Source organism: Vipera berus (genome assembly GCF_964194415.1).
Source record: "Vipera berus genome assembly, chromosome: Z".
Lineage (NCBI taxonomy): Eukaryota > Metazoa > Chordata > Lepidosauria > Squamata > Viperidae > Vipera > Vipera berus.
The window spans coordinates 25,825,518-25,886,693 of NC_138205.1; the positions used below are offsets into that span (position 1 = coordinate 25,825,518).

The following is a 61,176-nucleotide window of genomic DNA, read 5'->3' on the forward strand; positions in this document are numbered from 1 at the left end:
TTAAAGTAATGTGTAGTATAGCTTCAAAACTAAAACATGTTTAGCAAATGTCTTACCATATTTTCATCATATCTGTTTTACTGCATTTTAAAATATTTTGAAAAGATATCTGTTCTAATCATTCCTCTTTTCCAAAAGTAGTTTTGGATACAGCAGATGCAAGCCATATTGCTAATATTAATATTACAAGAAGGCAATACTTTGTTATAATCAAAATCTGCTGTAATGTCAACACTAATAGATATTACAATAAAAGCTTACTACAGTGTGTGAGTGTGTTACTTTATTATTAATGCAACTTTCTTGTTAAGCAATCACACAAGTCATTAAGTGGGCTTCATGGTGCCTTAGGTGTGGGGAAGGCCTTGGGAGGCCTAGAGCAGGCCCTGGCCTTCAGTCCAACATATATATAGAAATGAAGTCAAGATAAATAATAGAATTCACATAAAAAAGACAAGAAAAGAAAAAGCAAGCTAAGGAGAAAGAAATAAAGACTTTAAAACATAACAGAGATATGGGGAAATTGTGAATTATTAGATAACAGCTATAAGTAAACTCTCATTAGCAAATTATTTACAATAAAGCAAAATACTAAAGGTATTTTCTGTATTGTTCTTACTACATTTTTATTGTTATGCAATGATCAGCAATTTATTTCTGCAGAAATTTTGTAACAATATGCTATATGAAACTAGCCACAGGATTTCACCTGTTACCTAAACTGTGACACTTCATTTAAAGATAGTAGAACACATTTTCTCACCTATCAGTTTCCTCACTGACATTTTCACTTCCTTGTTCCGTAGGCTGTAGATGATTGGGTTGAGAGTTGGTGTTAAGATACTGTATAAAATTCCCACAAGCTGGTCTTTTTCCATTGAATAGCTGGAAACAGGACGAATATATGTAAAGATGCTGGAACCATAGAAGAGAATCACGATGGTGAGGTGTGATGCACAAGTAGAAATGGTTTTGTGAAGGTGTCTTTTCTGTTGGTTGCTCAAAATGGCATGAAGGATGAAAGCATAAGAAACTAATGTAAAGAAGAAAGGACTTAGGCCTATGAAAACACCCAAAGTATATAGTGCAAGTTCATTGACTGATGTGTCAGAACATGAGATACTTAGCAACGGAGGAATGTCACAGAAAAAGTGACTAATTCCATTTGACCCGCAGAAGGACAGTCGGAATGTGAGTACAGTATGAAGACAAGCATTAAGAAAACCACAAGCCCAGGAAATCCCAGCTAGCTGCAGACAGATATGTTTATTCATGAATCTAGTATATCCTAATGGACAACATATAGCAAAATAACGATCCAGAGCCATGGAGGCTAAGAGGAATCCCTCAGTGCCTACCAACGCTATGAGAAAATATAATTGTGCAGCACAGCCCATCAAGGAAATACGTGGAGATTCCACCCAGAGATCTGCTAACATTTTGGGCACGGTCACAGAGATGTAGCAGACATCTAACAATGAGAGATTGCCAAGAAAGAAATACATGGGACTGTGGAGGGATTGATTTAGCACAACTACAATGATCATGAGTGAGTTTCCCACAAAACAAATAATATACATAATAAGAAAAAGGAAGAAGAGGAAACTCTTCCCTTGTTTAATATTCATACATCCCAAGAGTATAAACTCCATAACAAATGTTTGATTTTCAGCACATGTTGAAATCATGATCTATAAACAGACTACCATGAATAAAAGTGATATTAAAAACTATATGCTGTGCAGTTTTTATGCTTGATCCAATAATTGCCTTTTGTCCCAATTGTTCCCATACACATAAAGTAAGTGTTTTTTGTTTTTGTTTTAATTTCAGGAGGATTCCAGCATCTAATATTCAATTAGCAAAACTTCACTGCCTTGATTACCATTCTATTTTTTTTCCTTCATGCCTTTCAATCCTGTTTTGATCTCCTAATTTAGATAAAAGAAAAAAAGTCATACAGAGCTGTTTTATGAAGGTTCCAATTTTCCCAGTTTCTTTTTCCAGGCACAGTTATGATTTGTGATCACACCTTAAAAACTACTTATTTTATCATGATTTGGAGAATATAGCTTAATGGCCAAGCTGCATTTTAATTAAATGAAAGAGTGCAAATAACATCTGTCTAGAGTCATATTATGGCAATATATAGTATAATTGATTAGGTGTGCAAGGTGCATATGCAATAGGTTAATATGTATAGTAGCAGCTTTTCCCCTGCAGGTAATAGTAAATTGAGAAACTCCTCTCAACTCTGGTATAAAAGAAAGGAATAATCTTGTTCCTGTATGTTGCAGTCCTGATAACTTTTCCCAGAGTTTCTATCTCTAAAAAAGCAAAGCAAAACAAACAAACAAACAAGTCAGTATTTCATGCATATTAAATAAGAATAAGCATTTAATATAATACATAGTATGACACATGTATCACTCAGTCCCCAAATTTTCAAATATTCTGTGAAAGTTATCCACACTTGATTCATCAGAGGGGAGTGATTCAAGTTCCATAATAATTTATGTCACTGAATAGGAAATATAGCTCATTCCTAAAATAAATTAACAATAGTATTTTTATATCTGCTAGTTATTTAAACCATCCAAATCTGTTTACAGATTTGTATCAATTGCAGTGATAGCATTTAGAGAGAAATGCATTATTTATCAAGGAAGCTGTTCTGCCTATTAAAATTTTGAAACAGAAAAAAATAACATATTTCATATCAGTTTTATATATCTCTCTTCCTACATCTGCTTACCTTCTGCAAGGCACAACCTTGGATTTGTTTTCCACACTATATCTAATCATGGTGACTCTAAAGCTATTGAATCATGGGAATATTATTGATGGACTGGATTGTTTAATCAGATTGAGGATTCATTCTAGATGATCAAGGCAGATAAATTCATAAAAAAATGAACATGGACAAAAGCCTTGAAAAATATCAAATTGACTGAGACCTATCCAATCTTGTTAGATAATTTGTTTATAGAACATCAGAAGCTTCATCTGATATTTATAGATATAGAGCTAAAATTGTCTTGAATTCATTCAATTCTCAGAATCTGGTGATCAGCACTTTACGATATCTTAAAATAAATGTCTCATAGATACCAAATGCCTAGTAACAAATTCTTATTTCTACAGATGGCTAACCATTATTGGATGTTACATTCATAGTTTCCACTCAAATCTGAAATGGCATTGAATTATTTAATGAGTCATGTTTTACATTTATACTTAAGAGTTATTCACTACAAGAGTAATAACTTTTTTCCTTAGGAATTGTTTCATTCCCAGATGATTGTTAATTTAGGAATGCATTTCTCCCCAGAGACAATCTTGTGAATATGGAAAATAATAACAGTTAAACAAAAAAATTACCTGTAAATTACCACAATTACTTTTTCCCAATAGAAAATGATGTATTCTTATTTTAAATACAGCTTGAATAAAATTTGCAAGAATTATTAAATGAGAATTGTCCTTTAAAATATCCATCAAAAACAAAAATAAAGCAGAATACTTGCAATACCAGAGATTCTCATCAAACTATTTATTGTTTCTGTGCTATACCTAGACCTGAAAACACTGGTCATAATCTTCTGCTTCTAGCCTATTTTAAGTAGTATCTTATCTACCTTTTCAATAAGATTTTCTTAAATGAGAAAATTGGAGGAGGAATGGAGCATCACGTAATCTGTTAGCAGAAAATTCCATAAGCTCCTGGAATCCAGTTTTTATTTATTTTTAAATTGCAATATGTACTGTTATATTTTAATAGCTGTAAATTGCTGAGAAAAAGAAAAAGAAGAAAACAATCAAGGAAGAGTGGAGGAAGGATTATAACCTCTTTGAGTAATCTGTCTGAGTAGGGTGGGCAAAAGGAAACACGAGCAATGGAGGCATCCTTGGACAACAACCCTCTTCCAAGTCCACCAAAATGGAGGGATTTCTGTTATCCAGGGAAGCTGCAAGTAAACCAGTTCTTATTTTAAGCTGTATTTCTGCCTCCAATAGATTTGAGATCTTGAATGCAGTCTTCAAATAGAAATAATGCAACAGCTGTTGGAAATGCAGAGAGGCCAGGGCAAATCTTAGAAGAGGCATTAGGATGGTGAAACAGCAATATAAACATAAGGTGGAGAACCACTTAGCAGACAACAATCCGAGGCAAGTGTGGCAGGGACTGCAGCAATTAACCAACTAGAAGGGCAGTACAAGGGTTTCCTGCCTTAGCAGGGGGTTGGACTAGATGACCTCCAAGGTCCCTTCCAAGTTATTGTTATTGTTATTGTTATTGTTATTGTTGTTGTTGTTGTTATTGTTATTGTTGTTGTTGTCGTTGTTATTGTTATTGTTATTGTTATTGTTATTGTTATTGTTATTGTTATTGTTATTGTTATTGTTATTGTTATTGTTATTGTTATTGTTATTGTTATTGTTATTGTTATTGTTATTGTTATTGTTATTGTTATTGTTATTGTTATTGTTAACACGGATGCCTCATTGGCTGAGGAGATGAATATCTTCTTCACTCGCTACGAGGTAAAAAGACCAGACACCGCAGCCTCTGCTGGCCGGCCTTCTGATTTTCAGCAACTCACCCTATCTGAAGACCAAGTAAGAACTGTATTGAAGGCTGTGAATCCCAGCAAAGCCGCAGGCCCAGATGGGGTGCTGGGGATAGTGGTTAGGAATTGTGCCGACCAATTAGCAGGGGTCATGACAAGGATTTTTAACATCTCATTGCAAACAGCATGTGTACCATCATGCTTGAAAGCAGCTACCATTGTCCCAGTCCCCAAGAAAACTGCAGTTGAGTGCCTGAATGACTACAGACCTGTTGCATTAACGTCTGTAGTCATGAAATGCTTCAAAAGATTGGTTCTCCAACATCTCAGGACATGCCTCCCACTGGATTTTGATAAACATCAATTTGCTTATAGGGGGAACAAGTCGACAGATGATGCCATAGCTACTGCTTTACACTCTGTAGCAAGTCATCTTGAGAAACCTGGAAGTTATGTCAGGATGCTTTTCATTGATTATAGCTTGGCTTTCAACACCATTTTGCTGAGCATTCTCATTGAGAAGCTGACTGACTTGAAATTCTCCCCCTCCATCTGTGATTGGATTAAAGAGTTTCTTAGGGAGTGGTTACAAACAGTGAGGGTCAGGTCTGCTTTGTCCACCCCCCTGAAGCTTTGCACTGGCTTGCCACAGGGCTGTGTGCTTAGTTCCTACCTATACTCTTTGTACACATATGACTGTGTATCATCCAACCCATCTACTGCGATAATTAAGTTCATAGATGATACAACCATGGTGGGTATTATTACAGGCGGGGATGAGACAGCATACAGGGCGGAGGTACAAAAACTATCCATATGGTGTAGTAACAACAACTTGCACCTGAACATCGGCAAGACAAAAGAGATGGTGCTAGACTTCCAGAGAAAAAAGGAGGAACCTGCCCCACTTTACATCGGGGAGGACTGTGTGGAGACAGTTTCCTCCTTTAAATTTCTGGGAGTCTACCTCTGCGAAGATCTGACCTGTAAAGTTAATACAACCCAGGTGGCCAGAAAGGCCCAACAGAGGCTTCACTTTCTCAGGATCTTGTGGAAGAACAGGGTAGAACAACAGCTTATGACCCTCTTTTACTGGTCTACTATAGAAAGTGTCCTCTCGTATGGTATTGTGGTTTGGTATGCTGGTCTGACAGCTGCAGATAGGGCACCACTGACACCACTGGATGACATCACCAGGGCTCGCTACCTTGGAAGAGTGAGGAAAAGTCTCAGGGATGACTCACACCTTGGACGGTATCTCTTTACTCTCCTATCATCGGGTAGGAGATATAGGAGCATAGCCAGCTGCACCAACAGGCTGAAAAACAGCTTTTATCCTTGGGCTGTTAGGCTTTTGAATGGGAAATAATTTTTATAAACTTTATGCATAATTGACTTGCGAGGCCGGTGTGTTGTGCAATTAGTTCACATGGTGTAATAAGATGGAGGGTTTGTGTCACTGCAAGTTGGGGGGTGGGGGCACGAAGGGAGACTGAGGCAATCTCAATGTATACATGTTTGTACTTTGCCAATAAAGGTTCATCATTAACATAAAGTATGACCTTTTTGAGTGGCCTAATCACCCCCATTCCTAGCTTCTTTATCTTCTCTCCAACCTCTCTGCCTTAATTCAACTTTACGAAAAAGAAAACAAGGCTATGCAGAAACAGGAAATGAAGAGGCTGTTTTCACAGAGTTGTTCAAATAATACTATGGACTAGAGATACCTTTTTTGCAATTGGCTTATATGAATAAATATTAGACTTGGACTGATTATTTAAATTTAATTACCTATTCTTTAATTTGGTTCATAATGACTGTGTGCTGTAATGGATGACATATAGCTATATATTGACCATATGACATGGCTGCCAGGAGATACTATTCTGTAAATCTCAGGATGGTGAAAACATACATTTCAACACCCAGTTTTGGAAATACTGTTGTTCTTAATAGACAAATGCATCAGCTTCCTGGTGGCATAACACATTTCCAATAATAACAAGATCACCAGGAAGAAATGCATCAGAGTATTTCTGGAGGAAGAGAGAGAGTTTCACAACTAAATAATGAGCATATAATAATGAGCTGGAACCAGCTGCCGGTGGAGCTGAGGACTGCCCCCGACCTCCGATCATTCCGCCGGGGCCTGAAGACCTGGCTCTTCGAGCTCTCGGGCCCAGACTGAGGAGGAATTTTTAATTTGGGGTTCTTTTTTAACTGACTACAGGGTTAATTTAATTTTTTTTAATTTGGTTCTTAATTTTTGTATTTTGGATTTTTAATTCCCTGTAAACCGCCCTGAGTCCTCAGGGAATAGGGCGGTATATAAATACAATTAAATAAATAAATAAATAAATATTCCTTATTAAAGTGACAGTGTATGCTATGAGAAACAAAACAAACTATATTTGAAGCCCATCTAAGTGTAAAAAATCTACCAGGATGAACTTATTAAAATTGGTCTGAGTCCCACCTACTTTTTTTCCTATTGCATGGGTAACCTTTATTAATGAAGGAAGAAAGTGATACTTAGAATTACTCAGATTTTGGTATTTTCATTCTCTGGCTGTACAGAATGAAATCTATAAGAAAACTTATAAAAAAATTCTCCATATTGTATTTTGGATTTTCTATAAAACTCTTTCTCTTAAAATAAAATTTAAGGCACTTAATAAAATTGCTCTGAAATAGAGGAAATACTTACTGTATGGGAATTTTATTGGAAAGAATGTTTCACATCCCTCTCTCCTTTTAATCTTGCCACAAATAATCAGATTGCCAGAAATAAGTTTCTGCCCACATCCTTAATTTGTAATGTGGAGAACTATTATTAATTTGAAAAGATTGATTCCCCAAAACCTCAGAATCTCTGCCAAAGATCTCTCTCTCCCTCTTTCCTTCTCCTCACCTCTCTTTCAATAAATTAATTTTTTCTGTAATAAAACTAAGCAAGTCAATTAATAATGCTTCCAAAAATATCATTATAATTTTTATTTTAAGAAAAACATTATATATATTTTATTTACATATATGCATTTTTTATTTTTTATAATACACAGCACATAATTTGTGTTGATTGATATTTGAATGATTATAAATAAGTGTAGATATGAACCCAAATATATCTCAACATTATTAATATATGAGCCAAATAACATTTCCAGAAAACATCAATAACAACATCTAACTCCCCCTCTCTGTATCCTGAATTCCCTACCATCTCTTTTATTTACCATTTGTGGAGTCAATCAACACAATATTTGGAAATAAGGGAATTAGAGAGACAAATGGGAATGAGGGAAAAATCAAACATGAGAATCAGAACAAAAACACTTTTATTTTATTTCATTCTGCATTATTTTCACTATAAGAATAGAATCCTGTCTCTAAACCATGTATGGCTCTGGACCTCAATTCAGCAATGAGATTTGAACCAAAACAAACCATCAGCATCATTGCCATCTGCATCACCATTAATATCATGATCGTCAACACATGGGAATGAATAACATCATAGATAACAAGGGATGAACAAAGTCTGCTAATGTCTTTTATTCATCTCCCCATTCCATGAATTTCAGAAAGAACCATATATTTTGGCATATATGTCTAAAGGAAAATGAATATTTGATACAAGTATATAATAAAATTGTACATTTATTTTTGAAAGCATATGATTATGTATAGTATAATAACATTTTATCACATCAAACTTTAGATAAATAAACTTTACTATAGTCACAGAACAGTGCCACAGATTCCCTCCTTAAAATAGTAATATAGTTAGTCTTCCACTTGCATCCATAATTAGGCCCAGAATGTTGGTTGTTGTGTAAAGTGGTCAAGTGAGATGACCCAGTTATGGTCATTAAATGAAGAATTTATTAGAAAGAGTAAATTGGTTTAACTTCACTACAGCAATTTCAATATATTAAGACAAAATTCTCAGATCATTCAAAATGAAAATGAGAAAATGTTAGTATCAAGTCCCTTTGGCCAAATAAAGAATTTAGAGAACTGAATAACTCTAGAAATTAAGAACATGTGATAGTGTTTTTTTCTGAGTTTACTTGCTTTTAATAATGAAACTTATTAATATATCTTACTTCTGTTTTAAATAAAACTATGTTTACTTTCTCTTTTTATAGTTTGCCATAAGCAGAACTCTCTCCTTTAAGAATTCCAATGAAAGTTGTTAATTAACTTAAGGACTCAAATCATCTTCCTTTTTAAAAGAGATCCTGTCATTAGCCATTTAGGTGGCAATAATACTTATTATGTTTGTGAAAGATACATTTAACTCTTTTCTTATTTTAATAATTATCTACTAACTTTTTTCAGGCTGTTAATCAAGAGTGACTTCAGCTGTGTAAAATGCATGATACAAAACTATATTCTGCAATCTGAGTCCACCAAGATGTTTTGGTTACAAAAATCCAAATGATGGGATTTGATGGGAATTTTAATATATGTAATAAAAATATTTGATTCCCATTTGCCCTTGTACAATATCTGTGGTTGTTATATATAGAGGATTCCAACATGATAAAAACATCATTCTGATGTGCTAGATTTTAGAAATGTTTAGAGAACTTGCCAAAAAGGATATGTTGATCAGCATGTAACACAACTTGAACATCTTTAATATTGTCTTGCTAAAATTAATTGTACATTTATCAAAATAAATTGCTGGTAGATTTGAAAGCTTAGAATCACCCTACTTGTCTGTTGATCATCTTTTTAGAATGGTAGGAATAATACAGATGGATAAGCAATATTCATTATTTCTCAAATTTGATGTTTGGATTGGGAATTTCAATTTGTACTTATAAAGGTATAAATTTATAATGTGCAGCAGTTCCTTCTGCATATTTAAGATAAAAGTTGTTATAACTTACATTGTTGCAATATAAAATTGTAGATACCTAGGATATTGCTCCTTTTTTTAACCTTTTCCTTCTTTCACAAGTGTTTTGTTTCTTAAAACCTGAACTGTCTTAAATTTTTATATAGAGATCTTTACTTCTATTAACTGTTCAATCTATATAATTCCCATCTTTATATTTTCAGAAACCAAATTCAACAATTTTGTTTAAATTTTTCAAAATTAAGTATAATAATGCCCAAATGACATATGATGAGACTCAGTAACATTAATACCTTTTATTTAGGAATTTGTCTAGGAATGAACAATGGGAAATGATGTAACCAAGTAAAATGGCTTGGAACAAATACAATAAGAGCTTTCTGTGTTATATTTTCAAAGCTTTTATCCTCAATTCATTGTGTTCTGTGTAACAACTCTTCATAAATTTACTTTGAGCTGATTTTATTATATAGTTGCAAGAGAGGAGTATCACAAACAATATTAAAATAGCAAGTATTCAATATCTATGGTTATTAGATTTTACAATGCATTTTCTTCAAATAGAACAAAAAAATGAAATAGCTGATACATTAAAATTAATTAATGACAGTAATATCAAACAATATAATATGAACATTTAAGAATATGTATGCAATCAACTTGTTCCCTAAATTACAATTTTGGATAATCAGGTAATGAACAAAGAGGACAAACGTCAAAATAATTGGAAAGATTCACCATGCTTCTCAAACACAACCATTCTTCCTAGCATTTATACAATTTAGGAGCTATTGAATGAATTGAATCATATATAACTTTCTTTTGGCAACTATCAGAGTATGTTATAAAACAGAAGATTGTATCTGAAAATCAATTAAAGGCTTTGGATGAATACAGAACTGAAAGAAAGAAAGAGGACTTGCATCATGACTCATCTCATGTGCCACGTGTTAGTTGATCACATATTTTGTACAAAACGTCTTTTGTCCATCTTCTTCCCTATACTGTACCAGTTGAATAAACCTGATTTAAATCACCTGAATTGGATCCTAACTGCCATGGACCAGTTTCCTCAGATGCATCAATTTCTTCAGAGCCAGTTTCACTTCCTTGTTCCGTAAACTGTAGATTATGGGATTGAGTGTGGGGGTTAAAATATTATATAAAACTCCTACAATCTGATATTTTTCAAATGAATTGGTAGACGTGGGATTGAAATATGTGAAGATAGCAGAACCATAAAACAGAATCACAACTAGAATGTGAGATGCACAAGTAGAAATGGCTTTGTGATGCCGCCCTTTGTGATCATTGCTCATAATAGCATGAAGGATGAATGCATAAGAGACCAATGTGAAAAAGAAAGGGCTAAGACCTATAAATATGCCTATTGTGAAAATGGCAATTTTATTAAATAATACATCAGAGCATGAGATGCTCAATAAAGGAGGGATGTCACAGAAAAAGTGACTAATCCTATTAGACTGGCAGAAAGACAAATGGAATGTAAGTGTTGTATGGAGAGAAGAATTTAGAAAACCACAAACCCAAGATATGGTAGCTAGCTGGAGACATGTGTATTTATTCATGAGCTTGGTATAGACCAAAGGGCGGCATATAGCAAAGTAGCGGTCAAGAGCCATGAAGGCAAGTAGGAATCCTTCAGTGCCCATTAAGGCAATAAGGAAATAAAGCTGTGCTACACAATCTGCCAAAGAAATGATGGGACACTGCAGCCAAAGACTTGCTAACATTTTTGGTACAGTCACAGAGATATAACAAATATCCAAGAAAGAAAGATTGCCAAGGAAAAAGTACATTGGTGTGTGGAGAGATCGATTTAACATAGTGACAGTAATTATGAATGAATTCCCTGAAATGCAGATAATATACATAGTAAGAAAAAGGATGGCGAAGAAGTTCCTTCCATGTGTAATATTTAAAATTCCCAGCAGTATGAATTCTGTAACAGACGTTTGATTCCCAGTTTTGGATAAGAACATGATGTTTACACTGGATATGGAGGGAGAAAAAAACAGTTATTATCTTATCACATATGTGTTTAATCATGGCTTCGACTCCATGCTCACTGTGAAAACTCTTCTCTCTATGTATTACCATTATACCCAATTATTTTGGATCCTCAGTTTGTCAGACTAAATACTACATTTTTTTTAGTATTTCAACACTCTCTTTAAGTTTCATTCATTCAACCCTACTACTTTCATGCCCAGAGTTTTTAAGCTGCGTTTCCCATTTCCCATTAATAACAGGAGAGTTTTGCCTAACTTTGAATCAGAATATTTCAGATTTAATTAAATTATTTCAAATTAAAATCTTACCTTTTCATTATCATTTTCAGATTCAGTCATTATCAGAATCAAGTCATTATTGGATTCAGCTTCACAATATTCTTTAATATTATTTGCACAATGTATATAATTTGGCCTAGAAACTCACTTTTTTTTAGTTAAGAAATGCAGAAGAGACTATTGCTTTATTTATTTATTTATTTATTTTAATTCCATTTATATCCCGCCCTTCTCCGAAGACTCAGGGCGGCTTACAAGCTTAGCAGTAGCCTTCATTCTATGTATATGCCTGCTTGTTAGGGCTTTCACACACACCCCAAACGGCATTATTACAAAGTCAGCTTATTGCCCCCAACAATCTGGGTCCTCATTTTACCTACCTCGGAAGGATGGAAGGCTGAGTCAACCTTGAGCCTGGTGGACTCAAACCTGCACTCAAACCTGCACTAATTGCAGGCAGCTGGTGTTACTTAAGGAGGCATCAGCCCTCTGCTCCACCAAGGCTTTATATAAATATAGAGTTATGCTACACTCTAGGCAGCATTTGACCTATATAATAATAAAAAGAAATCTGTTAAGGGAACTTTTGGATCATTCCTAAGAGAAGATTAACTTTTTTATCATTAATAACTTTGCTCCTAATGTAAGTCCACTTACTTTTATCAACAAATACATTGTGACATGTGTTTTTCATCAGCTTTTTTTACTTAATTTACCATAAGACATTTCTGAGAGAATTTATAAATCTCTGTTTAGAATATTCTTGTAGAAGAAATTTTCAGTGGACCACAATTTGTTTATCCTCACATAGAAAATTTATATAAAAATTGTGTATGTGAGGATAAACAAATTATGGTCTACTGAAGATGTTACAGAAATTTAAGTTGAAAATGACCTTAGAAGTCATTCAGTTCCTTGCTCAATGCAGGATCCATTATACAGTACATCTCCGATAGATGACATCTCATTGACAAAACTTTGTACAGTCAGGAAGCTTTTCCTGAAGTTCACTCTGAACTTCCTATTTAAGATATTTCAGCAAGTGGAATGTTTTGCTTAATAAACTTCACATTACTAAAATGTGAAGAAATGCTGGTGGGGATAACGGAGTATAAAAGAGAGAAGACCAGAAGACTCTTTAGTGAGGTGGCTACAATAAAATAAAATCTCTGACAAAAAAACAAACCAAACTTAAAACAAACTTGCCTCAACATTCATTTGATTTGGATATTGCTTATAATAGTATTCATCTGATTTCTCTTTAAGTTTTTTTTTTCTTCTCTAATTCTCAGAACTATGCACTGTATTTCTTTCATTTTATTGTGAAATAAGTTAGACATCTAATATTATTCTGTTTAAAATATCAAACGTAGACATAATAAACATGTTACACTTCTAGTAAGTGCTTACATTACAGAAGAAACATTACTCTTTCTTCTTTTGAAGCAATATGCTATGATAAAGCAAAGCAAAAAGATTTTTATTTATGCCAATGGATGCTCAAGGAGATCTAATTGATAAGGGGTAAAATTAATCAGGGATAAAACAATAATGCATTACTGAAACAATATAATGAAAGAAAAATACATCTATAGATGACAAGTAGAACTAATTTGTAGCAGGAAAAGCTTTTACTATTTAGACTCAAACCTGTCAGTAGATGAGATGGTTGCTTGCCTCACAAAATCTTGAGAAGGAAGTATAACAGAATAACAGTGTGAGAAAGTTGTGTTTGGTCTAATAGAACATAGTACTGGTAAAGTAATATATTAGCTATTGAAATGACTCTATGGCATTTAAAATACAGGTTTCTCCCACAGGTTTGAATTCCACAGACCTACTGCTCCCCAGTGGGCTTTGTGTTTTTCTTCTCTCAGGAATCCAGATCTCCATGAGACACATTCTGGATTTTGGTTGTGGTTTGTTCTCCAAGCTTTTTAAATGTAATTTCGTTACTAAACTAGGTAACATCAGCAGCAGGATTTTATTGCCCTATTCTCCTTATCTCATAAGCGTCTTGTGTGCTGGTGTGGTCAGTTGGTTGTGCAGTTGTTTGTTCATTAGGAGCTATATTTGAATTCTGAGCAGCTTATTGGTTCCCTTGTTGATTGGCACTTTGAATGGTCTGGTTTCTTACATATTGATATGTTGGGTCTAGATCAATATGCTTGTTAATTGCTCCTTTGCTGGAATATTTCTAGATATATCTAGATCCAACATATGAATATGTAAGAAACCAGACCATTCAAAGTGCCAATTAACAAAAGAACCAATCAGCTGCTCAGAATTCAAATATAGCTCCTAACAAACAACTCCATGACCACATCGGCACACAAGACATTTATGAGCTAAGGAGAATAGGACAAGAAAATCCTGCTGCTGATGTTACCTAATTTGGTAATGAAACATTCAGAAATTATATTAAAACAAGCTTGGAGAACAAACCACAGACAAAATCTAAAACCCAAGCTATGAGTATCTTCTATTATTTCAAACACATTCTGAATACTTTGTCACTTGAAGATTCTGCATTATTTTTCTTTTGTAAAAGCTCGTCTTCTTGCTCAACATCAAATGAGTATTCTCATAAGCCATAATTTCTAGGTTTGAACTCTTACTTAGCAATTTTATCACAGGAAACTATGGATGAAGATCTTCCCATAATACTATGCTAGTGTTTAATAACCATGCAAAATATCATGTTGGGTTACATTTTTCATTAGAAAAGAATCAGGACTCTTTCATCTAGTTCAGGGATGTCAAACTGCCAGCCCACTGGCCAGATACATCATAACAAAACCACACCCACCCCATTGCCAGCAATGGCAAAAAAGTTGTGATACATTGCAACACGTCACGTGACATTGTGACCCCTGATCTAGTTGAATTTTTCTATTAGTGAAGATATTTTCTTGGATGAACTTGTTGTATAGCATCAAGACTATATTTGAATATATGGCTCACAATTTAGCATATTTATATTTATTTAACATTTCATGTGCATGCTTAAAAATGACACATGTTGAGACAAATTTCATTTACACCCTATTTTTAACAACTGTTATTATATTTACACCCTTTTTTTCTATCACTGTTACATTTCAGGTGAAAATTGAATGCATATATGACTTGCCTCTAGGTAAAAAAAATGTAAAATACATGCTATAAAGGGTTTAATTCATTGAAATATTGCATATTGATGTTTCCTAGATTTTGGGAACAAAGGTTATTGTTGTTGTTGTTAATTGCATTTTTCTTGTTTTGGTACTTTTGAGCTGCCCAGGATCATTAAAAGTTGAAAATTACATAAATTTGATAAATGAATAATTCTTTCACATTCCTATTCTAAGGATATGAAGATAAATACAAATCTTCAGTTCCAGAATTAACCATTTGAATTATTGAGATGTACTGTAACCCTGTTAGCTTCCTTCCATTGGAGAGTACTGTGATAGAAGTAACAAAGGAATGTTAGTTTGTCTCCTTGCGGCGTGCTTTAACAGAAGTAGACTCAATGGTAATTATGTTGCTTCCTCTTATGGAGAGATATTAGAGTTATGAAGCACAATGAGGTACTATTCCTAGTGTAACTTGAAATCATATTGGTTATAAAAATATTTGATAGAGCTGGATAAATTGGCTAGTTTAATTTTTATTTTTCTTTCTGTAAAGCCAAAGCATACCGACCTCAAGCTATTGTTTTGCTCAAAGCTACATTTTAAGTAATTTTTTAGTAAAAAATCTTAAACATGACCTAGACAAAATTGTTATTAATTATTAGGCTATCGACAATGTAAATGTTCACTTTTTCTTTAAAAAAAAGGAAATTATCACTGTCTGTCTTTCATACCCCACTCTTCCAACCACCCATTCTGGATAGTAATTTATGTAAGTGACAAACTCCACATCACATAATCAATCAATATGCAGCAGATATAGTGAAAGAACACTGTGTGATGAGCCAGCATGTTCATAAGATATTGATGTTATACTGAAAATGTAAATGGGGAGACTTGGCAAAGAAACAATATCATTGTTTTTTTCTTCTTCCTATGCCATCATCCATCCTGTATATATATTTGGTTTGTGCTTTGTCTTTCACCAAGCTAATTATACTCTTCTAAGTTACCCTTCACTAAGGAAAATGATATTGTTTGGGGCCATGTTATCTATGGATACATTTGCATCCCATTACATTAGACCATGTCACCTGTGAGGCAGGGATGGTGTATTGTGGACCCTGTGAGAATTCTGACTAGAAAGCTTCCTCTGCCGTTGCCTCCACCCTGTGGAACATTCGCTCACCAGAGGTGAGGCAGGCAGCAATTTTGGAAAGATGTAAAAATATGCTTGGAACCCACAGAAGAGCCAGAAGCTATTGATTAGCACCCAGAAACCTCTTCCTCCCGTGTTTTTATTACTATTGAATATTACTTCATAATCTATCCTTGCTTTTTAAAATTGTAAATTTTAAAACATATTTCATGTTTTAATAATTTTTTTTTGTTCACCTCCCAGAGTCCCCTGGTAAGGGAGATGGACAGTTTCAAAAAATTTGATAAATAAATAAAATAAAAAGAAATTTAAAGACGGCTGTCAGCATTTATTATTCACTGCAAAACAGAACGCTAATGTATCATTTTATTTGTATACAAGATAAAATATGCAGAGTAGTATGAAAACATATTTCTTCTTACATTTGGCAAATTGAAATTGAAACCTGCTTTTTCAATTAGAAAATGATTTCTGATATTTAAAGCTGGATTCAGAAAACTACATACAGTATTTTCCTCCTCCTCCCTCCTCTCTTCTTTCCCTCTTCCCTTTTTTTAATGAGAAAACTTACCCTAAATATGACTTATTAATTTTAACTTCAGTAGTCAATATGCTATGAAGTATTCACTATATTTGCTACTAAGAATACAACTGTATGTTGGTCTACCCAGAAAGAGGGCCTACAGAGTAACAACAGTTATTTCTAGATTAAGTGAGTACAAAATTGCAAATAGAACCTAGTATATATAAGACCGTTTTTGTTGCTTTTGTATAACTCAGGGATAGGCAACCTTGGCTCTTTTATGACTCGTGGACTTCAACTCCCAGAATTCCTGAGCCAGCCATGCTGAAGCGAAATGGAGTGGTTTACGTACTGAGCCATGCTGGTTCAGGAATACTGGGAGTTGATGTCCATGAGTCATAAAAGAGCCAAAGTTGCCTACCCCTGTTATAATTTAATGTTTTTCAGAATACTTGTTCAGGACTATAAGTCTTCCAATCTTTTACATACAACTTTTTTAAGGGCTTGTTTAACTTCCTTATTCCTAAGGCTATATATCATGGGATTCAAAAGTGGAGTGATAACACAGTAGAACATAGCTACCAACTGGTCCATGTTAAAGGAGAAATTTCGGGTGGGCCTGACATAGATGAACATCATGGTTCCATAAAAGATACCAACCACTGTTAAATGAGAGGCAAAGGTGGAAAAGGCCTTTTTACGTCCATCTGAAGAACGAATATTCAGAACAGCAATCAAGATGGCAGCATAAGAAATTGCAGTTAATGTGAATGATCCAACAAGAATGAAAGAACAGATGAAAAAACTCAACATTTCATTGAGTTGAGTCTGATTACAAACTAGCCTGAGCAATGGCAATATGTCACAGAAAAAATGATCTACAATATTGCTTCCACAATAGCTGAGCTGTGATATTAGAAAAACTGGTACTAATGGTAGGACCAAACCAGTAATCCAAGACCAAATGGAGAGTTGAGTACAAACAATATTATTTATAATTCTATTATATCTCAGAGGAAAACGTATAGCTACATATCTATCATAAGCCATTGCAGCCAGAAGGAGGCACTCAATACCACCAAAAGCATGGAAAAAATATATCTGAGTAAGACAACAGTTGAAAGATACAACGTTCTTTTCTCTAATGAGGTCAGCCAATATGGTTGGGACTGTAACTGTAGTAAAACAGATCTCTAGAAAGGAAAAGTTTCTCAAGAAGAAGTACATTGGGGTGCTGAGAGAAGGCTCACAACTGGTGATGAAGACTATGACTGTGTTTCCTATTATTGTTAATGTGTACATGATTAGAATGAGTACAAATAATGGAATTCTGGTCTTTTGCAGGCTGGAGAATCCTGCGATAACAAACTCAGTCACTGTAGTATAATTGGAAAGTTCCATCTTAGGAGTGCTGCTGCTTCTGTGGAAATAAGTTTTTTTTTAAAAGTGTGAATTATTTTTCTTTTTTCTAATACTATGATAGTTCATAAGATATTTATACCAGAAAAAATATTATCAGAAAGCTATATAACAGTTCAGGGTTAAAATGAAACAAAAGAAATAAGCATAAATAGGCATTACATCTCCTCCACCTCCTCCTCCTCCTCCTCCTCCTCCTCCTCCTCCTCCTCCTCCTCCTCCTCCTTGTTAAGAATTGTTGTGCAGAGATCTCCTTGTGCTACCAAAGAGTTGCACAGACAAGGAAGGGTACTGAGAGCAGCAAGAGTCACACAGTAAACACAAGAGTACACTGAGTTGTAAAAGCAAAAAGTAGTTTACTTTTGGGGTGGTGTAGAAACAAAAATGCACAGTCAAAAAATAAACAGTCCAGTTCATACACAATAGCAACGGTCCAAGAAGTAATCCAAAATACAAAGTCTTCTTACCAGTCCAGAGGTCAATACACAGATGTACAGGTTTATCACAGTAACAGAGCAAAAACAATAACAGTAGAGAGCAGTGAATTCAGAGGGAGAAAAAAGCTACATTACTAGCTCCCTCTTATGGCCATGAGAACACTTACACACCCATTGGCCAATTAACATCTTAAAGACATAACATCTTAAAGACATAATTCAAGGTTGACTCAGCCTTCCATCCTTCCCAGGTAGGTAAAATGAGGACCCAGATTGTTGGGGGCAATAAGCTGACTTTGTAAAAATGCCGCTGGGGGGGGGGTGAAAGCCCTAATAAGGAGGCATATACATAGAATGAAGGCTACTGCTAAGCTTGTAAGCCGCCCTGAGTCTTCGGAGAAGGGCGGGATATAAATGGGATTAAAATAAATAAATAAATAAAAATAATATATTTTCGACCCAACATTGTAAGCTAACACCATATGCCTAACACTCCTCCTCCTCCTCCTTCTCCTCCATTATGGGTATCCATTTCTGGTAGTAGCTAATATACCAGCAGATGGACCAGGCTCTGTGTCTCTCCACATTCACATAGCATGTTGTTATCCGTTAAGAGCCTTCACTAGAGCATATTGGTTTTGGTCTTAACCTATTTATATAACCTATACATCATTGCTTATATATCTCATTTAAAATATTTAAAGAAAAAAAATCAAGGAGCAAGCATAAAACATTGCTATATTTTATTCTATGAATTCATAGCAGACATCAAATCAGACTAAAGCTATGCAAACAGAAAATGGTGGATAATAATTGGGATCTGATCTAATAAAAAAGTAAAACAAAAATCAGATGCTGAACATCAGTTTAGATTACCATTTTAAACTATAGGGAGAAAAACTCATATAGTTATGAATTACTATAAGTGTTAGAACATTCATGTATGAATGAGAAAAAGCATAATGTCTTTCAGAAAGTTACTCTTTTTCTTAGTATTTACTCTTTCACTTACAATAGTTATTTATTTTACATTATTTTATATAGAACAACAATCAAACAATCAAAGGGTCTAAGTTACAAATAGTTTGGCAAATCTACCTTTTAACTTTAAATTAAACCTAAATTTTATTCAAAAAAGAAAATATGTAATCTTGCTGACTTCAGTGAAAAAAAACTCATCATGACTAATGTGTCAACAGTGTGATTACAGTTCTAGGGAACAGTTTAGAAATATGAGAACCGTTTACAGAAGTCCAAGAATACAAAGTAACAAATGAACTTTCGTCTGAAAAGAAGGAAAGAAAAATCGGGTGAAAAGCCCATAATCAAGATACAACAGATTTATTTTGACAAATATATGTATATTAAAATAATTCTTGGTATTATGCATTCACTTTAAAGCAGTAAATCGGAAAGAAGATGGTAATGGAGAAGAGAATCTGAATGCAAGCATCCTGGTTTTTGTCTGTCTGTCTGTCTGTCTGTCATCTATCATCTATCATCATTTATCATCTATCAATCTATATCACTCAGTTGTATGGACTGCAATTCTGCAATCTATTTATCTTCTTCCTCTATTGATTTCAGTGAGCATTGATTAGGATGTTAGCACTTAATATACTTGGGCTTGCAGAAGGACGAATAAATATACATGGTGGGTGTTTTTAAGCTCCTCTTTCAACCTCCTTTTTATTTCAGTATGGCAAAAATGGGACATATCTTACTTGCATATTACTTCGTCTAGATTTTTAGATTAAATTATATTATGTTTTAAAATTGTACTTCACACTATATTTTTGTTTAGAAAATTTCTGAACAGAAAAAAAGATGTTCAGCTCTGTTAGATGTAATTGTTCTAATTCTATTTTAGTGGCAATATTTGGCTAACCATTGTAATATTATGTATAACATACAGGGTCTTGGGGAGCCAAGAAACAAGCAAATAAATCATAGAATTAATCAATCTCGTATTCCCCACCAAACTAAAATATAATATTTTTGACACATGATAAGACTGAGCTTCATTGAAAAATTTAAATTGTTGGGAAAAATGGAAATATAAGACAACTAGCAGCAAGGTAGATGGACTCAATTTCAGCAATGAAGGCTGGACCATTGGAAGATCTGAAGGACCAAGTTAGGAACAGATAATCTTAGAATGGTAATATTACTGCATGGCAATAATAATAACTTTTCTCAAGTCATAGCAATGAATACTTTCAACTTAAGTTTTGCTATTTAAAGAAAAAGAAAAAGGAATGTATTACTTTATTTCATTAAAAAAGAAAGACTTCATAAAATAGCCTCTGTATAAAAATATTATGTACATATCTTGATACTTTAAAAAAGGGGAATCACTGGAATAAATTCAACCAACTTTACAATTTGTACTAAAATGAAATTACTCCGTGCAGTAATTCAGATGTATGATTATACTTGCCTTGAAGAAGTCCATGTATCTGAAACTAACTTACTCTTCAAGAGGCAATCGGAAGTACAGTATGAGTGGAAAAGCATAGGAAACAGGGCATATAAAAATGGAAATACATCAGAAGTAGTATGCTTATTGAAATAATAGCCAAACTGCATATAAGTTACCAATTTTATGCATAACCACTGTATTTTATACCCCATAAATAGGGTATAAAAATAAATTCATTTCATCAACATATAATATACAAACCCAGGGGAACTAGATCTCTAAAGGACCAAACTCCAAAGCTTAAAATTAACAAATAAGGATCCCCTTTTATCAAGTCTTATTATAAATAGCATCTTGCTTTCTAACAGTAAGTGGAAAAATCAGTATCAATAAAGTCAATTTAGGATCACAACCGAACCCAAAATTTCTTCTTCTAAGCAAGGAAAATGTTAAGCAATTACTGCCCCATTTTATGACCTTTTCTTGCTGTTGTTGTTAAGAAAATCACTACAATTGTTAAGTAAATTATGCATTCGTTAAGTGGATCTGGCTTCTCTGACTTTGCTTGTCAGAAGCTCCCTAGAAAGCTTGCAAATGACAATCCCAGGACTTTGGGGCAATACAATCATTATAAATGCATGGAGGCTGACAAACACCTGAAGTCTGATCATATGACTGCAGAGATTCTGCAATGGTCACAAGTGAGATAACTGACCATATGTCATTTTTTTCCAATGCCACTGTAACTTTGAATGGTCATTAAATGAATGGTTATAAGTCAAGGACTACCTAAAGGCAGAGAGACTATTAGAAAATGAAGAAGGTAAATTGCTGTTTAACCTAATAACAATAACAATGATAATAGAGTTGGAAGGGATCTTGGAGGTCTTCTAGTCTAACCCCATGCTTAGGCAGGAAACCCTATACCATTTCAGACAAATCTCTTCTTAAAAACTTCCAGCGTTGCAACATTTACAAGTTCTGGAGACAAGTTGTTCCATGATTAATTGTTCTAACTGTCAGGACATTTCTTCTTAGATTGCTTCTCTCAATTAGTTTCCATCCATTGCTTCTTGTCCTGCTCTCAGGTGCTTTGAAGAATACTTTAACTCCCTCTTCTTTGTGGCAACCCCTGACATATTGGAACACTGCTATCATGTCCTAGTCCTTCTCTTCATTAAACTAGACATACCCAATTCCAGCAACTGTTCTTTATATGTTTTAGCCTCCAATCCCCTAATCATTTTTGTTGCCCCCTAATCATTTTTGTGTACTCTTTCTAGAGTCTCAACATCTTTTTTACATCGTGGCGACCAAAACAGGATGCAGTATTCAAACTGTGGCCTTATCAAGGCATTGTAAAGTGATATTAACACTTCACATGATCTTGATTTTATCCCTCTGTTAACACAGCCTAGCACTGTGTTGACTTTTGGCAGTTGCAGCACACTGCAGGTTCATATTTAAGTGATTGTCCACAAGGAGATTCATTCAACTTAATTTTATAATGTGATTACTAACTTTAGGAAGGCTAAGGAGTTCCTTGATTCAAGGAATTATTTGGTGAACAACATAGACTCCTATGGGGTAAGGTAGCTGTTGAAATGGAATGCAGTTAAGTACATCAATCTACAAACGAATTGTTTATGTCTCCATTTATATTAAGATACTACTAAAACTCTTGTGTCTATAATTTTCAATTGGGTGAAACATAGGGCTACAATTTTTGAACTAGATAGCTCAAATGGGTAAGCTTGCAGAATATATCCATAGTCCAGGATCCATGAGTTCTGTGGGATTGAAATTTGGCAAAATTGTAACTTCAGTACAGCCTGGAGATCGGGGAACCCTGGCATAAACTGATCCCACTTTAGCCATGCAGAGGCCTGGTAGATCAATTCCCCCCCTCCATCAGCCCTTGGAGGGCAGGCAGAGATGGTCAAGTGAACAAGAAGGCACAGGTTTCTCCTACTTCCACTGCTTTGTTTTGCCCCTGATCATTTAGTTTTTATGTTTAGATAAGGAAATATCTCTGAAATGGTGACCTATTATAGGGTTGCACAGATAATAGTAAAATGGCAGCCTGCAAATTAATCAAAAATGGAAAAAAGTTCAAAAGATAGTGGTTATCCAAATACGCTACAAAGACAGTTTGATTTGTATATCCCAAATAAAGAATATATAAATTAATGATAAAACATACTTGTTTATATGTATATGCAGTGCTTTTTTTGTAAAAGAAAAAGGTGCCGGAACTCACACATGTCATACAACCTGCCTTGCCTACCCTACAAGGTTCCATCCAAAAAAGGTGCCGGAACTCCGTTCTGAGCGTTCTATGAGAAAAAAAGCCCTGTGTATATGTATGTGTATCATTCATTCATTCATTCATTCATTCATTCATTCGTTCAATCAGTCAATTTCTATAGACACCCACTCAACCAAGTGAGTCTGGGGGGCTTACAATTCTATATTTCTAAAATAGTTAAAATAACTTAAGAGACATTAAAACAATAAAAACATACACAAAATAAATAAGTATAAACAGTACCCAGGATGATTAATCAACTAATAGTAAACCCAAGTAACAGGCCATTTACACATTCTGAGGCCTAGGCCCAGGTAGATAGCCAGGTTTTTAAAGCTTTGTGAAAAGTAAACAGGGTTGGAACCATTCTGAGGAGAGAATATTCCATAAGGCAGGGACTGCCACAGAAGAAGACCTTTTTCTAGTTCCTGGCAGCTGGCACTCTTTGGCTGATGGGAACTGCAGCATGCTCAATCTGTTGAATCTGATCAGATGGGTATCAACTTTTGATAAAAGACAGTCCAAGCCATGTAGATGCCCCCTCTGAATGTGACCTCTTATGGACCAAGAGATCTGCCAGGATCTGCCCAAATAGAGGCATGTCCTCAGAGTCAGGAAGAAAATGCAGCACCAATTTTATCACATTACTTATTTGCTGCTAAAAATAATGTCCACATTTTTATCAGCCATTGTGCAACAGATGCTATTACTCAGGAGAAGTAGACACCTTCTGGACCCACACAAAAAGTTGGAAAACCCAGCTTCCCATCTACATGCCCCTTAAAAACAGTTGAACTTAGCAGGGTATAAACAGGTGATGCCTGCCACAGTAAAAAAAGCAAAATAATCCTTGTTCTGTCATCAAAGTTCAGTAGGCTTCCCTAGGTGTTACTGTATGCTTTAGCAGCATGTTTCATAACAGCAGTGTTGGATTAATGGAATGAAGAAGAGATGAAGAAACACAATATGAGTGCAGGTAACTTTTATTTAAAGTTTCATTGCAATATATGTTCACTATTTATTAGGTTCCATAGAAACTTCCCACACAAAAGTCTGCACACAAATACAAAAGGTTTTGTTCTCCTACCAGTTATCATGATTATCCTCATCAATATCACTATTCTTATGAATGGACACACAAATTCATTTGTTACTTTAGGATGTCATGCAATCACAGATTCTGAGAATCCCTGTTGTATACTACTTATGAATATGCTTCATAAGTAGATATAGGAACAAGGTTTTAGGGGAAAAAATATCTTTCAATACATATTGTCTGACTTAATATATTTCACTAAGTGTAAGCCTACTAAACTTTACAAATTAATTTCCCTTGATTTGAATTCAACCAATGTATTGCACATATGCCAAAATAGATGTCTTTAAATATATTTCCAAAATAATACATTTGTTTCTCAAATAAATTCTCATGGAATGGTCAATTAATCCAACATTAAACCAGTTTACAAAGAAGAAGGAATCAAGGGTTTGTAGCCCATTAGTTTTTTTATTATTTCCTTTACTTCTCTATTTTTCAGGCTGTAGATAAAGGGGTTCAGCATGGGTGTTGAAATCTTGTATTGAATAGAAAATAATTCATCCACAATAATGGAGGAGGCTGAGCTGGGCCTCATGTTTCTAAAGCAGGCAGTGCCATAATACAAAACCACAACAATAAGGTGAGAACTACAGGTAGAGAAAGTTTTCCTTTTTGCTTCTGCTGAATTCAACTTGAGAATAGTTGAGATGATATGGATGTAGGAGACTAGGATGATAATCAATGAAAAACTTGCAACAAGACTAGCAGATATCAGAAATGCCATCCAACTGGAGGATGTTTCTGTGCAGGATAATGCAAGTACAGATGGAAATTCACAGCTGAAATCCTTGATAAAATTTGGTCCACAGAAATCTAGCTTCAAAATAGGTAATATATTTACAAAAGCACATAAGAAACCAACTACCCATGCTCCACCCACCAACCACTTACAAAAAGATTTATTCATAATTTGTATATAATGGAGGGGCTTGCAAATGGCAGCATATCGGTCATAAGCCATTGCAGCAAGGACACAATCTTCAGTGCCTCCTGTAAGAAAGACAATGAATATCTGAATAAGGCAGTCAGAATATGAAATATTCTTTTTTGCCCAGAAAATTACCAGCAGCTTGGGTACAGTAACAGAAGATAAACACATGTCAAGAAAAGCCAGATGAGCTAGAAAAAATACATGGGGCTGGAGAGATAACTTGTTACTACCATAATCATAACATTTCCCAATAAAGTCAAAGCATACATCAGGAAAAATGCCAAGAAAAGGAAAATATTGACTGGATAAATGTATGAAAATCCCAAAAGGACAAAAAAAATGACTGTGGTGTTCTGATTTTCCATTTCCTTTTCAGACACTGTAGAAACTTCAAAACAAGAAGAGAAAATAATATTTCCATTACATAATATAATGCATTGTACAATTAGATGGTGGGGAGAGAATATCAGGGGAAAAAATATGAGAGAAACTTTAACACAGTATATGAAGACCAACACATTCTCTATTTTCAAACTTATACAAAAGGGAGAGAGAAAAATACTCATTTATCCTTTAGATTTTTTTTTGAAGTTGTATTACTTTCAAAATATGTATTATTTGTGATCTGCAAGACAAAGAATAGAGAAGTATTCATCCATAATAATTGGGGAGGCTGATATATGGAAACTAGGGAGTGCCATAACACAAATCTACAATTATAAGGTGAGAACTGCAGATAGGGAAAATTTTCCTCTTTGTATCTGCTGAGTTCAACTTCAGGATAGCTGAACTGAAATGGAAGTAGCAGACTAGGATAATAATCAATGTAGAACCTGCATCAAAACTACCAGATATTAGGAATATAATCCAATTAGAAATGTTTATGTGCAGGATAAGGCAAGTGGAGATTGGAATTCAGAGCTGAAAATACTTGATAAAAGTTTGCCGAAGCTGATGAATCATTTGAACATGATTTCAGAATTTAAACAGCAAAATGCCACATGAAATTGCAACATATACAGATTTTTGGATATGTTTTCAGCAATGCAGTTTCAAAATTTATTTATTTTGACCACAATACCACAACAATACAATGTTATTGGAGGAAAGATTTTAGGGTTGTTGGTCACTTTTTCCATGTATGGTCAGGAAATTGTTTGTTCCTTGTAATGATAATAAGGATATTAAACATGAGAGAGAGAGAGAGACAGAGACAGAGACAGAGAAACTGAAATACATCAGTAATTTTAATAAACTTAGCTCTACAACCAGAACATATTTGTGTATTTTTGCTCTCCACCATTAATGCAACATATAAGCCATAGGTAATAATGAAAATACATTCTACCATTAACTTTATTTGGCACAAAAATTCTGTGTTTCATTCCCAAGGAATTTATGACAGAATAAACACTAACAAAATCTTAGCTAATTTCAATGTGTAGCAAAATAAACTACAGAAGAAGTCAAATAAAATAATAATAATAATAATAATAATAATAATAATAATAATAATAATAATAATAATAATAATAATAATAATAATAATAATAATAATAATAATAATAATAATAATAATAATAATAAAAAATCCTATTTCAAAATTCCCTATACCATATCCCCAACAGGCTTCCTTCACAAAAGCTCCCACAATTTGATGAAGAATTAAGAGAATTTTCAATAAAACCTATTTAGAAGGCATTGTATTGTGAAAAACTGTTCTATAATTATAACTCTGTAGAGTATTTAACAAAGTCTTTATCCTTTGCTATCTGAACAATGCTCTGACAATTACACAGAATAAATTAGAAGGGATTCTGTTTTGACCAATTTCAGAGGAGTAAAGACGAACAGCAATCAATTTATTTTAATACAACACTTTGTTGGGTTTTCTTTCTTTTTAGGAAAGAAACTTGCTTCCTTTTCTTAGAAAACTTACCTATTCATGCCTTTCTTCTAGAAGTTCCCGGCAAGCAATTTACACTGAAGTCAAATTGATTATTAATCTGTAAAGATTTTGTAATTTTAAAGTGCTGCATCTCTTCTTGACTGCTGAAGATCTGTGACTGCTCATTTGATATGCATATATATCTTTGGTGTCTTTAATATCAAGTTTCCTCTGGGACAAATGGTGCCATATGCCATAAAGATCACAGAATTAAAATACGTACAGGAGTAACATACAAATGTATTTCCTTTCCTTGTTATGTTTCCATGTAGAGCATCCAGGCTGATAAATTCCTAATAGTTTCCAGAGCTTTTGACTTTCCTATGCACATTAAGGGTGCATACACTGTTGAGATCACAACTCCAATTCTTTTTGTGGGATTACTGGAAAGTCTGGTTTTGCCAAGTCTTTATTTATTTATTTATTTATAACATTTCCTATTTTAGTTCTCAAATAAATGAGGCCAGGATGTCTCTCCATTAGTTTTATCAGCAATCATATGGATTTTGATTGATTGATTGATGATTGATCAATCGATCAATTGATTCATTCATTCATTTTATATAGCTGCCCAATTCAACCAAGGGACTTTGAGTTGCTTACTATTCTAAAACTGTAAGTCGATTGACAGACCTTCCCTTTCAGATAAATACATGTCAGTGGAATACAGTTTTGATGACAATACATTTAAGGAGGCTGTCAGTCAAAGGGATTCCATTGGATTCTCCAGAAAGTGTATTAAGATATAGCAGGACATTTTGTTCTCACACAAATGGAAGAGTAAATTAGACACTTTTCAAAATGAATTCCAAACAGAAGATATCAGCAAAAAAATTCTTATTGCATTTCTTAATCTCTGTTGTTTAAGCAAAGTGCTGGAACCTCTCAGGTGTTATTTGTTGTAAACTTGTGGATGGTCCAGGAATCTCTCTGCTATTTAAAAGAACTGTAAACATTTTTTTGGCATAATAATTGCTATTTTTGAAGAAGTGAGTTTGACTATAAAACAGGAGCTCGGGAAAGGGCGGTATATAAATCTAATAAAATAAATAAATAAAAAATAAATGATTCTCTTCAAACCCATTCCTCAACATCCCCCCAAAGAACCTCAACATGATTAAAATTTAACATGACCTTTATATATGTCAACGTTCTTGACTCTGCCTACTATTTTTTAAATCAAACACAGATTTACTTATAGATTGTCCATCTTGTTGCTTTTTGCTTGTCTCATTTTTATTTTTAAAATCATTTTTAGAATTGTCAGGAGCTAGTGTTTCTAGGAGTGTAAGGTTAGGGAGTTCTTATGCATGACAATTACAATAATATGACAATTACAGTGATAAGATTACTCTATCTCTATCTCTATCTCTATCTCTATCATCTATATCTATATCTATCTATCTATCTATCTATCTATCTATCTATCTATCTATCTATCTATCTATCCAGGAAGTACGGTAAATGCTAGTGGTGTTTGTAATCTTATCACTGTAATTGTCATATTATGTAATTGTCATGCATAAGAACATGTGTATAATGGCTAAGCAATTAGTTCATACTTGTGCAGTCTCATATACTCAGTGGTGGGATTCAAATATGTGAACAACTGGTTCTCTGTGTGGATGCTGTTTCCATAAGTCCATTCTGGACCTGGGCAACAAAAAATTAGCTACCGGTTCTGCCCAAGTGGTACGAACTGGCTGAATCCCATCACTGGTTGAAGCCATCTGTTGGGTGAATTTCCTTACTCTGGGGTTGCTCACATACATGTGCTGTTCACATACAGAGCAGCATTAGCCTCTCCCAATTTCTTCTTTCTCACAGTCTGCCCAATTTTTTTTATAATTCAGCTCTTGCTCCTTGGAAGTGACTCCCCCATGTCTCTCCTACATTTAGAATCTGAATAGTGGACAGTTGAAAAGGACTTTTTCCTCCCAAGATTTTTAAAGAAATTGGAAGAACCTTTCTTTTGAAGGGAAAAATTCCAAACCAATTTAAATTTTGGTAGTTCTTGTATTCAGTGCTTTTTTTTTGTAAAAGAAAAAGGTGCCAGAACTCACACATGTCATACAACCCACTTTGCCTACCCTACAAGGTTCCATCCAAAAAAGGTGCCGGAACTCCGTTCTGAGCGTTCTATGAGAAAAAAAGCCCTGCTTGTATTAGATAATTGATTTAAATGGATCACACATCTCTCTCTCTCTCTCTCTCTCTCTCTCTCTCTCTCTCTCTCTCTCTCTCTCTCTCTCTCTCTCTCTCTCTCTCTCTCTCTCTCTCTCTCTCTCTCTCTCTTTCTCTCTCCCTCTATCCCTATCCCTATCCCTATCCCTATCTCATTTCTATATCTATCTGCATCTATATCCCTCCCTTTCTCTCTTCTATATCTATATTTTACTGTTAGTTTCTTGATGGTTTGCACTGAATTCTGGCTAGGTTTAAGTTGTTTATTGCATAAAACATTATTACTAAAAGGACAGTAAGTTGCATTCATGCTCATAAGCTATGTTAAGCGAACAAATAAATTGAAAAAAATGTTGGCATGTCATACAATGGTATCAACTTTTCACTTCAGCCTCTGAATAAGGTAGGAATGAAAGACAGGCAGGCAGGGAATTCAAATTCTGCACAGTTTGGGGGAAGGCAAGTGGGAAGAAGCTCATTCTTTATATGGCCTATGCTGATGAGGAAGAAAAACACAGGTCCTAGGTAAGCCAGGTCATCTCCTGAGAGCCAGTCTGAAAGTTAGCAAGCCCAATCTTCCAGCTTCTTAAAATAATTTTGGTTCAGTAGGTTATCAGCAAGTAAAGCTCCTCAGAAAGAAATGTTCCCCATCTGTAATGATATATGGGAAAGATCTCGGGAGATGAGGAAAAGAATAGCTATGAAAAGGGCAGTCAGAGAATAGCCAGCAGCTGGGTAGTGAGTAGAATAAGAGGCTCAGAATTGCTCTCTCTAGCTTCTTGGGAGTAGGGAGCATTACATTTTCAGACTTGAAAAATTTTGTCGATGTAGCTTTACAATTAAGTAGAATTAGTGCATCTGGTCATGCTTCTTTTCTGGTCTAACTGGTAAATCTGACAGCAATTGTTTTACTTAGATGTGCAGAAAAGAGAACAGATCTCATGATCCTCAGCTAACCAGGAGTTAGTATGGTGGTTTGAGAGTCTGAATACAACAGAATAGGATAAATAACCATTAGATCATGTGACCTTAACCTGGTGTTAATGGACTGCTTGGTGCTCTATGAATATATTCCAGCGAACTATGAATTTAGATATGAAAAGCAGCAACAATTTTCTTTTTGCATATAGTACATCTTACAGTTTTTAAATTTTATTTCATTTTTTAAAAACTATTTTTATAGTTGTAGTTAATCATAATTGGGGTCCTTAGATTTCATCATGCTCTCAAAGGGGCTCAAGCACAAAAAGGTTAAGAACTCCTGCTTTATAGGGAAAACAATGTTACCTTATTTTAATGTGAGATTGATCAACTCCATGATAGATCATGACAAACCAAACAAATGTATGGATAAATAAATGTTTCATCAAAATAAATATTCACTGTTCATCATTTTGTGTGTGTGCGCATGTGCACATATATTTTTGCAGAAAGAATTATATACAGTATCTCTATCTCTATCATCTGTCATCTATCTATCTATCTATTATCTATCTATCTATCTATCTATCTATCATCTATCATCTATCATCTATTTATCGGAATTCTTCATGCAAAAATACTTATGCTAATAGAGAAAATTTCATTCCATTAGCAATTCTCATCAATGTCACAATCAATATCATAAATCAATATGACCAAGATCATAAATGATGGTAACACACATTCACTTATTATTTTAGGTTGTCATATAATCACAAATTTTGAGAATCTCTGAATGAGACATCAGTAGAATCTCTTTGGACAATACTTCCAAAAATATCAGGCTTTAAAAGACATTATCCAAATGATGATTGATCACAAAAAGAAGTCTACTAAACTAATCCACTAATTTTAATATATGTTAATATATATATATATAAAACCAGCAACAAGCTTTGTAATATCTTTCTAAAACAACCAGTTCATTCCTCAGCTCACTGTCTGCATAGTATTCAATCTGCTTTACCCCAAGCCATAATAGACAGTAAAAAAAAATTAAGGTTTGTAGCCTATTAGCTTTTTGATGGCTTCCATCACTTCCTTGTTTTTTAGGCTATAGATAAGTGGGTTCAGCAAGGGTGTGGAAATACTATACTGAATGGACAAGAGTTCATCCACAATAATTGAAGAGGCTGAACTGGGCCTCATATACCTAAAGCATCCAGTGCAATAATACAAAGTCACAACAATAAGATGAGCAGCACAAGTAGAGAAAGTTTTCCTTTTTGCTTCTGGAGAGTTCAACTTCAGGATAGTGGAGATGATATGAATGTAGGAAAACAGAATTACAGTGAATGAAGATATGGCAACTGCACTACCAGTGATGAGGAACAGTGTCAAATTGGAGAATGTGTCTGTACAAGATAAGGCAAGTAGAGATGGAAATTCACAACTGAAATGCTGGATAAGATTTGATCTGCAGAAACCCAGCTTCAAAGCAGGTAATATATTTGTCATGGCAAAGAAGAAACCAACTGCCCAGGCACTACCCACCAACCACCAACAAAATGCTTTGTTCATGATTTGTACATAATGGAGGGGTTTGCAAATGGCAGCATATCGGTCATAGGCCATTGCTGCAAGAATGCATGTTTCATTAGTTGCTGTTAAAAGAATAAAGAACATTTGAGCAAAGCAAGCAACATATGAAATAGTCTTCTTTTCAATACAAATTTCTAACAGCTTAGGCATGGTGACAGAAGCAAAACAAATATCAAGGAAAGCCAGATGAGCTAAGAAAAAGTACATGGGACTTGAGAGATATCTTGTAACAACCATAATCACTATATTTCCCAGAAATGTTAAGGCGTAAATGAAGAGAAATATAAAAAAGAGGAAGAGATTCACTGGCAAATTATTCAAGAATCCTGAAAGGACAAAGAAGGTTTTTGTTGTACTTCGATTTTCTGTTTCCATTTTCATATGTTGTAGAAACTTGAAGAAAAGGAGAGAAAATGAACAATTTAGGGAATATGGTGCACAACTAAGGGTGGGGATTGATTAGCAGAGAAAAAAATGGAATTGAGTAAACTGTCATTCTCATTTATGATGCAACAGTGTGTTCTATACTTCCAAAACAATAAATGGAGGAAGGGGGGGTTTCTTCTTTTTTTGAGTCTGAAATTGCTTTCAAAATGTCCAGGGCTTTAGATCAATATAGTTGGACTGATGGGCAGATCATCATGTTGACTCTTAGCAATCACATTTTCTCAATGATTATCTTATCACACATTCTTCATTATGATTTGACCACATTTTCTCCATGATGAATTTAACAACCACATTTTGTCCAAAATGATTTGTCTCCAACTTGATCCTTCAGCTGTAAACATTCAATACAAATAAATAAAATCAGGAAACAATTCCACTATCCCAGGAAACAAATAGCTATTTAAAACCAAGCAGAGGCTATCTGTGTTTGTTCTGAGGCACCTTTTTGCACTAGAATCTGAAGGCTCCCCCCCCCCAACTCTTTGGTACATATTAAGAAAAGTGTGTAGAAAGATTCACATAACAATGAAATACTTTAGATAAAGAAAAATAAACTTTTCTTGGTCAATATACTGTAAATTTCCCCCCAGCTTGCACAGCCTCTAACACATACTGCAACTACACAGAATCCTCTTCTAAAGCTTCTGTTAAGCTATTTCAATTAATCTTATTATCAGACTTTCTGAATAAAACTTATAATGAAGTTTTGATGAACCAGATTAGAATTGGTGATTCTAAGCAATTTTGCACAACCTCAGCAAAGAGACAACATAAAGTAGTAGTAACTTTTTAATATAACAAAATAATAATGAAAGAAAAATTATTTATTTACTTATTCATTTTAAGATATACTACACTGAGTCATAATTCCATTATTTCAAGCTCCATATTTCTATCACAGTTGCATCAATCAAATCTCCTCAAAATATAGTTCTTACCATTTTCAGCTAACATATTCTCTGAGAATTAAAATATGGAAATCTGCTTTAAATTGCCGGTGTCACCTCTATTTTAACTAAAAGTTTGAAAGGAGAAACATGGGATTTTCTATAGTATAGTTTAAAAATTGTAGGAAATGTCACATTTCCCTAATGTTATAGAAATATTTATTTTGCATGAGAATGATATAGAAAATTAAATGCTTTTAGGCTGCTGGATTTATTTCTATGGAAATTTTATAGAGGATATTTTGCATTTGTTTTATTTGTTTGAGCTTCATCTCTCACTTAATTTCAAATTCCTTCCTTTCAAAAGGAAAACTGAAATTTGTTTCAGATTATATAAAATTTAGTATTAGGAGATGCCTATGTTACTGGAACATGGTGATCCAATAATGCTATACCAAGAAAAAAGAAAAATAGAAATGACATAAAATAGAAATAACAGAGGGACATGAATTATTCAGAATGTGAAATACTTGTCCAAAAAAAACAGTAATTCCCCTCCAGAAGGAAGGAAGGAAGGAAGGAAGGAAGGAAGGAAGGAAGGAAGGAAGGAAGGAAGGAAGGAAGGAAGGAAGGAAGGAAGGAAGGAAGGAAATTTAGTTTAGCTTAAAATTTAAGGACATTTTTAAGGATATTTATAGTGCTACTATCCAAGAATACAAGATACAGTATTACATTATTTAATTTAAAAAATATTTTACTACTGAATTATTCATAATTAGCCCACAATGTTTTATTAGGAGTGATAATGAAGAATTGGGAGATGGTAAAAACAATTTAAAAAGTTTGCTTTTCTTAAAAACCTTACTAATTCACTTCTTACTTATAGAACGAAATTTACCTGATGTTCTTTGTTGATATCTTTAGGCTGAGAAATGCTATATCTGTTATTGGTTGCTAAAAACTTATAAATGGTCACTTGCCACATTCACATGAGTTTGGTATTAGACATAGCCAATAGTTTCCCTTGGGGCAAGCGTACAGACCTCCATAGTAATTAGAAATATTGTACCTGAAAGAATCAGTTTGGACTCTTGTTCCTTTCTGTGTTATGTCTTTCTCTCTCTCAAAAAAACAAAAACAAAAAAACACCTGTTGTGAGGTTTTCAGTCTCACAGATTTCCTAATAACTCTCATGAACCTCTGGAGTTCCCCATAAGAAAAGAGAATGGTCAGAATGAATATTCCTTTACTGGTTGAACCACCATTAGAAGGTCTAGCTTTGCAATCTTCCATCTTGGGGGTAGAAGAAGAACTGAATCTTCTAGCTGCATAGTGACACAACAGATTTTTTTTCTTCTTCTGAAAACGTTTTTGGAGGATTCTAGATGAGATGAAAATAAGTAATGATGGCAGTAATGACCATGCTGCTAATTGCAGTGAAAGAGATAGGATCGTATTATGAGAGCCCAGAAATCCTGGGGAAGAATTTGAAATCTCCAACTCCTGTGCTCTGAGACAGTTTTGCTACATGGTGCTACATAGAGCAAGTGGCGGGATCAAGTGGGTACTAAAGGGCATCACATAGCAGAAATTGATTTTCTTGTCAATCAGTTACTTATTTTATTCAATTTCTATACACCACGTAACAATCCAATTGACTCTGTAAAATATTGTAACCCTCCCCCCTGCACTTCCAAGACATATATCATCTGACATGGATACATGGGAGTCAATATAGCAATAGAAGCCATACAATTATGCAATTTGAATAGACCATGGCCTAACTACCTGACCAAATTTTCCTAATGGTTTCAAATGAGAAAGACACTGGGAGTTATGGTTTAAATGCTTGTGAATACAGATTTTACACTAATGGATAAATATTTAATGGGTGCTATGACTGCCAAAGGTACAGACCTGAGATGCCCCATGTACCAGTACTCAAGTGGGAAGAGACACATACTCCATGGTCCAGAGTGCACATCGATTACACAGGCCCTTTCCAGGAACAGTTGTTCTTGGTGGTGGTAGACAGCCAAGTGGTTAGAAGTGATACCAGTCACTAGTATGACCTCGGCCAAAACCATCCAAGTACTCAGGGGGCTCTTTGCCACACACGGCCTGCCAGAAGTATTAGTCTCAGATAATGGGGCCTCAATTCACCTCTGCTGAATTCCAGGCATTCACCAGGGCCAACTTAGTTAGGCATGTTTCAACGGCACCCTTCCACCCGTCGACTAATGGATTAGCAGAACGCATGGTAAGAACAACCAAAGACGTATTGCGGTGCATCATCAATGGCGACTGGCATCAACGGTTGGTACAGTTCCTGTTAGCTCAACACACCACACCCTGCACTGCCACAGAAGAATCCAGCAGAACTTCATTGGGGCCAGAGGCTCATCACCAAATTGGACAGGCTGCACCCTGACAGAGTGGCTGCTGAGCCTGAGCATCCCAGAGTTTCTAGAGAATTTCTCAATAATGACTTGGTTTGGGCAAGAAACTATGGGCCAGGTCATTTTTGGATTCCGGGGGTGGTAGTTGACAGAACTGGGCCATTGTCCTACATTGTTGGGGTGGAGGGGAATCGTCAGATCAGGCGTCATGTAGATCAAATCAGGAAGTGGGTTCCTGAAGGGTCTCAGGGTGACCAATCACAACAAAAAACATTTGAACAAAATAAAGAAGCCCAGGGACTAGGTCAAACAGAACATTGGGACCAGGGCTCAACCATGACCGATGATGATTTGGAAGACCAGCAAGGACTGAGACGGTCTATCAGAACTCACAGACCACCGACATATCTTGAAGATTATGTGCAATCTTTTTTTTTATTGAAAAGTTTTACAGTAAATTTTATCTTTAACAATCCCCCCTCCCTTCACCCACCCCTACCTAACCCTCCCTATCCCTCCCCCCCATTCCCCCCTCCCCCCGACTTCCCAGAGCTAAGTACAAGGTATAAAAACAAAGAACAATCATAAATATCCATATGCTAACAACAATAAACTATTAATTCTATCGCACTCTAGCTCATATGAAATGACTACAAGCAATACTAATATTACATATAAAAAGAAAAGAAAAAGAAAAGAAAAGAAAACTTATTCAAATGCTAAATGAAACTTTTTAGTCCCATATTTGTTCTGGATATAATCAATCCACTTTTTCCACTCCATAATATAACGTTCTTGCGAATGATCTTTCAAGTAAGCCGAAATCTTTGCCATTTCCGCCAGGTCAAGATTATGTGCAATCTTGAACAGGCCCAGAGCCATTCACAGTATATGATTGATTTCTGTTGTAATGTATTATGCATGCCAATTGTATTCTATATGTTTTTTTTTCTTTTAAGGGGGAAGGGGTGTTATATATGGGGTACGAGCAGCAGCTCTGCAGGTACCACCAGGTGGCCTGTGCTGTGGCTAGATTGGCTGAAGGATTTTCGGTGGGAGATAAGGATGGATGGATTGGCCAGAGTGATACCTGGCTAGGTATACAAGGGCTCCAGGTAACCCCCTTTGTCCAGTACGCGCCTATTACCAATATGTATTTATTTATTTATTAGATTTATATACCTCCCTTCTCCCGAGGCACTCAGGGCGGTGACAATAAAGAGCTGACATGCGGTACTCATCTGTTTCTTCCTTGCCATGCAGTCCAGAACCCACTACACAATAAACGGTGCATTGGAATACCTGCACAAAATACTCTTTGCCTGCAAGCAAGAATTGGTAACACCACAAAATTGACAAAGTATTCAATTGAAAATGATGAAGCTAAATTGCTTTGGGACTTTGGAATTCAAACAGACAAACATCTGTCACATTTCCCAGACTTACATGTTACATTGGCGCCCTTCTACCCGTCGTCTAATGGATTAGCAGAACACATGGTAAGAACAACCAAGGATGCATTGCTGCACATTATCAATGGCGACTGGCATCAACGGTTGGCACAGTTCCTGTTAGCACAACACACCACACCCTGCACGGCCACAGAAGAGTCCAGCGGAACTTCAGTGGGGCCAGAGGCTCATCACCAAATTGGACAGACTGCACCCTGACAGAGTGGCTGCTCTGACTGAGAGTCCCAGAGTTCCTAGAGAATTTCTCAATAACGACTTGGTTTGGGCAAGTAACTATGGGCCAGGTGATTTGTGGATTCCAGGGGTGGTGGTTGACAGAACTGGGCCATTGGCCTACATTATAGGGGTGGAGGGGAATCGCCAGATCAGGCGTCATATAGATCAAATCAGGAAGCGGGTTCCTGAAGGGTCTCAGGGGGACCAATCACAACAAGAGACATTTGAACTGAATAGGGGAGACCAGGAACAAGGTCAAGCAGAATTGTGGGACCAGGACTCAACCCTGACCGATGATGATGTGGGAGACCAGCAAGGGCCAAGACGGTCTACCAGGACCCATAGACCACCAACATACCTTGCTAATTTTGAACAATCCTGAACAGGCCAGAGCAGGTCACTGTTGGGTTGATGTTGTGTTGTAATGAATTATGCATGCCAATTGGTTTTTTTAATGTATGTATGTGTCATCTTTTAAGGGGGAAGGGTTGTTATGTATGGGTATGAGCAGCAGCTCTGTAGTTACCACCAGGGGGCGCTATGCTGTGGCCAGATTGGCTGAAAGGGTTTTGGCGGGAGATATGGATGGATGGATTGGCCAGAGCATCACCTTGCTAAGTATATAAGGGGTTCAGGTAACCCCCTTTGTTCAGTACGCGCCTACCACTACTAAAGAGCTGACATGGGGTACTCATCTGCCTCCTCATTGCCATGAGGTCCACAACCCACAACACAATAGAAGGGGCTTGCGTAATTCAATGAAGCTATGAGCTATGCCATGCAGGGCCACCCAAGATGGAAAGGTCATAGCAGAGAATTCTGACAAAACGTAATCCACTGGAGAAGAAAATGGCAACCCACTCCAGTATCTTTGCCATGAAAACCCTATGGACAGTACCAAAAGGCAAAATGATATGACGCTGGAAGATGAGCCCCTCAGGTCGGAAGGCATCCAATATGCTACTGGGGAAGAGCAGAGGGCTAGTACTAGTAGTGCCAGAAAGAATGAAGCGACTGGGCTAAAGCCGAAAGGACGCTCAGCTGTGGATGTGTCTGGTGGTGAAAGGAAAGTCCGATGCTGTAAAGATTTTTTCTCCATAGGAACCTGGAATGTAAGATCCATGAATCAAGGAAAGCTGGACGTGGTCAAACAATAGATGACAAGACTGAACATCAACATCTTAAGAATCAGCGAACTAAAATGGACAGGAATGGGTGCATTTAATTCAGATGACCATCAGGTATACTACTGCGGGCAAGAATCCCTCAGAAGAAATGGAATAGCCTTCATAGTCAATAAAGACTAGGAAAAGCAATACTGGGATACAATCCCCAAAATGACAGGATGATCTCAGTTCAAATACAAGGCAAACCATTCAATATCACAGTACTCCAAGTCTATGCCCCAACCACCAGTGCTGAAGAGGATGAAATTGACCGGTTCTATGAAGCCCTACAGCAACTTATAGAACTAACACCAAAAATTATGTCCTTATCATCATGGGGGATTGGAATACTAAAGTAGGAAGCCAAAAGATAACAGGCAAGTTTGGCCTTGGAGTACAAAATGAAGCAGGGCACAGGCTGATAGAATTTTGTCAAGAGAATACGATGGTCATAGCAAACACTCTTTTCCAACAACCCAAGAGACGGCTCTACACATGGACATCACCAGACGGTCAACACAGAAAGCAGATTGACTATGTGCTCTGTAGCCAAAGATGGAGAAGCTCTATACAGTCAGTAAAAACAAGACCAGGAGCTGACTGTGGCTCAGACCATGAGCTTCTCATTTCAAAGTTTAGGCTTAAACTGAAGAAAGTAGGAAAAAGCGCTAGGCCACTCAGGTATGAATTAAATCATATCCCTGTTGAATATACAGTAGAGGTGACAAATAGATTTAACTAGGGAAGAAGAAATAAGACTCAGACCCAAATAGAAAAATGGAAATCTATTCACTCCTGACTGTTCCTTATAGGCATCTAAGCTCAATAGAATGCAGTCAGGTTAATCAATTTTTTTTAATGTAAAGATTCTGTGCAATTAAAGACTGGTAAGCAAACCCAAGATCAGGCTTCCACAGAAGCTTTGCAGCTGAATGCTTACTTTCATACAGAGAGAGAGAGAGAGAGAGAGAGAGAGAGAGAGAGAGAGAGAGAGAGAGAGAGAGAGAGAGAGAGAGAGAGAGAGAGAGAGAGAGAGAGAGAGAGAGAGAGAGAGAGAGAGAGAGATTCCATCATGCTCAGCCACTTAATTGGCAATGAGTTTGGATGTCTTGAGCTTCTAGAATACAGCACACAGTGACAATTGTGCTAAAAAGGAAGTCCCATTGTTTCAGACAAGAGGGAAAAAAGAAAGAAATGAATTTAGTTAAATACATGAACAATGCATACTATTTGTCAAAGCAAAAAAGCCCATGGAAATTGTTGAGATTTATTTTAATTCTAGTAGCAGTTATAATTCTGGAAATCACCATCATAATCACATGATTTATGGGGGTTGGGGAGTCATACAGTTTACACAGCATCCAAATATATTTCCAAAAAAATTGCATTGATCACTGAGCAGTTTGAGATTAAATACAAAGAGAGAGGGGAGGGGGAGATAGAGACACAGAGACCCAGAAAGACAGAAAGAGAGAGAAACACCCCCCCAGAGAGAGACAGAAAGAAAGAACAGAGAGAATGTGTTTGTATGTACACACACAGAGGGAGATAAATACATAAATGTGACCACATATATAAACAACGTCCTTGGACAAGCGCTGGCTCTTCGGCTTTGAAACGGAGATGAGCACTGGCCCCTAGAGTCAGAAATGACTAACACGCATGTGAGGGGGAACCTTTACCTTTACCTTTATGTGTGCATACATTTTATAGTATAAGAAATCAATGATTTGTAGCCCAAATAAAGACAAAATATTTTGGCATATTTCTTGGTGTTTGGGGATGAGTGAATTTTATATAAAAACCAGATTTGCGGAAGTTACATGCAAAATTCTTCATGCAAAAAGTTCTACATAAATGGAGAAAGATTCATTCCATGAGGGTCGCATCATTATCATCATCACCACCACCACCACCATCATCACCATTAATATCATAATTATTGTGGAGGGTCACAGAAATTTATTTATTATTAACAATAGTTCTTAAATTATCTATTGTTATCAGCTTTTATCTCAATGATGATTGATCATAATATACAGATACACAAATGAAATCCAATTATTCTGATCCACCATGTTTGTTAATTTATATGAAACAAACTTACAAAAAAAATTGGAATATCTTTCCAATACAACATATTCATTTCTCAGATCATTGTCTTCCTAATATTTAATTTGCCTTCTATCAAGTACCAGAAATTAAGCATGTCTAGCCCATTAGCTTTTTGATGGCTTCCTTCACTTCCCTGTTTTTCAGGCTATAGATAAGAGGGTTCAGCATGGGTGTGGAAATACTATACTGAATGGAGAAAAGCCCATCCACAATAATTGAAGAGGTTGAACTGGGCCTCATATACCTAAAACATCCAGTGATATAATACAAAGCCACAACAATAAAGTGAGCACTACAGGTAGAGAAAGTTTTTCTTTTTGCTTCTGGAGATTTCAACTTCAAGATTGTGGAGATGATGCGAATGTAGGAAAATAGAATCACAGTGAATGAAGATATAGCAATGATACCACTAGTTATGAGTAATAGTGTCAAATTGGAGACTGTGTCTGTACAAGATAAGGCAAGTAGAGATGTAAATTCACAACTGAAATGCTTAATAAAGCATTTTCCACAGAAATCCAACTTCAAAGCAGGAAATGTATTTATTGAAGCATATGAAAAAGCCACTGCCAAGGCACCACCTACCAGCCATCTACAGCGTGATTTGTTCATAATTTGAAGATAATGGAGCGGTTTGCAGATAGCAGCAAATCGGTCATAGGCCATTGCTGTAAGAATGCAAGTTTCATTGCTCCCCATTAGAAGGATAAAGAACATTTGGGCAAAACAGGCAGAATATGAAATTGTCTGCCTTTCATTAAAAATTTCTAAGAGCTTAGGCACAGTGACAGAAGACAAACAGATATCAAGAAAAGCTAGATGAGCCAGGAAAAAGTACATGGGGCTTGGGAGATGACTTGTAACTATCATTATCATTATATTTGCCAGTAACGTTAGCACATAAATAAAGAAGAATACAAAAAAGAGGAAGAGATTCACTGGTAAATTATTTGAGAATCCGGAAAGGACAAAGGAAGTGATCACGGTACTTTGATTTTCTGTTTCCATTTTCAGACAACAAGGAAGTGCTAAGAAAAGGAGAAAAAAGTCAACATGTGAATGAATTAGGATATAATGAATTGCCATATCTAACTCTCTGGTATTTATTAAGAAAAAAAGTCTGCAGAAAAATTCACATAATAGTGAAATAGCAAAATATTATACTATTGTGTTATATGTTATATGTTATATTGTGTTATATGTGTTATACTAACACATACACACAGACACAGAGACACATATCACAGTCCATCTTGAACACATAACAGAGAAATATGTTTAGTATTAATTTAAAATATGTTTTACTATTGAATTATTCAATATTAATCAACAAAATTTTATTAGAAGTAATATAGAAGAATGACGAGATAGAATTAAAAAAAACATTTAAAAAGCTTGTTTCTTTTCTTAAGAAACTTACCAATTCCTTTCTTCGTTCTAGAAAATCAAATAAAAAACAGTGTAGAATTTTACCCAATTTCTCTTTGTTTGCAAAGACTGAAAAAAGCTGCAACTGTTATTGACTGCTAAAAATGTATAAATGTACATTCCATATATTCTCGTGAGCTGTCTTAGTGAACTGTTTCCCTTGGGACAAGCTTACAGATGTTCATAATAATTAGAAATACTGTACCTGCAATAATCACCTTGGTGTTTAACTTTGTTTCTGTTCTGTGTTATTGAACTTCCTGTTTGACTGTTTTTTGGGGAGATCAAAATAAAATAAACACTGAGTTATGGATTAAATGCTTATGGAATCCATAATTCACACTGGTGATAAAAATTTATACTTACCCAGGTTACCAGAATGGGAGAAATTACTGCAACCAATTTGTGGCAGTTAACTTGCAAGGGCAACTTGCCATGGGACAACTGGCAAGTGGACAATTCAACCACTCAGTTTAATTACATAAAATATTTTTTTTTTTAAAAAAATATATTTTATTTTTTGTAATTCACATTTCATTTTGTTCCTCCTTTTGCAACATTTCTTTATTGATTCTATTGCACCATTTCTTTGCTATTAATGTAACTCTTGTCCCATGGACAGTTATCCCATGGTGAGTTGGCTGTGTCAAGTTGACCATGGCAAGTTAGCTGTGGCAAGTTGTCCTAGACCTCCCAGTTGTGGTCTTAAGTTGTAAAGGAGCCCAATTAGTGAGAGTTAATGCTGAGATTCATAGTGGTTAACATTACTTGAACCTTGCCAAGCTCTATTCAGATTTATGACCAATCAGTTCCCAAATGTTTTAAATGTGAATTTGTAGGTCAGCTCAAGGAAGGCTATTGCAAAATGAAATCCAAATAAACCAGGTTGAGAAATATCCTAGTAAATACTGCAATAAGAATTTTTCTTTGTACCTGTGATGAATTTGGATGTAATAGAGGATGGTTCCAGTTTCCATCCTCTAATGAATACTATGTATATTACATAGTGTCCTCAAAATTTAGTGCACAACAGCATCCATTACATATACCTTACTTACCAGTGACCAACTTTAGGCCCATGGCACCATAAGTGTAACTCTTGGTTACCAAAGAGAAAACAAAAATGAACCTAATTTATCTAACATTTCTTTGAATGATTGGAAAAATGATTGTTCAAGTGACTGACACTTATGATACAGCAACCAATTTGTAGAAGATTGGTAGAAGAAATTTCCAATACCCTTTTTCATTCATCAGGCTTTAAGTTGTGAGTCTGATTCTGCTTTGTGGCTTAAAAGATTGATTGACTGACTGACTGATTCACTATGCATTTGCACCTTCCAGTAGAGAAGTGTGTGTGTGTGTGTGTGTGTGTGTGTGTGTGTGTGCAGATATACATACATACACGTACATACACATACATACAATATATATGAAAAGAAGTATAAAGAAATATAAACAAGCTATTTTTAAGATAAGATAAGATAACCTTTATTGTCATTTTTGTTTTACTGTGGGCACAACAGCACAGATCAAAAAATCCTTCGATCCTTCCGCCGTGACCTGAAGACATGGCTGTTCCAACAAGCGGGCCTGGACTGATCATGGTTTTTAAACTTGGTTTTTATCGGCTTAAATTGTCCTTTATTTCTTTATTTTGTTTAATTCTTTTTTAATCTTTGTATTCTATGTTTTTTAATTTTTTATTGTTGTGAACTGCTCTGAGTCCTTAGGGAGAACGGCGGCATATAAATTTAATTAATAATAATAATAATAATAATAATAATAATAATAATAATAATAATAATAATAATAATAAATAAAAATGAAATTCAGTTGCCCACTCTCAAAGTGAAACACATACATGACACACATAATCATTCTATAGACAGCATATGTACAGACCCACACCCTTACATATGTGTTATGTTTCAGGTTCGGACGAGCAGGAAAGACGCCAGGAAGATGAGTACAGAAGAATAGTTGCTTTATTCAGAACTGTAACTGTACTGAGGGTGAGGGGTATGCATGCAGTCTTTATATAGTCTCCCATAGTCTGAACAAAAAATCAGATTGAACCCATCATTCCTGCCAAGTTGACTGCAGCCCGGACTGGAAAGTCCCATCTGTGTTACTGGAGAACCGTTAGGTTTCCAGCGCACACGTGATAAGGTCTTCCCAAAAGCTCAGTACATAACACCCCTTCCCCTTTTAAGGAACAGACATTATAACCCTTGACATTTAAGGATTATGATTCACTCCCAACCTCCAGTGTTTAATTGAATGTTTGACCCCATTCAAGGTAGGATAATCATAACGCAACCTTCTCGGATGTGCAGTGTATAGGTTGCATGCAATGAGACTAAAGACAGCTTTGCTGTTCTGCCAGTAGTATTACACCACCTAAAGTACAAGTGGACTACAACAAAATTAAAGAATGATTTCCTGAGAGATTTTCTCTCTGTTAATCCCTTTTCAGTATGCAATACAACCTGTTATATGTTGATTAACAAAATCCAAAAAACAATGGGCATGCTCATAAGCTGGTAAACCATTTACAATACTTTGTCTTATTTGACAACATAGTCAGCAAGGTATGCAGGTGGCCTGTGAGGCCATGAGGAATGTCTTTGAGTTCCACACACTTGGTGGTCTACCAACTTATCTGGCACACCAGGTGTATTCATGCTCTCCTGTGCTGAAAAATCTGAGGATGGAGGATTGCTCTGGCTGGCCTCACCTGGTAGGCCCACCCCAGAGTCAAAACTTGAAGCAGAGTGAGAGCAGTGGTCACTGGAGTTTGGCTGATCCGACTGATCAGGGGTTCCTTGTTGCACCTCCATGCTGTCTTGGTCCTCTTCAGACTTGAAACCTGCTGTGTGCTGAAAACGTGGATAGGGAGAATAAGAGCTAGCCTGGGTGCCAGCTTGATAACTACGAGAGGGACTAGTACCTCCATACTCACTTAGTGACCATTCTGGAAATCTCTTCCTTAGTTGGTCCACATGCTGTCTTACCAGACGCCCTCCCTCCACCCCTACTGTATAAAATAGGGGCCCTGATTTGTCAACCACCTTCCCTGGAACCCACAAATGTCCCGGCCCATAATTTCTGGCCCAGACCAAGTCACCAGGTTGTAGCCCCCTCAGGGGTTTGGGTTGAACATCATCTGATGCCACTCTGTCTGGATGGAGTCTGTCCAGCTTAGTAATGAGATGTCTGCCCCAGCGAAGCTCTGCAGGATGTTTTCCTGTGGCTGTACAAGGTGTGGAGTGTTGACAAAGTAGAAAGTCTGCTAGTCTGCGGTGCCAGTCACCTGTGATGATGCGCTTGAGTGCATCTTTGGTCATTCTCACCATTCGTTCTGCTTGTCCATTCGATGATGGGTGGAATGGTGCAGATGTGGCATGTCTGATCATGTTTGCTCTGAGGAAAGCCTGAAACTCAGCAGCAGTAAATTGAGCCCCATTATCTGAAACCACGACATCAGGTAGCCCATTTGTAGCAAAAAGTTTCCTCAGCACCGGGATGGTCCTAGGAGTAGTCATATTGGGGACTGGAACTACTTCCAGCCATTTTGAGTGGCTATCCACTACAACTAAGAATAGCTGTCCTTGAAAAGGCCCAGTGTAATCAATATGAATCCTGGACCATGGCGTGTGAGTTGCCTCCCATCTATGAATAGGTGCCTGAGGCATTTCAGGTCTTGACCTTTGACAGATATAGCAACCGTATGTCTGTACCTGCTTATCAACCGTGTACCTGCTCCTCAACAGCCTTATCTAAACCAGGCCACCACAGGTAGCTTCTAGCTAATGCTTTCATGCGCACTATACCAGGGTGTCCCTCATGCAAGGACTGTAGTACTCTATCCCTTAAAACTGAGGGAATAATGACTCTATTACCCCATAACAAACATCCTTTGTGTGCAGATAACTCATGCCTTCTGATAAAATAACTCTGGAATTCAGGGCCTGGACTTCTCTCTTGCCATCCCGTGAATACCCATAACAATACTCTGCTTAGAATTCTATCTGTAGCAGTTTCAGCAGCAATGTCCCCAGCATGGAGGGAGAATTCAGGTAACCCCTGTATGGACAGTATTTGTGCAGCGGGAGCTTGATCAGGATCTATAAGAGATAAGGGTAGCCTACTGAGGCCATCTGCATGGCCCATTTCTTTTCCAGGTTTGTGAATCATCTTGAAATTATAAGCAGACAAAAATATGGACCACCTGAGCATTCTAAGTGATAATATGTGGGGGGTTTGCTTATCTGTTGTGAATAAGCCCAAAAGAGGTTTGTGATCAGTAAATACAGTGAATTTCCTTCCATATAAATAATCATGGAATTTTTTGACCCCAGCCACTATGGCTAAGGATTCCTTATCAATTTGTGCATAATTTCTTTCAGCAACAGATAAGGTTCTAGAATAGGATGCTATAGGGACTTGCTTCCCATTTTTTTCTAAGTGGCTTAGAACAGCTCCCACTCCATAGGGAGATGCATCACAAGCAATGCAAACAGGTTTAAATTCTATATAATGTGTGACAGTAGATTTGTCTGACAACAGGCCCTTAAGGTGCTGAAAACTACTCTCATGTACATTGGTCCAATTCCAGACAGCCTTCTTATCAAGCAGCCTGTGGAGGGGCTCTGCTATGGCTGCCTTGTGAGGCAGAAAGGTATGATAAAAATTCAATAAACCCCAAAATGCTTGTAATTCTGCTTTATTCTTGGGACTAGGAGCCAATTTGATGGCCCTTACCTTTGATTCTGCAGGGTGGATTCCACTGGCATCTATACGGAATCCCAAAAACTATACTGACCCCTATACTGCATTTGTTTCTTTTCAATTTAAGGCCCGCATTGCGTAGCCTGTGTAATACAGCCCTGACCCTACTAGCTAAAACCTCTTCAGATTCTCCTGTGATGAGAACATCATCAAAGTATGGGCAAACACCCTGAATGCCCTTAAGTGTGCGTTCCATAATTTCTTGAAATATGCCAGGTGCTACACGTACGCCAAACTGCAACCATTTGACCTTGAAAGTTCCTTTGTGTGTGACTATAGTTTGAGCTGCTGCTGTGGCCTTGTCTACCGGCAGCTGCTGGTATGCCTGTGCCAAATTGAGCTTAGCGAAAATGGCGCCTCCCTGTAAATAAGCGAGAATATGGCTGACTATTGGAACTGGGTAAGCATGCTGGTTTAAAACTTTGTTTAGGGTGCACTTATAGTCTGCGCAAATACGAACTTCTCCATTTGTCTTAAGTGGAGTAACGATAGGGGTTTCCTGTTCCCCCCGCTCAACAGGTTGCAACACTCCTTGGTCCACTAATTTATCTATTTCTGCTTCAATTTTGTGTTTTAATGCAAACAGAACTCTTCTTGGTTTTATTCTGGTTGGCATTACATTAGGGTCTAATTTAAACGAAATAGGCGGCCCTGTGTAAGTTCCCAACTTAGAATCGAATATGTCTGCAAATTCCTCACACACAGTTCTGAGGTCAATACTATGTGTTCGATTTATGCCTGTTATCTGGATTACCAATGACTCAAACCAGTCAAGTCCTATCAGATTTGTTCATTGGCCCTCTACCACTATGACATCCAGGTGCCCTAGAAACTTTTTAAATTTTACTGTCAGGGTGGCCTCCCCCTTGATTTTAACATGAGCGTTCTGAAAGTCGGTCAGAATAATGCTTGAGGGCCTCATTTTCACCCAGTGATTGCTGCTGCTGCAAACATAGTTAAATGTCTCATGTGAAATGATCGAGACTGCTGAGCCAGAGTCTAATTCCATTTTACATGGAATGCCTTGTAATTCGATTGAAAGTTTAAGCTTGGATTTAAGGGGATGACGAGCCCCTGTGCAGCAGACACTCCTCTGGCTTTTAAAAAAAACCCACACTGGTTGGACCCTGGGCCCCGGTACCTCTCATTGTCAGCTCCCCCAACTGCTGCTTGTGTTGATGAGCTCAGCATACGACCATTATGTGTCCAGTCCTTCCACAGGCCTGACACGTGGCCATCTGGAACCTGTAGTTCACGCGGGCATGGTTGCCACCACAACCCATACATCTAGGGAAGAAAACTGCCTTATAATTTTTCTCTTTTTGTTGAAGTCCGCAATCTTGTGTTCCTGCTTGCTTCTGTAGCTTGTCTATCTCTGACTCTTCCTCTACTGTGGTTTCGCTGCCATATTTTGCGACCTTGTGGTGGATTGATTCTTCTGTTTTGAGAGGTTTGATGGTTTGCACTACTTGTACTGCGCCTACTGCTGCTTCATCAGCCATTATTTTGTCTTGTGCCTCCAACAGTGTTAAATTTGGTTTTGCAAATAGTCTCTGTTGGAGGGCTCTATCGCGAAGTCCGCATACTAACTGATCCCTCAGGTGTTCTTCCAGGTTGGAGAATTTGCATAGATGCGCGGCCTGGTGCAGGCCTGCGATGAACTCCGATGCCGTATCTCCTGGGCATTGCACTTTCTGATCAAATTTGAATCTCCACGCCATTTTGGACATTCTCAGTTTAAAATGTCCATTCAACCTTTGCTTGAGGTCGGCAAACGATACTGACTCTATCGGCGTGGGGGCAAATAGGCTCTCCACTAGATCAAATGTTGCAGGTCCGCATATGCAGAGCAGTGTTGCTGCCTTGAGACCTTCTTCAGCGATTTGATTTGCCTGTAGGTAATTTTCGATCTGCCCAAGATACGATGGCCACTCTTTGGGGTGGCGAATGTCGAACTCTCAGAGTTTGCCAACCTTTGGCATCTTCTCAATTCTTGCATTCTGGATCCTGCTTCATGAGCTCAGATGGGTAATTCTGAGTGTGTGGCTGCTAGCGTATTAATACTAGCTGGCCAAAAGAGAGGGGGGGAAGATACCTCTTCCCACCAGCATGTAAAGCTGACCCCTCGTGACTTCAGCTCTTTGTGAAGCAGGATCCCACCTTTGTTGCCAGTGTTATGTTTTGGGTTCGGAAGAGCAGAAAAGATGCCAGGCAGATGACTACAGAAGAATAGTTGCTTTATTCATAACTGTAACTGTACTGAGGGTTAGGGGTATCCATGCAGTCTTTATATAGTCTCCCATAGTCTGAACAACCAATCAGATTGAACCCATCATTCCCGCCAAGTTGACTGCATCCTGGACTGGTGTTACTGGAGAACCGTTAGCTTTCCAGTGTACATGTGATAAGGTCTTCCCAAAAGCTCAGTACATATCAATATGCATAACAAATAAATATTAAATACTGTCCATCTTGAATATATAACAGAAGGAGGAACCTTGAGAGGTTTCACAAGATTAATGCTGCATATGTAATGAAACCAGGGCTTTTTTTCTCATAGAACGCTCAGAACGGAGTTCCGGCACCTTTTTTGGATGGAACCTTGTAGGGTAGGCAAGGTGGGTTGTATGACATGTGTGAGTTCCAGCACCTTTTTCTTTTACAAAAATAGCACTGAATGAAACTATGGCTGAATCTAGATGTTCTGCTTCGGATAACATGAAGCCTCCTCCCTGAATATAACAAGAAAGGGGATGTGTAGTGTCCCAGATAATTTTACGGACCCTGCTCAAGCAACGCTTCTGTGCTATGTCCTGGATGGGAGGGAGGGAACTGTCAATGATCTTTTCGGCCATCCTCACCATTCTCTACACCACCTTCCTGTCTGAATCAGTGATGCTTCTAAACAGACTGTGATGCTGCATGACAGGATGCTCTCGATCATCCCCCTGTAGAAAGTGGTAAGGATAGAAGAAGGAAGATGTGCTTTTCTCATGTGATGCAGAAAATACAGGTGCTGCTGTGCCCACTTCACCAGTGTCTCACTGTTGAGCGACCAAGCCAGCCTACTTGTTAGCTGCACACCCAGGAATTTCATGCTGGTAACCAACTCAGGAGGAGAATCATTAATGCACAGAGAAGTGTGTGGCTGTGCCTACCTTTTCTGAAATTGACAATGATCTCTTTGTTTTTTCCAGTATTTAAAACTAGGCTGTTTTCCTTACACCAGTTCACCAACCCCTCAACCTCCTTTCGGTAAGCAACCTTTAATGCAGTATAGGAAAAATAAATAAATTATTAGTGTAGAAATCTATAAATCTAGCAAATTAATGAAATCTATAAATCTAGCAAATTAATGAACATAAAATATAAGAAAACATCTGGAAACAGAAAAAAATACATCATCATGCCAAATTCCAGCCCCTTGAAAGAATTTTAGGTCAGAAGGATATGGACAGCTAAAGTTTACCACTTAACAAAAGCCTAAATCAGCTTTTTGAAACTGTAATAGTTATGTGAAAGACATTGGGACATTCTTTCTTTTTATTGATGTATTTATTTTTGATAGTCAACAGCCCCACAAAAATACTCATCACATGATGATATAATTGAAGAAGAAGGATGGAACCTAGGACCATTTTTTTCCAATTTTACAGGGGCAGGAATAAATTTTGTCAGTTATTTATATTTTAAGCTTACCAGTTGGAACTTTCATTTCCCACTGAAAATGAGTGAGGGGGAAAAAATGTAGCAATTCAGTATATTTGCCAAGTGGAGCCATACACTTTCAAAATTTTCAGGATTGTAGGCAGGAGGATTTGTGGATCCCTTGGTGGGCTCTTCATTGCCTGTCTCCAGGTCCAAGAACCTTAATTGGTCAATAAGTCAAACATTTATTTCTAATTAAGATCTGGAAAATCTGTTGCAACATGAAGTAGGAAATCCTAATAACTTATTGGCACTATGCTAAATGCCATTCTTTCCATTCAATATCACAATTAATCCATTTTATGCTGCAATGTGCAGTAGCACCATTTCTTAGATGTTAAAATCAAAAGATTTTTAAGAGAAAGATAAAGTTTTCTCCACAATTGTTTTTATTGGGTATTGTTGTAGATTGTGATGTTAAAGAAACTAATTTGATGTTGAATATGACAACAGCAGCACGGTTACTGGTGGGACAATATTGGAAGAAGGATAGTTTGCCTACTATAGAAGAATGGGTGTTTAAAGTTTTGAATCTTGCAGAAATGTCTAAGATTTCTGCTTATTTGAAAGATCATTCACAGGAAAGATATATTTCAGTTTGGAGGAGATGGATAAATTATATTCAGAACAAATATGGGACTAAAAAGTTCCATTTAGCTTATGAGTAGATTTTAGTGGGATATTGTTTGTAGTTATGTTAAAGGGGAGTTAAAGCACATTATGAATTTGGTTAATTGTATATTATGCATAATTTTTATTTAGAATATGATTATTGTAACTATAATCCTGTATTTAGCTCTGGGAAGTGGGGGGGAAGTGGGTGGGTTTGGGGTGGGGGAGATTTGGGGATATATTGTAAAACTTTGTTTTTGTAAAACTTTTTAATAAAAAAAATCAATAACTACAAAGTAATACTAATGCTGATTTTTTTTAAAAAAACAAAAACAGCAAACATAAATACAAAGTGTATTTTATATATACATTAAATTTATACTTATATACTATTCTATTATATTAGAATATTACAATTTCCTTATTTTGGAGAGTATTTTCTAGCCAGAATTTACCTATGTATCCTTGATTCCCAGTGATAATACAAAGTACATGCCATATATAAGATTGAACAGAAATTCTACCATTGAACTGGTTTGGTCTAAAAAAAGCCATGTTTTATTCTGCAGAATTTATCTCAGATAGACATTGTCCAGAACCAAATTCTACCATTAAAATGGTTTGGGATGAAAATCAGAAATTATAGCAGATAAACATTATGAAAATATTAGCCATTACGTTGAATAATTTATAAGAAATAAATGTTATCTGTATTTGTACTTTCCTGAGACACAGCAAGAAAATTATCAATGTGTAGTGCATTAAAGTTCATAAAAGTTCCAAGCAATGGTACCTTAAACTTTTGGAAGATGTCTTAATACAAATTCAGAATACCATTACCTCAAATTCCCTATATCGCATTTCCCATTTCATTATCAATCAATGTCTTCGAATTATGCTCCCTACCATTTTCAGCTAAAATATTACCTGAGAATCAAAATATAGAAATCTGTTAGAAAATTGCTGGCATCACTTCTCTTTTATCTAAAGATGTCAGAGGAACTTTTACTGTATATATTAAGAATGATCGGGGGAAAAATCACCTCATGCTATACAAATATCTATATTAAATATCTATATTAAACAAGAGTAGTATAGAAAAATAAATGTATTTTGGTGTTTAAGATTTAGGGAAAGTACTGCTAAATTTGCTTCTATGGAAAATTTACAGAGAGCTTTTTTATCTTTGAAACATATTTATTTCCCTTGGGGGTGGAAGGATTAAAATCTTGTAGATGCATGGTTACAATAATGAAAATTCTTTTTTCCCTTTTGGCATTTTTTTCAGGAAACTAGCTGAGATTAAAAACAGTTGTCATAATAATAATTTGCTGCTATTTGGAATGCAAGAGACAGAATCATATTATGGTAATCCAGAATTCCTGGAGAGAAATTTGAGACTTGCAACTAGCAACTAGTATTAACAGGCTCAAGAAGATATTAAAGACAGCATGCAGCACAAATCTTTCTTTCTTTCTTTCTTTCTTTCTTTCTTTCTTTCTTTCTTTCTTCCTTCCTTCCTTCCTTCCTTCCTTCCTTCCTTCCTTCCTTCCTTCCTTCCTTCCTTCCTTCCTTCCTTCTTTCTTTCTTTCTTTCTTTCTTTCTTTCTTTCTTTCTTTCTTTCTTTCTTTCTTTCTTTCTTTCTTTCTTTCTTTCTTTCTTCTTTCTTTCTTTCTTTCTTTCCACTCCTCTCAATCTAATTCACTCTTTAAAACACTGTAATAAATATGTGGGTATCAAGAAAGCCAAATAAATGATTAGATTAAGCAGTTTGGACATTGCGTGGTTGAATTAGATATTCCTAATGGGAGTTATGGTTTAAATGTTTTAGTGATAAAATTTATACAATAATCACTCCAAGTTATAACATTCAGATGGAAAAGAATTTAGAGAATCAATGCTGAGCCTCTCAGTACTTAAAGTTACATTGAAGTTGTCAAGCACTATTTAGACCTATGACAAATCACCCTCCAGATATACCAGACATGAATTTGCAGATCATTTCAAGAAAGTCTGTCCCAAAATTATGCTCAGATGAACCAGGTTGAGAATGTATTAAGAAATGTACCATTAAATACTTCAGTAAGAATTATTTTACAGTATACCCACAACATAAATGGATGTGATAGAAGATGGTTCCAGTTTCCATCCTGTAATGAGCAATGTGTGTATGTGTGTATGTGTATAACAAGCTCCAATTATTTTCCACAGATCCTGTCCACCTAGCAGTGTGTCATGCAGGCTATGATGATACATTTAAGGAAATTGTCAATGAATACAATGAAATTCCATTTTGTGCTCCAGTAAGTTATTGAGGATCAGTTCCCACAAAGATAGAAGACTAATTTAGATACTTTTCTCTTACTTAAGCAGTGTGCTATAACTTCTGAGGGCTTTATGTGTTGCAGCTCAGTCACCCAAATTGTGGAGTTGCCCAGGAATCCATCTGGTGACCTAAAGACCAACAGATGAATAGCAATTAGCCTGGACTCAATGGACTCCTCCGTGGTCTATTAATATATTTCTATGAATGAACTTTTAGAATCTAAAACAGCTAATTCAGAAAAGCCAACAGGAAAGAACCTGACATTTTTCATCTGCTTCTGTCTTTTGGAAGGTAAAAATAGATAACAAAACAATCTATTTCTTATGTTAACATCTCTGCAATGAAATCAAAGGTAACAGGAAAGAAATGAGAAACATTTTTCTCAATGTAATATGTCTAATTTAGCTGATTCTAGAAAAAATAGTATCTTTTGTACACTCTTGAAAACTATTTTGAATCTAAACAATTCTTAAGAATGAAATATTCTTAATTTGGACTTTACTTTTACTGTTTGGACTGTTGTGTGTTTTGAAAAATAGATTATTTATAATCTAGTTATGTTGCACTTCACTCTTTAAATAATTAACCTAGTATATATATATAACAATATATGATGTTTTCCCTGGTGAGCTTAACATCAATAACAACATTTATTAAAAAGGCTAAAATAATTTCTGGGAGTATTATCTGTATAGTAAAATTTTGGACAAGCAGTGATCATGTTACATATGTGCATAAGCGTAGTCAGTAGCATATGCCTTTTTAAAAATATCAAACATGCAAAGAAACAAAAATAAGTCCAAAATATCTGTATTACATCCAGAAATGCCAACTTTGCAACCAATATTTCTCATCCATAACTATGGCACCCTAAGGATACCTGCATACATGCAAATGTTTCTCTGGGATCAGTAACACGACAGGGATTGCTTTTTCCTTCCAGTAACATATACCTAAAACCAGTTTATTGCATTTGGCAATTGTACTAAAAAAAATCTCATTCATTTAATTTGAAATCAAGTGAAAAATTGATTTAAATTATTTTATTACAACAAATTAATGGCAATTCTTTTATAAAAAGTTGCCTCAACCAAAATGAGTTTGACATGCCTGCTCTAGATAGTTGAATGCTCCAAAATAAATTCTAGACCAGGCCTGCAGCCTACCAAGCACCCTTGGACAGAGCACAGACTTTTTTTTAAAGTAATAAAATCACCACCACTGCCCTGAAAGTCATGTTGCCTAGTGCCTCCATGGCTTACCATGACCACAAGCTCCAACACTGTAGATGCTCCTCTAGTCACCAAATCATTGATTAGCCCACCAGCATTCCTTTGCAGACCACAAAGATTTTTAATTTATCAGTGTGGGCATTCCTTTCTACAAGATGATAAATACTACTACTACTACTACTACTACTACTACTACTACTAATAATAATAATAATAATAATAATAAAAATAATAATAATAATAATAATAATAATAATAATAATAATAAGAAGAAGAAGAAGAAGAAGAAGAAGAAGAAGAAGAAGAAGAAGAAGAAGAAGAAGAAGAAGAAGAAGAAGAAGAAGAAGAAGAAGAAGAAGAAGTTGTTGGAAGGGACCTTGGAGGTCATCTAGTCCAACCCCCTGCTCAGGCAAGAAACCCTATACCATTTCAGACAAATGGCTAGCCATTCTCTTCTTAAAAACTTCCAGTGTTGCAGCATTCACCACTTCTGGAGGTAGGTTGTTCCACTGGTTAGTTGTTCTAACTGTCAGGAAATTTCTCCTTAGTTCTAGGTTGCTTCTCTCCTTGACTAGTTTCTATCCGTTGCTTCTTGTCCTGCTTTCAGGTGCATTGGAGAATAGCTTGACTCCCTCTTCTTTGTGGCAGCCCCTGAGATATTGGAACACTGCTATCATGTCACCCCTCACCCTTCTCTTCATTAAACTACACATACCCAATTCCAGCAACCGTTCCCTATATGTTTTAGCCTCCAGTCCCCCAATCATCTTTGTTGCTCTTCTCTGTACTCTTTCTAGAGTCTCAACATCTTTTTTACATTGTGGTGACCAAAACTGGATGCAATATTCCAGGTGTGGCCTTACCAAGGCATTGTAAAGTGGTATTAGTACTTCACGTGATCTTGATTCTATCCCTCTGTTAATGCAGCCTAGCACTGTGTTGGCTTTTTTGGCAGCTGCAGCACACTGCTGGCTCATATTTAAGTGATTGTCCACTAGGACTCTGAGATCTCTCTCACAGTTACTACTATTAAGCAAGGTACCACCTATACTATACCTGTGTGTTTCATTTTTCCTGCCTAAATGTAGAACCTTACTTTTTTCACCATTGAATTTCATTTTGTTAGATAGTGCCCAGTGTTCGAGTCTGTCCAGATCCTCTTGTATCTTAAGCCTATCTTCTGGAGTATTGGCTATTCCTGCCAGCTTGGTGTTGTCTGCAAATTTGATGAGTTCCCCATCTATCCCCTCATCCAAATCTTTGATGAAGATGTTGAAGAGCTGCACAGACCTCTTCTAGATTTTCCTCTTGCCTTTCCGAGTTAACTCCTTGGTCTGTCATTGAGCAAGAATTGACTTTGTAGGGAAGCATATTATTATTTGATGTATATTTAACATATGTTCTACCTTTATTTACCAATTATATAATATTTGTATGCAGTCTACATGGCGAGGTTTGGGGAAACTTACAATAGAAAAAATATATATTTTAAATCATAAGATTAAAACATCGCCTGGCCCGCACCGCCTCCGCTGCCCGCATTGTGCAGCCCGTCATATAGAGTGGGCTCTGCTGCTCCCACAGCACCAGCTGCGCTGGCTCCAGCCCCAGGGAGGAGAGTCCGCTGCCAACACCCTTCGCACCTGTGACTGCAGCAGCACTGCCCCCCCCACCCCCCCGCCTCCTGCGCCCGCCAAGATGAGAGTTCCGGCACCTTTTTTTTTATAGAAAAAAAGCACTGTGTAAGAGTTATCCATTCTTTTACCCATGTTAAAAGTGATGTTTGACAGTAGAAAGCCCACTCCGGTAGCACAAATCCTCTATTTTCCTTAGCATCTTGTAATGTTTTCATCTTAATTCTAGTCTTCTTTTCTTTCCAAACAAATTTCAAAATTAATGAGTTTAAATCTTGAAAAAAGTTTTTTTCTAGTTTTAAATTGTTTGAAATAGAAATAAAGTTTTCAGCAATACGTTCATTTTTACTGTAGCAATTCTTTCTAGTATTGACAGTTGTACATTTTTCCATTTTTCCAAGTCCAGTTTTATTTGATTCAATAATTTTGTGTAAATTTCTTCTTTTATTGTTGAGCATCTTGCTGTTAAATGTATACCCAAGTATTTGATCTTTTTCACTATCTGCAATTCTGTTTTTTCTAACATTTTTTTGTTTATCTCTAACACTTTTAACTATTACTTTAGTTTTTTCTCTATTTTCAGTCCCGCCATTTCTCCATACTGTTCTATCTTTCCCAGTAATTTAGGAATCATTTCCAAAGGTTCTTCTAAGATAAATACCAAATCATCAGCAAATGCTTGTAGTTTATATGTTTTGCCTTTTATTTCCTGTCCTTTAATTTCTGTGTCTTGTCTAATATTTCTATTTAAAACTTCCAGAGTGAAAATGAATAACAATGGAAATGGTGGACATCCTTGCCCTGTACCTTTTCTTCTCTCAAAATTCTCATTGTAATCTCCACTGTAAGGTTTTCTTTCTTGCCCCATTTGTGTTGTAATTAAGCAGTTGAATGTATTTATGGAGTGATGGCATTTGGGAATAGTTAGCACAGCAAGTCCTGAACACCTTGGATTTCTGTCTGGTGGGAGGAAAATTCATCCAGGATAATTGTATTGCCTGTTTTTTAGAAGCAGATGCACACACACACACACACACACACACACACCATTCAGAATCACATTGAGTCTATCTCTTTCACTTACCTTCAGTAAAGCTCCAGCCTGATTCTTGCCCTGTGTCATTAAAACTTTGTAGGAACAACTTCCAGTAAATTCCAAGGGGGAGGGAACCAGCCCCCCTCAGGTGATTTGCAATTTATATGCCCTGACTAGGGAAGTAGCAGAAAACAGATTTCCAAACCTACGCCCTGAATATCTTGCACTGGTGGACTCAGATTGGGAGTCCTAGGGCTCATTATGTGCAAATTAAGAAAATGTAATAGCCTGGCTTGCATACTGGCTAACCTCAACTGGACATTACAAAGCTGGATGCACTGAACTAAGAGCTAGGGCAGGAAACAACCCTTGAAAATGGGCAGCCAGTGGTTAGGTACTGATGAAGACTGAACCATGATGAAGACTTTTCCTTCAACACTCGCAATGTCACAAGACATGTCACGATGTATCACAACTTTTTTTCCATTGCTGGCAGTGGGGTGAGTGCAGTTTCGCAATGATGCATCCGGCCCATGGGCCGGCAGTTTGACACACCTGCTCTAAGCAGTTTATAGAGTCAGTATATTGCCCCCAACAATCAGGGTCCTCATTTTACTGGCATCTACTTATGTCAAACTTTGATGAGCAACAGCATCCATTACATATACCTCACTCATTAGTAACCAACTTTGGGCCCATGGCACCATGAGTTTAATTTCTATTTACCAAAGAGGTAATATAAATGAACCTAATTTATCTATCAATTCAGTGAAATGATGGGAAAAGTAACTAGGAAGTTGAGGTGACAGAGAGTTGTCTTTGAGTCAGCCAATTTGAAGATTACTAGAAGAAATTTGCAATATTGTCTCTCATTCATCAGAATGTTTTAATATGCAGAGTGGCTTGCAGGCTATATTCACAACAATAAGCAAAGATACTGAATTATACTTGATGTTTTTCTTTGAAAACATTTTATTTCTTATCCAAGAAACCTCTTCAGTTCCAACATTCCTCAATTCAAACAATTCCATTTCATTCTACTGACCATTATTATTTTGAACAGCATCATCACCACCACCATCATCAATGCTATGATTCATATGGGAGGAATCACACAAGTTTACATGGCATTCAAATACCTTTCCAAAACAACACATTGATAACTGATCAGTTTGAGATTAAATAGACCAGGCCCACTGGTTGAGGAATTCTGGGAGTTGAAGTCCACAAGTCATAAAATGGCCAAGTTTGAAGACCCCTGATATAGACAAACTCAGAGAGATAGAAAGAGACAGTGAGGTATATTGTTTGTGTGCTTATGTATTTAGAGACAGAGGGAGATAAACACATGCATGTGTGTACACTTATATATGTGTGCATGTGTGCAGATGAATTTTACAAAGATTTGTAGCCCATTAATTTTTTGATGGCTTCTTTCACTTCTCTGTTTTTCAGGCTGTAGATAAGGGGGTTCAGCATGGGTGTTGAAATCTTGTATTGAATAGAGAAGAGTTCATCAACAATAATTGAGGAAGCTGAGCTGGGCCTCATATTTCTAAAGCAGGCAGTGCCATAATACAAAACCACAACAATAATGTGAGAACTGCAGGTAGAGAAAGTTTTCCTTTTTGCTTCTGCAGAGTTCAACTTCAGGATACTTGAAATAATATGTATGTAGGAGACAAGAATGATGATCAATGAACAACCAGAAACAGCACTACCAGAGATCAGAAATGCCATCCAATTGGAGGATGTTTCTGTGCAGGATAATGCAAGTACAGATGGAAATTCACAGCTGAAATCTGTGATAAAATTTGGTCCACAGAAATCCAGTTTCAAAGCAGGTAATATATTTATCATGGCACATAAGAAACCAACTGCCCATGCTCCACCCACCAGCCATGTACAACATGCTTTGTTCACAATTCGAACATAATAGAGGGGCCTGCAAATGGCAGCATATCGATCATAGGCCATTGCTGCAAGGATGTAATCTTCAGTACTTCCTGTGACAAAGACCAAAAACATCTGGATAAAGCATCCAGAATAAGAAATAGTCTGTCTTGCCCAGAAAATCACCAGCAGTTTTGGGGTAGTGATGGAAGAAAAGCAGATATCGATAAAAGCAAGATGCATTAGAAAAAAATACATGGGGCTTGGGAGATGACTGGTGACTACCAGAATTATGATATTTCCCAGTAAGGTTAGGGCATACATAAGCAAAAACACCACGAAGAGAAAAGTATTGATTGTCATGCTGTATGAAAATCCCAGAAGGGCAAATGCTGTTACAGTGGTGTTCTGATTTTCCATTTTCATTTTCAGATGATGTAAAAACCTCAAGTAAAGAAGAGAACATGAACATTCATTGACACAATTTAGGATAGAATGCCATGTATTGCTAGAATGAAGTGGCAAGGAAAATGAACCAGGAATGGAAAATATTCTTTATTACATGATGTATTAAAACAAATACATTCTTCATTTTCCAACATGCAACTCAACATGCAACTCAACATGCAAACAATTTATAAGCTTTTTTAAATATGTCTTTTTGCTGAATTTCTAGAACTTTTAAAATGTGCATATAAATTTCTCCAGGACTTTAGAGTTGATATAAAAATGTATTTTGAATCATTGTGCAGTGGCACTGTGCACCTTAAGTCCTTAATGCAGTTAGACAAATTTCCTTTTCATTCTCTACTGTAAATCACTGAAAATTCCAATGTAGAATTCAATAATTTTGCCAAATCTCTTTTTACAAATTTCTGGAAATATTCTGAGGACTGCAAACTGGGTGATTTTGAAGTCATATGTGGTCAGAGGATATTGAAGACAACCCCCCTTTGTTCATTAATTGTAAGAAACAGAGCAACTCAACCTTCCCTGCTTCCCTCCCTTCTCCAGATAAAACCTAGGATTTCCTATAGGGAAAATATAAATCTGGGTGGTGGAAGGAATGGTAGATTTTACAAGAAAAAATAGGTTGAGCGAGAAAATTAGTATGTCTGTCTCTGCACTTCCTGTAACATTTTCCCCATCAGTATTCTCCAGACATAGCTCCCATCAATTCCACTATGCTACCTGAGAAGTTACATATCTAGTGAACATTAAATTGAGGAAAGTAGGACGTGGTAGCATATTTGTTGAATTTCAATCCTGATATCCAATGCTCTAATATTTGAAAGTTTAATTTATAAGAGATTGAACAGAAAGCTATTGATATTCATATGTATTAAGTAAACTGTTTCTTTTCCTCAATCATATAAGAATATTTAACTTTCAAAAAAGTTTCATAGAACCTTTGATCACTTCAAGATAATGGGAAATAACTACTGCACTTACCTGAATGAAAGATTTGCCCAGGATTTTCTTTTCCTCTTGTTTTCAATTTCAATGGTTTCAAATCCCAGTGGAAAATGTTTTAAAATCAAAGCAGATTTGATCTCAGGATATCAGAAAATTTCTGGAACAGGGTGATGCTGGGAATAATGCAATCAGACAATGTTCTTCTGTTCCTGGGGCAGAAAATTCCTGCTTGAAAAATGAATCAATCCTTTGCCCTACTTTAATAAAATATGTCTTTTAATCCATTTTTTAAAAAAATCAGCAAACATCAAAGATGGAAAATCAATTTCCCAAATACATTTTGAGCCCTCAAGTTTAGACTATTTGATTAGAATACTTCACTCCTGTATTCACTAAGAATAATGCTTACATTATTAATTTTCCATGTGTATGTCTTGGAAGAAGAGAGAAGGGAATAAATAAAACTAATGTGACTCATTTTCTTCATTAACTTACCCCTTAATCTTTGCTGCTACAAATTGTAAAATGAACTTAGACTGAAATCTATCTGCTGTTTGGTATATATTCTTA

The 61,176-nt window shown here is 36.2% G+C and overlaps 6 protein-coding genes across 6 annotated transcripts; all 6 read right to left on the reverse strand.

Moving 5' to 3' along the window:
- Window positions 1-731: 731 nt before the first annotated feature.
- On the reverse strand, window positions 732-1,688 carry LOC308678807 (olfactory receptor 5V1-like; the record flags this gene model as incomplete). Its single annotated transcript, XM_081346040.1, has 1 exon — window positions 732-1,688. One exon carries the CDS (start codon window positions 1,686-1,688, stop codon window positions 732-734), a length of 957 nt encoding a protein of 318 aa, XP_081202166.1.
- Window positions 1,689-10,490: 8,802 nt separating this feature from the next.
- Window positions 10,491-11,444, reverse strand: LOC308678808 (olfactory receptor 5V1-like; the record flags this gene model as incomplete). Its single annotated transcript, XM_081346041.1, has 1 exon — window positions 10,491-11,444. The coding sequence occupies one exon, from the start codon at window positions 11,442-11,444 to the stop codon at window positions 10,491-10,493; it is 954 nt and encodes a 317-aa protein (XP_081202167.1).
- Window positions 11,445-17,013: 5,569 nt separating this feature from the next.
- Window positions 17,014-17,952, reverse strand: LOC308678809 (olfactory receptor 5AS1-like; the record flags this gene model as incomplete). The annotated part of the gene is made up of 1 exon (XM_081346042.1): window positions 17,014-17,952. The coding sequence occupies one exon, from the start codon at window positions 17,950-17,952 to the stop codon at window positions 17,014-17,016; it is 939 nt and encodes a 312-aa protein (XP_081202168.1).
- Window positions 17,953-24,600: 6,648 nt separating this feature from the next.
- LOC308678810 (olfactory receptor 5BS1-like) lies at window positions 24,601-34,144 on the reverse strand (the record flags this gene model as incomplete). The annotated part of the gene is made up of 3 exons (XM_081346043.1): window positions 24,601-25,049; window positions 31,708-32,215; window positions 34,058-34,144. The coding sequence occupies 3 exons, from the start codon at window positions 34,142-34,144 to the stop codon at window positions 24,601-24,603; spliced, it is 1,044 nt and encodes a 347-aa protein (XP_081202169.1).
- A 6,479-nt stretch (window positions 34,145-40,623) lies between these two features.
- On the reverse strand, window positions 40,624-41,397 carry LOC308678811 (olfactory receptor 8S1-like; the record flags this gene model as incomplete). Its single annotated transcript, XM_081346044.1, has 1 exon — window positions 40,624-41,397. The coding sequence occupies one exon, from the start codon at window positions 41,395-41,397 to the stop codon at window positions 40,624-40,626; it is 774 nt and encodes a 257-aa protein (XP_081202170.1).
- A 17,295-nt stretch (window positions 41,398-58,692) lies between these two features.
- LOC308678812 (olfactory receptor 5BS1-like) lies at window positions 58,693-59,610 on the reverse strand (the record flags this gene model as incomplete). Its single annotated transcript, XM_081346045.1, has 1 exon — window positions 58,693-59,610. The coding sequence occupies one exon, from the start codon at window positions 59,608-59,610 to the stop codon at window positions 58,693-58,695; it is 918 nt and encodes a 305-aa protein (XP_081202171.1).
- Window positions 59,611-61,176: the final 1,566 nt, after the last annotated feature.